This window comes from Bidens hawaiensis, unplaced genomic scaffold (genome assembly GCF_021521415.1).
Source record: "Bidens hawaiensis isolate Kalapana, Puna unplaced genomic scaffold, B.hawaiensis_p1.1 tig00032827_1, whole genome shotgun sequence".
Lineage (NCBI taxonomy): Eukaryota > Viridiplantae > Streptophyta > Magnoliopsida > Asterales > Asteraceae > Bidens > Bidens hawaiensis.
The window spans coordinates 20,742-92,830 of NW_027495612.1; positions in this window are offsets into that span (position 1 = coordinate 20,742).

Below are 72,089 nucleotides of genomic sequence, written 5' to 3' on the forward strand. Positions count from 1 at the left end.
CAAAAGAATCTGGTCAGTCCACACCAAAAACTTGAGAACACTATTCATTGTCATCTCCATATTACCAATCACCATTGAAGACCAAACCTGTAACTGTAACATAATAACTAACACAACCTTCAGTAGCTTCATGAAGAGAAAAACGAACAGGCTTACCAACCTCATGAACCAATTGTATCTAATATTCCAATTAATCATCACAATAGATCTTTCATCCATACTAATTATATAAGCACTCAAGTAAGATTTCCTGTACCTTGCAAAGATGTCTCTCGAAAATTTTGAGGGAACAAGAAAAGACCTGATGGCGGTGAGTAGATGAGAGAAAACTTGATAGATATGATCTAGGAAGATTTTAGAAGTTATTAGAAGACACACAAGTCATGAGTAATAAATCAAAGGTAATGAGTGCCTTTAAACTCCCAAGACGCCTCCATTTGATCAGGAAACACACATGAGCCGAGAACAGATAGACCGAGAACTTGTGTATAACCGAGAACATGTATAACCGAGAACATGTATAACCGAGAACATGTGTAGGACCGAGAACATGTATAACCGAGAACAGTTATTTTTAGACACAAAATATATCTCAGTGCATTTTTGAAAAAATAACCCAATTCATGTGAAAACGATTTCTTAAGACATTTGTTTCGACACGAGTAAACATGAGGCAAAAAACAAAATTAAAAAATAAGAAGATTAGAATAGAACTTAAACTAAAACAAAATTTACTTATCCAGTCTTTAGAAAATCACCATATATTGGGATCAAATTTTAGCTATTTAAAAACGAACCACCCTTTTATGAAAGGATCCGAACATGAAATAATATTGATTAAGGTACTTTCACAATGATTCATTTTCAGCATTATTATGACATTGTGAAAAGGTTGATAGCATGTAAATTTTTCATAATTTTCATTGCGCCAGGGATATGATTATATTCGATTAGGCATAAAGCTTACATGGACATCACTTATGGACCTCTGATGCCCCTTATTTATTCTCAAGGCGTATTGGCTTTCCCCAGATCACCCCAATTTGACTCCAACCCCCTAGTACTTGATCAAAATACTTTTCTCTGTTCAAAATAATTTTTAGCTTTAAGGTTGAACGTTGGACTTACATGCCATCCGGACTTATAAGCCTTACATTCAGGGTGTTTAGGACTTATTTGAATGCCCCACCCCTGTAGTTCCCTGGTACCCCTTTAAGCTTTTAGAAAACAATTTTATGAAATTTTTTTTTAACACAAATGAAATATAATCTTTTGGGCGATCAAGACACTAACGGGCTCGTGTATGACTGGGTAATTTCTTTTCTGCCTATCATTCGAAGAGATATATCTAGGGATATACAAATATCTTCAAAATGACTCTCCACAATAAGTTTAGCAGATTTAGTTTATATCACTTCAAACTTTTAATTATCATGGAAAGCTACCATACACATCAATGACTATTCAAAAGCCTTTTTAGCCTAATAACTTCACATGTTAGGCACACAAAATCAATTTATCTATCATTTCTCAAAAGTTGGATCAATTTTCATTTGAAAATATTTTGAGCTTCTAAAAAGCTTTTAGCTGAATAATAATATCACTTCCCAGATGATACCCCGAAGACGATTTAAACTCAATCACCCTAGAGGCCTTTCTGCCATTGGAATGGTGGCACTCTTGGAATCTTGAAATTCAAATTTTTGCAAGCATATCTTCAACGTACTTTCCTTGATGCAGCAAAATTCCCATCGAGCTCTGACGAACCTGCAATCCTAGAAATGTTATCATCTCCCCCAATGAGCTCATCTCGAACCTCTTCTTCATGACCTCTTCAAACTCTGAACACAGCGCAGCACTGGTAGAACCGAAAATAATGTCATCCACATAAATCTGCACCAGAATCAAATCTTTCCCGACTGTTTTAAGGAACAAAGTTTGATCAATGGTCCCCCTTTCATAACCATGTCCCAGAAGATGTGCCGTCAACGTAGCATACCATGCCCGAGGGGCTTGGTGTAGACCATATAGTGTTGGTGCATGATGTCAGTAGTTCAGTGTCGAGTGTCTGTAATCGTGTTAGTTAGATTTGAGTTTTGTATGTAAGCGAAGTTACTAACAAGTTCGCTTATATGGGCGAACTTGTTAGACAAGCGAAGTTAGGGACAACTTCGCCTGAACATACCAGGCGAAGTTGTCGTGTCTATATAAGCTGATTGTTACGGCTTATTCATAAGAAGTTAATAGATTAAGAGTTTGTGTATTCGAGTCAGAGAGTTTTGTATTCAGTGATCATTGTATCACGTGGTTACGGTTGGAATACAACGTGTGTTTGGTTATCGTATCGTGTGTTAGCTCGTATTGTTTTCTATTCTCGTAACGTCTTACGTAGGGATTCCGCACCTGCGTAGTACGCGATATCTCGTGTAGATCCGGCTGGGAACCTACAATTGGTATCAGAGCTTTTGCTCGATTGTGTGGTTCGGGATTATCACGCGGGTATAGAAATCGTTCCGTTCGACTATTCGCGGGACGAGTTTTCTGAGCTTTTGTGCTACACTCTCCTCCTACAATCTTAAACAACCCATAACACCTTCACAAACCTCGAAAAACCCAGAAATCTAATCTGCAGAAACTTCGTGTTCATAAGGCGAAGTTGCCGTCACTGTTAGTAGGGTTTCGGCAAAGATATAAGGTTAAGCGAAGTTATCCACAACTTCGCCTACCTTTTCAAGTTCGCTTACCTCAAGCGAAGTTACCCACAACTTCGCCTACCTCCCAAGTTCGCTCAACTTAAGCGAAGTTATTCTCAATTTCGCCAATCCGGCGAATTTAAGAAAGTGAGCGAAGTTACAAATTCACGCGAAGTTAAGCCTTAAGCGAAGTTATCCACAACTTCGCCTACAGAGCTGTTTGAAAATAAAATTTTTGATTTTCGGATTTCTTTGAGTTTTGAGAAAGATGTCTTCGATAAACATTACTGAACTGGTAAAGATGGAAGTAGAAGCGGGGTCGGCTACAAAGGCACCTAAGATGCTTAAGAAAACTGATTATGTAGCGTGGGAAGATCGTTTTGAACAATATGTCAAGTATCAAGATGCCAAGATGTGGGTATGCATACAAGATGGTTACATTCCACCTACTACTGAGTATGAAGGTCGTGATCAGATCAAGAAATACGAAGAGATGGAAGAAGAGGAGAATAAAATGTATGAGGCAGAAAGCAAAGCTCATGCAGCAATTACAATGGCTCTTCCACAAGAGATACTTCACACCTTCCAAAAGTATAAAACTGCTAGAGAGCTTTGGGAAGCACTTGAGAACCGGTTTGAGGGCAATGTGGGAATTCGTGCCTCGAAAATTAAACTTCTAAAAACCCAATTCTCGGTCTTCAAGTATTTGAAAAATGAATCACTTGATGATATCATCACTAGATATTATCATCTGATGACTAAACTCAGCAACTATTCAATTGCTTACAAAGAAGATGAGATAGTTGAAAAGCTTCTTGATGCTCTCCCACCGAAATGGGAGATGTATACTGTGTTGATGAGAGAAGATAAAGACTTTGCTGACTATGACCTGGAGACAGCAGTTAACAAGCTAAGAACGTTTGAACTGAACATGGTACGAAAGGAGACACCTACCGATCAGGTTCAAGATCCGGGTATGTATGGTGCAAAGGTTAACTCTGGATCAAGTTCGAAAACTGAATCATCTGCTTATTACTCTAAGGGAGAGTCAGGCGCTAGCTCAACACATGAAGGACATGTATCTCTAAACATGAACGGTGATGTGTGCTTTGTAGCTGGAGGATCAAATGCTTCTCAACCTCAAGCGACCAAGAGTAGTTTTACCCCAAGTGTTTCAAACAACAACTACTCGAAGATGCCCATGAGTGTTAAACCTGCTGAACAGCAGTTTGCTCTCTATGCATCTTTTATTGCTTCGTATGAGAACTACATTCAGGGTAAGATTGTTGATCCTGCAATTTTGGATGAAGATTATGATCAGATCGATGCTGATGATCTGGAGGAGATGGATCTGCAGTGGCAGATGGCTATGATTGTCAGAAGGGTGAAGAGGTTCATGAAGAAGACTGGCAGGAAGTTTGTCGGAGAGAGGCCAGGGTTTGATAAGTCGAAGGTACGCTGTTACAACTGTCAGCAGAATGGCCACTTTGCAAAAGAATGCAAAAATGAACGTGTAGAACGCAGTCAAAACAGATCTACACAGCAGAGTGGTAGTGGTAATGACTATAGAGCCATGATTTCCAGACAGAACGAGGAGTATAACTGGAATCTGCATGTTGAAGAAGTATTTGAACAGCCAATTTGGCAAAAATCGAAACTGCAGATAGTGAGAAGGGAACTGGCGAAAATGAAGCTTATATGACAGATGTAGCAGACCAGCTCTCCGAGGTAAGTACCGAACTCCCTTGTACTAAGTGTGAACATCTGTCTGAACAACTGACAACTATAACTGATCAGTTTGTTAGTTTGGATGTGCAATTTAAAACTTTAAAAGAAGATCATCATTTCACTAAAGCTAGAGAAAATAGTTACAAAGTAAAAATTAAAGCTAGTGAGAAAGATATTAAAAGTCTTAAAGCAAAGCTTGCTGAAAAAATTCAAGTGATTGATCTTAGCTATGAGGTTCTAGAAGAGAAAACCAAACTAATAGCTGATAGGGAAAAACAGATAGCTGATCACCAGGTAAAAGTGGTGGAACTTAACAGGAAACTGGAGCAATTCAGAAATTTCTCTGCTATACTTGATCACCTCGTTAGTGATCAAGGTTCCCCAAAAAGGGGAGGAATTGGTTATCATGAAGTTCCACCACCTTTCAATCATAATTACACTTATGACCCTAGTAATCAGAAATCTGTTGATGTTGACTATGGTCAGACAGTTCCAGTTCAAGTTACTACTAAAGAACCAGAAGTTAGTAAGCCTGTTGCAAGTGTTAAGATTTCTGCTCCGAGTCCTGTCTCATCTAACTCAGACAAGTCCTCTGAGTCGTGTGAGACAAAACAAGAGGAAGTGTTACTGAAAAGTGGAGAGAAAAATAAAACACCTGAAAAGAAGTCTCCACTAAACCCGTATGTCCCACCATATGTGAGACAAACGGGCAGTAATACAGCCTCAACATCTAAGACAACTTTTGATAAGAAAGTTGGACACAGGAGTTGTTTTAGATGTAATCAAATAGGACACCTTGTTGCTGATTGCCCTCTGAAGCAGAAATTCAGAGGTGTGAGGACTTCAAAATCTGAGAAAAGAACTAACGGTAATCAATATAATGGTAAAAATGAAAACCCATCAAATTTCAGAAAATGGACTAATCCAGGTTTTCAAAGAAATAGATCTCAGTTTTTCACTGCTAACAACCAAACCTTAAGTAATAATTCTTTTAATTCACGAAGGTTTGGATGGCCTCATAGTCAATCCACAAGAAGGTATCCTGTTAGGACTCACAGAAATCATTATAATACTAACTTTGGACAGCCAAGGTACGGAATGTATCGACCCAAGACCAATCGGTCTTGGGTCCCCAGATTTTAATCATCTGCTTTAATCGTGCAGGAACAGTTGAACAGGGCTGCCAACAATCAATGGGTTGTGGATAGCGGCTGTTCCCGGCACATGACGGGTAACAAGAATTTGTTACACGACTTGAAACCTGTTCAAGGAGGAAGAGTGAGTTTCGCAGGAGAGAGCGGTGGAAGGATTACAGGAATAGGGACGGTGTCGAATGGAAAGATGACTTTGGAGAAAGTAAACTTTGTTGAAGAACTGAAGCACAATCTGCTGAGTGTTTCGCAGATTTGTGACAAAGACTACACCGTACATTTTACAAAGAATGAAGCGATTGTGTTGTATCCTGGTTTTAAGATACCAGAAGATTGGATTGTTATGAAGGCTCCAAGAGTGAAGAATACGTATATCATGGATATGAGATCGACTGAGATGGCCACAGAAGAATCGTGTCTTCTGCCAAAAGCGACTGAATCGGAGTCCGAGTTGTGGCATAGGAGAATGGGACACATTCATCTTCGGAAAATGAACTACCTTGTCAAAAATGGGCTTGTGCTGGGTGTTCCCTTGAAGAATTTCAACTTTGAAGACAAATGTTTATCATGCAAAAAGGGAAAGCAACACAAGAAATCCTATCACACCAAGAAGGTCAATTCAATTGTCAGTACCCTAGAATTACTTCACATGGATCTCTTTGGTCCCGTGAATGTAAGAAGTCTAGGAGGAACATCGTATTGCTTGGTGATCACTGATGATTTCTCTCGATATTCCTGGGTATATTTCCTGAAGTCAAAGGATGAAACAGTGCAGATGGTAAAGAATTTAATTACCAAGGTTGAGAATATCATGGGGAAACGGGTTAAATTCATCAGGAGTGACAATGGAACTGAGTTCAAGAACTACGAGATGGAGATCTTCTGCTTACAGAAGGGGATAGAACACCAATACAGCGCACCGTATACACCGCAACAAAATGGAGTGGCTGAGAGGAAGAACAGAACCTTAATTAAAGGAGCCAGAACCATGCTGGCTGATTCGAAACTTCCCGTGGTGTTCTGGGCTGAAGCTGTTGCTACAGCCTGTTATATCCTTAATAGAGTGTTAACTGTTAAAAGATTAAATAAAACCTGTTATGAACTTATGCATGGGAGAAAGCCAAACCTGAGTGGTCTTGAACCATTCGGGTCCCCATGTTCAATATTAAAGACTAATTCTAAATTTGGTGAAGTAGCCGACGAAGGAATCTTAGTCGGATACGTCGTTGGGACTCCCAACAGACGGGTCTTTAATACATCGAACAGCAAGGTTGAGGTTATGTGTAACACTGATATCACAAGTTACAAATCACCAAAACCAAGCTCAGGACCCGCTGGGGTTTTCGACTATGATAGACTTTTTAAATCTTTTAACATACCTTATATGGATTTTGCAGAAGTTGAGGAAAGAATTGCTACGAAGATGATATGCGATGAGGAAGACACTTTGGTGCAACGACCACAGTATGATGAATGTCAGCCTTCCTCGTCAAATGCTATCAATACCCCTGCTGCCTCTACTGAAGAGGTATTCATCAATCCGTTTCACTCTCAACATCAATCACCCATTGATGAGCTATCTTCGAACTTGGAAGATAATCTGAATGTTTGCTCGGTTCCGACTACGAGAATTCACAAAGATCATCCTTTGGAGAACGTGATAGGTGATCTGTCCGCCGGTGTACAAACAAGACAAAGCTTGAATGAGCACACCTGTGTTTACACAAGCATTAAAGAATCAGGCATAATCAACGAATGCTTGTACACCTGCTTTATCAGCCAGATTGAACCAAAGAACTATCAAATGGCTCTTAAGGACAGCTCGTGGGTCGAAGCCATGCAAGAAGAGTTAGCTCAGTTTAAGAAAATGGAAGTATGGAACTTGGTCGCAAAACCAAGAAATGTGCATGCGATTGGCACGAAATGGGTCTTCAAATGTAAGAGAGATGAGAAAGGGATTGTTATCAGGAACAAGGCAAGGCTGGTTGTTAAAGGCTTTAATCAACAAGAGGGGATTGATTACAATGAGGTGTTTGCTCCTGTGGCAAGATTGGAAGCCATTCGGCTGTTTTTGGCATTTGCTGCTCATAAGGAGATGAAGGTTTTTCAGTTGGATGTGAAGAGTGCGTTCCTAAACGGTAAAGTCGATGAGGTTGTGTATGTTGAGCAACCTCCGGGTTTTCCTGACCCTGACTTTCCCGATCACGTGTACAAGCTAAGTAAAGCGCTGTATGGACTACATCAGGCACCTCATGCCTGGTATTCAACCTTATCAGATTACTTGCTTGAGAATGAGTTTGAAAGAGGTAAAATTGATAGCACATTGTTCTTCAAGAGAAAGGGTAGCGACTTTCTGCCGGTGCAAGTCTACGTGGACGACATTATCTTTACTGCATCAAAGGTCGCCATGTGTCAGGAGTTTGAGGCCGTCATGAAGAAGAGATTTGAAATGAGTGCTATGGGTGAACTAACTTTCTTTTTAGGATTGCAGGTTGATCAGAAGAAAGACGGGATGTTCATTCATCAGACGAAGTATGTCCATGATGTTCTCAAACGCTTCAAGATGGAGGACAGCACTCCATATGATACTCCAGTCTGCGTCAATCACAAATTGGGTGCTGATTCAGACAACGATACAGATGTGGACCCAACCCAATATCGGGCTATTATAGGTTCTTTAATGCACTTAACTGCTTCTAGGCCTGATATAATGTTTGCTGTTTGTCTTTGTGCACGCTTTCAGGCAAACCCAAAAGAATCTCATTTGAAGGGTGCGAAGAGGATACTGCGGTATCTCAAAGGCAAGCCGAAGCTGGGGTTGTGGTACTCGAGAGGAGGAGACTTGGAGCTAGTCGCTTACACAGATTCTGATTATGGAGGGTGCAATCAGAGTCGGAAGTCTACAACTGGTGGATGTCAATTTCTTGGTGGCAGACTAGTGTCGTGGCAATGCAAGAAGCAGACCTCGGTCGCAATTTCAACCTGTGAAGCAGAATACATGGCAGCATCCAACTGCTGCTCCCAGGTTCTTTGGATTCAACAACAGTTGCACGATTATGGTCTGAATTTCTCACTTACTCCTATTTGCATTGATAACACTGCTGCTATCTCAGTAACTAACAATCCCGTGAAGCACAGTAAAACTAAACATATTGACATACGTCATCATTTTATACGGGATTGTGCTGAGAAGAAACTGATTGAGCTCGAAAAGGTTGACACGTTAGATAATTTCGCTGACTTATTCACGAAAGCGTTTGACAAAACTAGATTTCAAAACCTTGTTGAGCTGAATGGGATGATCAATCCCGAGTAACCAAGTCATATGTTTGTGGTTAAAAAAAAAAAAAAAAAAAAAAACGTCACTATCGCTTTGAATTATGTCGGTTGCCTCAGTTTGAAGGACATGTCTTCAGATATGTTTGGTCCTCATTTCTACCTGTAGAATATGAGGATAGCCTTTAACCAGATGACTGAAAGTGACCGGGGCGGTTTATGATGAGTTTTCATTCTTTCGCTGAAAATTAGTCGATCATACTTAGTTAGAAGGACACATACTAGTATGTGGTCGGTCCAGCTGATCCATTGGATCTTCAGGATAGCCGTTTACCTGAAGACTTTGATTTGGTCGGGGCGATTGAAGTTAAAACTTTTTTTCTTCATGGGAGATGAAATTATTTTTCAAGTCTACTACTTCGTAAGAAGTTACTTTACTATGATTAACAGAAAATTGATCCAACCTTGGAAAGTGATAGATATACTGATTGTGTGTGCTTAACTAGTGAAGTTATTAGGCTTAAAAGACTTTAGAACAGTCATTGTATGTCATGGTAGCTTTTTATGGTGCGTAAAAGTAGAAGTGATACTAACTAAATCTACTCGATTTTTTGTGGAAACTCCTTAAGAGTTGTGCATGTCTTCATACATATCTTTCCGAATGATAGGCAGAAAAGCGATTACCTAGTCATACACGAGCCCGTGAGTGTTCTGATTTCCGTGAAGATAGCGTGTCAAGACGCTGCAGTGATCCAGATTCGGGACTTGCAGTTATTTTCTACTTGAAGTTGTGTATATACATGGTAGATTAAAAAAAAAAATTCTAGAGTTCATAATGATAATGATTATCAATCAAGACACAAGAAGGTGAACGGGAAACAGAGTCTAAGATCGAAGAGTAATTACAACTTAATCAGACACTACGGGTCGAGGTCAATTCGGGGTGACTTGGGGAAAGCCAAATACGCCTTGAGAATAGATAGGAAGCATCATAATCTCTGAGTTGTTGCCCACTTAAGTTTTGAGCTTAATTGAACCTAACTCGTATCACAGAAACGATGAAAACCATTTTAAGTAGATTACCTGCTTACAACCTGTTTCTTTATATCATAATACAGCTGAACACGGATCTGTGTGACAGTCACGAAATTAGTATGATTCCTGTTCGGATCTTTTCTAAAACATGGTAGTCCCGGTCGAGACTGAAATTTGATCCCATGTACTTTAATTTTTCAATTTTTTGTTACTTTTGTAATTGTTTGATTTTATACCTGGTTACTTGGTCTTGATCGTATCATTTAACGCTTTAAAGGATGTTTTTTAAACTTTTTTGAAAATTGTTAAAAGTATAGGGGTTTGTTTTGTAAATACAGGCGAACTTGTTTATAACTTCGCCTGGAATAGGCGAAGTTATCGATAACTTCGCCTGTACTAACTTTGACCTATATAAAGAAATTTAAAGGTCAAACAGTTTCATTATTTCAAAATCTCAGCGAACTTATCCTCTGAAACTTCAGCGAACTTATCGATATCACAAATATGTTTTTGTTACTTCGATTCTAATCAGATTAAAGGTGTGTAGGGTTTATAGTATCGTATAATCAATGTTTTTGAGGTTGATCATCGGTCGTTTTGACTCGATTATCGACCTCGTCTTTCGAAACCTTAAACACCCGATTTCAAACTTGTTTTTACGTGATAGTAAACTACTTGAACGTCTAAAACTTCATAAAATCATGTATTTCGGAGTCCTCGATCTCCGAAATCATCATCTACACGTCGTTCAAAATCCCTAACTGTTGCGATTCAAATTCGGCGAAGTTACAGTTTAGGCGAAGTTATCCGTAACTTCGCCTGAGGTTTAACTTCGCCTGATTATTGATTTTGAAACAATTTATGAGGCGATGTTGTGATTAGGCGAAGTTATCAGTAACTTCGCCTGGACCATTTTACTTAACTATTATCAGACGAAGTTCAAGTTGAAGCGAAGTTGTTTCCCAACTTCGCCCCACCTTTAACTTCGCCTATACAGAATTGATCACAACTTCGCTCATGGTAACAGGCGAACTTGTGATTCGCTTTGACGTTTATCTAACTTAACCTGTTTGTTGCAGATATGGCTGCTGTTGCTGGAGCAGGTGGTGCAGGCGGTGATGACGGAGGTGATCACCAGAGACAGTTCTTCCCGGGTCACAACATGTACATAACCTTAGACCTGGAGGCGAGCGGAGTTGATGATTTCCACGAAATCATCACTTTTCTTTTACGCTCGAGGATATTCCATGCGATTACAACAACTCTGCCAATATCCTTGCCCAATATTGAGGATTTTTGGCAGACAGTGGAATACGACTGTAGAGTCGAGCCCCCGGTGATGCGCGCAACAGTCAACAATCAGATTGTTCAGTTCTCTTCTGAACAAATCCGGGCGGCTTTACGATTTGGGAATGAGACAAGGGATGACCCGACAGAGTTTGTAGCTCCTTTCCGTGATGGAGCGTTTTTGAGAATGGGATACTCTGGTCCCTTGGGGGATACGCAGAGGAGGAAAGGCTTTTTACTTGACCAGTGGCGCTTTCTCATGCATGTTATGATCGTTTGCATGTTAGGGAGAAAGGCGGGCACTGATGGCATGGGCGCGACCATGCAGTCAGCGATGACTGCTCTGACTTACAACAAGCGATTCAGCTTTAGTCAGATGGTCTTTTATGAGATTGATCGTCAAAGAAGAGCGATGGCGCGTGAGCGATTCATTATGTATCCAAGATTCCTACAAATGATCTTGAATCATGTTGCTCCAACGCTTCCTCAGCGCCGTCCGATCCGATACGTTGAGAGTGTGAACAAATGGATCTTCGCCCAATGTAGATCCTCCAGTGCGAGGAGCAAACATGAGCTCCGTCCTCGACATACTCCACTCTTTGGGTACTTGATCAACCCGGGGTATGTGCCTGCTCGAGGGGACGAGTTTAGGGACCCGGCATCACAACAGGCAGGAGCACCTCAAGCTATACCTGCTGCTCCTGTTGTGTCACCGGAGGAGAACGTGGACCTTGATGCAGAATTTGGTGGTCAAGGCTTCTTTGATATGGATCGGGTGGATCCAGAGGAGAACGTACAGGTCCAGGTTGAACGTGCTTCGACTGTGAATGTTACTAGGACAGCTGCTACGGTGGCTGGTTCTGATTCTGATGATGAAGTGGCAGAGGCCAGAAGGATTATGGTGACTCGAGAAAGACTACATGGGAAAAGAAAGAGAACAGATGATGATAGCGAGTCTGATTATGAGGAAGAGGTACAACAGTTGATCCGGAGGTCAAGAAGGGAACGGATAGGTGCAGGATCAGGAGCCGGTGAGAGCTCTAGGGTGGTACGTTTCACTCCACCAGCACTATCCGGTATGACAATGGTTCCCTCATCCCTACAGGTTACAAGGCCAAGCGCTACGGGTGTTCCCGTGGTGGCTACCTCGTCTACTTTTGGCCTCCCACCCACTACTTTCCAACTTTCGACTCCTGAGATCGTTTCATTGCCGCCTCCGACCGTTACTCCATCGGAGGTCGTGGCACAATTTATAGAGTCGACTGTTGTGGCCACTGCAGGGCTATCGATGACGATACCACCTGCGGTTACGTCTATTTCTACTTCTGAGGTCCCGGTGACATCGGAAATCCCTCCTCAGTACACTCAAGATATATCACATATGATGTTCGATTTCGATGCAACCCTATCAGATTCAGAACGAATAGCAGCACTGGAACGGGTCGTGGCAGAGCAGTCAAGGATTAATCTTATCCAGACCCAGGCTATTCAGCGCCTAGTTACAGAGAATCAGATGCAGTCATCCCTCCTGGTACAACATGGAAAAATCATAGATGCTTTCAAGGAGTTCTTGGCATCTCAGGGGGAGACGAGCTGTAAAGGCGACGAGTTGAGGACCAAGAGACGAAATGATAGAGACGATGATCCCAATGCATCGAAAGATGCAGGTGGTGAGTTGCCAAGAACTGATCAAGCTCTTGGAACTTCCACAACTCAGGGGGAGTCGACATCTGCAGCTGGTGGTGATGATGTGGTGGTGGTGGACGTAGAGGAGATGGATGATGTTTTGGTTGACGATGATGTACTACCGAGTGATGTGATAGAGAAAATTGGTGAAGAGATTGTGATTGATACAGAGATAGAAGAGGGAGAGATAGTAGAGGAGAATGTGGAGCATGAGATACGGCAAGTCGAGAACGTAGATATGAGTCAACAGATTGGGAATGATGAGTCTGAATGGGAAGAGCAGCCTAGATGGAAGGAAGGCTATGCTCAGTGGTTCGTCAAAACGAAGAAACCGGCGGTCCCTACAATGTTTAAGAAGAGTTACAACATTAAAGGTTATGCTGAAGCGAGAAAAGGGATTATTTGCTGGATATACGATGAGCAGTTGAGGCTCTTCGTGATTAAAAGGTATGACGGTGTTCAGTACTTTAGAAGAATGTTAAGATCGTTGAATACACTGCCAGAATGTGAAGTGAAAGACTTAGCCAGATTGGGATTGATAAACAGAAGTGACGATAATATGGCTAGAGTCATTGGGAAAATTGTGTGGAAAGAGAGTATAAAAGAGAAGAAATTTGAGCTGTTGAAGCCACAAAAGGGAAAACTTGTTGAAGACAAGGATAGAGGTTTGAGAGCTGATGGAAAGCCTTGGATGATTATGAAGTATAAACCGATCCGGTGTTTGAAAGAAGTACCGATGAAGCTAATGTCCAAGGATGTGCTTAAAGACCTGAAATGGTGGTTTGTAGATTGTGAGACAGCTGAGGCAGTGATGGAAGACGTAGATGAACAAGAACTGCTTAGAGTGTACGATCCGATGCACTTGGTAAACTTATCGCAAGCTGATTTGCAGGTGTTGAATGACAAGAAGATATTTTATATTCCTGCTTGGAAAGACGAAGCGAGGAAATATCAAAGAGTTGTCTCGGTTTGTGTTCGAGAAGGAGTGCATGCTTGAAGATAGAAGATTGAAGATTACAAGACACGTGTTTGAAGCTAAAGAGATGAAGCTACTGCCAAGGGGGAGTCTGTTGGTGCATGATGTCAGTAGTTCAGTGTCGAGTGTCTGTAATCGTGTTAGTTAGATTTGAGTTTTGTATGTAAGCGAAGTTACTAACAAGTTCGCTTATATGGGCGAACTTGTTAGACAAGCGAAGTTAGGGACAACTTCGCCTGAACATACCAGGCGAAGTTGTCGTGTCTATATAAGCTGATTGTTACGGCTTATTCATAAGAAGTTAATAGATTAAGAGTTTGTGTATTCGAGTCAGAGAGTTTTGTATTCAGTGATCATTGTATCACGTGCTTACGGTTGGAATACAACGTGTGTTTGGTTATCGTATCGTGTGTTAGCTCGTATTGTTTTCTATACTCGTAACGTCTTACGTAGGGATTCCGCACCTGCGTAGTACGCGATATCTCGTGTAGATCCGGCTGGGAACCTACATATAGTGCTTTATCCAACTTGTAGACATGATTAGGATTCTTAGGGTCTACAAACCCCAGTGGCTGATCCACGTAAATCTCTTCCTTAATTTCATCATACAAAAATGCGGTTTTAACATCCATCTGATATACCGTGACTCCCATGAAAGACGCATAGGCCAGAAAAATCCGAATGGCCTTAAGTCTAGCTACAGGAGCATAGACTTCGGTGTAATCTAACCCTTCAACCTGACGAAAACCACGAACAACTAACCGTGCCTTGTTTCTAACAATAACTTCCGTCTTATCTTACTTGTTTCGGAAAACCCATCTTGTATCTAGTGCTTTCTTTCCCCCTGGCAGTTCAACTAACTTCCACACTTTCAGCTTATCGAACTGATTCAACTCTTCGTGCATGGCATCCACCCAACTTGGTTCTTGAAGAGCCATTTCCAACGACTTCGGCTCAATCTGAGAGATGAAGCAAGAAAACAAACAACTGTTTATGTGTCCTGTCTGACTTTTGGTGGACACACCTGCTTCAAGAGAGCCGATAACATTCTCAATAGGATAATTTCGTTGGGTTCTTGTCAGAATTGGCTGTTCGGGAACATCTCCAATAGGAGATAAGTTTGATATATTTTCACCGACATCAGTGAGTGGATTCTTCCATCCAGAAGCTGCCGTACTATGTGAGTACGAAGTGCTGGCAACGTATTCATTCGGAATGACATAGGGAAACAAAGTGCTCTCGAAGATTTAACGAATAGGTGACGGACACAGGTGGTTTGTCATCAAGCGGTTCTGTGACATCATCATCAACAAAGGAGATATGTTAGGTACTGCATGTGAACCTTCTCTCTCAGTGTCTGCAGTGGCACCACCTATAGTTTCTGTGTTGATGACCGGAACTACATTGAATGGCTTGAAGAGTTCATTGTAGTCGAACAGCCAGTCCGGACCAACATGTGTATTAGTCTCGTTTTCTTCCAGCCAACAAACATCATAAGATTCAAGAATCTGTTTAGTTGACTTATTGTAGATTCTGTAGGCGGTGTGACCAGCATACCCAACAAAGTAACAATCATCAGCTTTGGCACCAAACTTCGGAGTCGACTCAAGATTCAGTAGAGTACATGGACAGCCAAAGGCTCTGAAGTGTGCAACAGTAGGCTTATGACCATAAACGATCTCATACGGATTTTTCATTTTAGATTTGTTGATTATCTCCCGATTCTGAACATAGCAGGCCGTGTTGATGGCTTCAGCCCAGAAGAACAGAGGCAATTTAGAGTCACACAGCATGGTCCTTGCTGCCTCGATAAGAGTTCTGTTTCTCCTTTCCGCCACACCATTCTGTTGTGGTCTCTGAGCTGAGCTGTACTAACGAAGCACCCCCTTTTCTGAACAAAAATAATTCAATGAAGCATTCTTGAACTCCGTACTATTGTCACAACGAATTCCTTTCAGCTTCAGATTCAGCTGATTTTCCATCAGCACCACGAACCTCTTGATCAACTCTGCAGTTTCACTTATTCGACAAGAAAAGTACCCAAGTAAAACGTGAGTAATCATTAGTGATAACCAAACAATAAGAGCTGCGAGAAAGACTTAAGACATGAACTGGACCAAAAAGATCCATATGCAATAGCTGAAAAACTGATGAGATGGTATTAATCAGTTTTGGCTTGTGAGATTTTCGATGATGCTTGCCCAGAGCACAGGCCACACATTTTTCAATGGTAACAAAATCTTTAACGGGTAATCCACGTACCAAATCATTTTTAGCAAGACGATTCAGATTTTTCATATTAGCATGACCCAGGCGACGATGCCAAAGCATTGCATTATGTTCAGACACTTTTGAGAACAAACAGGTTATTTCATTAGGAACATTTTTGTTCATGTCGATCACGTAAGCATTATCTTTTCTTTGTGATCGAACAAGAATCCAGTCTTCAGGTATAATGATACCCGGTTTCAAAATCAAACACTTCCTTTTAGTAAAATGAGTTTAAAACCCTTTATCACAGATTTGTGATACGCTCAACAAACTATGCTTCAACTCTGGAACAAAATTAACATTCTCAAATTTCAGAACACCGTTACTTATAGTACCATTCTGTGTGATCTTCCCTTTTTCTCCACCCGCAAAGGAAACATACCCACCATTAAAAGTTTGAATTTCGTGTAGCTGGGAAATGTCTCCTGTCATGTGCCTAGAACAGCCACTATCAACATACCAAGGTCTGATGATATTCCTCCATAGCTGCTCCTGCACAAAGTGCGAGATTAATTAGATTTTGGCACCCAGTCCATAGTGACACTGGGTACTCCTGACTCGTCTATCCTGGTTACGGGCTGCCATGACATATCTTCTCGATTATCTAAAATGGAAGAAGAAACCTTATTTACCGGAGACTTAGGCATCCATTTATATTTACCATTGAAAGATTTAATGTTGTTTATACGAATGGATGGTTTAATCTCCGGTTTGCGTGTAGATGGAACAAATGAATTTGTTCTCCCGACAGGCCGAGGCTTAGAAATCGAGTTCGTTTTTGAAGTAGAAACATAGTTTCTATTCCTTTTACTAGACATGTCAGGCTTGGTCTGATGAGGACTAAACCTACCAGTTTTTTTCCTGTTCCAATCACCATAAAAAGGATTTGCCTTGTGATACCAAAAATTTCGTCGATAGGTATCACGAGGCATATTCCTCTGGTAAAATCCATAGTAAGGCACATATGGACGATATGGACAGTTTCTAGCAATATGACCAGGAACCCCACAGTTAAACAAGTTTGACGTTTTACATAAAAATCATTATGGTTAACCTTTTCTTTTGACCTATTGTGTGGGTCAGTACGTTTAGCTTGATATTTATTGTTTGACACATTGTTCGGTTCGACCCCCTTTAGTTCATTTGAGCATCCCTTTTTAATGAACTTGGGTGGTGAGCAGTTTTTAGTTAAACTTTTATTTTTAGTTTTCTTATCAAAACCCACATCATCAGATTTCACAGTTTTAACAGAATCAACCACACAATTGTCTTTGCTCTTAACACCAGAGCCTACACAAACCGACGACATATCAGAATTCAAAACAGGCAGTTTTAAAGAAACATCAGAGTTAATGTCTTTATTAAACGAAACACAAGAGTCATCATCCTCATCAGTCCAATCCTCAACAACTACTTTCTCTGCACATGAAGTAAACACGTTAGAATCTTTCACTCCTGAAGTGGATACATCTGTATTCACAAGATCAGACTTGTCATTCTTATCTTGTTTACCATACTTCATGCCCTGTATCTTTTCTTCCTGTTCTTTGGTGACAAGAAGTTGAACATAGTTGTTATTGCAGGGTGGGGGTACCTGACTATCAATCATTGAGCTAACTATTTTACTGGAACCCTCGAATTTTTTAAAATCAAGCTCAGCTCTTTCAAATTTAGCAGTTAAATTCAAATTTTCAATTTTGGAGGCTTCCAGTTTAGCAGTTAATTCAGCAATCTCCTGCTTGGCATCTAGATGGTGACAACACTTTATGCTAAATTCAAATTTAAGCTTAGAAAAATCCTTTTGATTTGCTTCAATTTTATCTAAAAAGGCTTTTTCATTTTTCTTAAGTTTAAAGTTTTCAGATTTCACTCTCTCCATATCTCTAAGCAAGTTATCATTGTGGAGTTTGTATAAATTAATTTTGTCAACACAATCTTGAGAACATGGTTGAAAATTTACCTCAGATGAGCTGGAAGAAGTGAAGGCCATGAACGCAAATTGAAGTTCCCTGATCTGCTCCTCACCATTTCCCGAGCTCCCCCCAACTTCTCCTATAGCATTTCTCACTGGAACCAACGCCCTTTCGGCGTTTCCTTGCTTTGCTGGGTTGGTAAATTCACAAGCAAAATGACCCTGCTCATGACAGTTGTAGCATCTCAGAGTATCCTTGTTAAAACCCACCTTCTGGTTGTTTGGCATATTCCAATTGTTCCTTCCCGTTCTCTGAGTGAACTTCTTGGCCAGAAATACTGCCATGGCGATTTGCCAAGAGATATCCATTTCTTCAACATCATCTGGATGGATTTGATCAAGCTCAGCAGCAACAACAGGTTGAACCAAATCTCCAGCCAGGAATGCATTGTAGCAGTTCATGAATCCCGCAATTAAAGCTATGTTCTCTTGAGTTTCCTTTGGGATAGAGGGAATGATGTGTTGTAAAACACACGTATTTTCCGCACCTTTTATCTACGTAATATATTATATTTTATTTGTATTAACTCGTTTTATACAGGTTTTACGTAAGTTTATTCATATTGTAGGTTAGGGGTTACAAGAAATAAAGAAACCGAGCTTTTGGAGCAGTTTACGAGCATTTTACGCATACGTTTTCAAGTAAACAACTCAAGGCCCGGCCCGTATGCATCATGGAGGCCCACATCTTACATTATAATATAATATATAAAAAATTAAAAAACCCTAAGGCCTGGACAGCAGCTGCGATCGCAGCAGGTAGCAGGCAAGGGAAAGGAGAAAAAGGTTTTTCGGTTAGGGTTTGAAGCTTGTGACGGCTAGGGAAGGAAGAAGACACAAGAACCAAGCCTCGGGATCATTAACCATCAGTTTTTACAGCCACGAACAGCCTCGGAACAGCCTATATCCTTACATCTTTTCATTGTTCATTAACTTTGATTTTCTTGTTTAATTGTTAACTAGTTTTGCAATTACTTGAAAGATTGATTTGTTATTGATTATTGTTGATCATTGGATGTTTGAATTGAGGTTTGAGATGAGTTTAATGATGTGTTTATTAAATGTTCATGGCTGTCCAAATAATATGAGAGGCTAATCTTGCTAGTTCTACCTAGGATGATGATTATTGTTAGTGTTTGATAGGTTTTATGGATTGTTTGATTGATAGACTTGAATTGTTATTGTAAAGTTTGATTTAGATATGAAATAGGTTGTGTTTAAGGGCTGGAAATTTTGGTGAATTATTGCATAAACCCCGTGTGTCGGTTAATTAGTTTTGTGTTGATTGATCGGTGCATTGTTTGATTCTAGACTTTGTGTTTAGTGTTTGTTTGCGGTAGGTACAACCGTAGGGTTTTGTTGCATGATTTATTGGATTAAGTACAGCGGTTAAACACCTTCTTTGAGACCGAGAGGTGATAGGAAGTTAGGGTCGTCTCATTATCTTTGCATGCTAGAATAAGAATTGCGTGAGAGCGAGTTCGTTTCTTGTCAGCTTTAGGTGTTTTGAGCAACTAGTTGATCTATTTTAGTTTAATTTGAATTGTTCCTCTATCCTTGGTTGTGTAGTATTCATTGCCATTAGGGTCGAGTGTTGGTGAGACCGAGAGGTGATCCTTCATTAGAACACGTTAGCAATTATTTCCCGGTTTGGTCGTTTTAGCCGATTTTGAGTAGTTAGGGTTTATTGAGTGAGACCGAGAGGTAATCCAGTGAGCCCGAGCGATACTTAGTCGTGTCATCTTTAGGAACCGGTGTCTTGAAGTCATTCATTCCATTTGCTTGTTAGGCCTACAATTTGATTCAGACCTAGGTAAACGTTTTTCTCCATCCTAAGTTAACACAGTTAGTTTGTCGTTAAGTTTTCTATTTTAGAGTCCGTAGAGATAGAGATGAGGAGCAGAACTCCAAATTCCTTGATCTTTTGAAGCAGCTTTACCTCAATATCCCATTCCTTGAGGCACTCACTCAGATGCCTAAACATGCGAAGTTCCTTAAGGAATATTATTTCGAACAAGGAGAAGTTAGCTGAGGTCGCTTCCACCCCTTTGAGTGCTAATTGTTCTGCTATCTTACAGAGGAAGTTACCAGAGAAGGGAGCCGATCCAGGGAGTTTCACAATTCCCTGCACCTTGAGTGATGATACAGTGGTTCATGCGCTGGCTGATCTTGGTGCCAGTATCAATCTCATGCCGTATTCTGTGTATCGAAAGCTGGGTTTAGGCGAACCGAGGCCTACCAGGATGAGTATCCAGCTTGCTGATCGTTCCGTGAAGTATCCGCGTGGGATTGTTGAGAACATGCTCATTCGCATTGGTAAGTTCATTTTCCCGGTGGACTTCGTTATTCTTGACATGAATGAGGATGATAATGTTCCACTCATTTTGGGCAGACCTTTTCTGGCCACCGCACATGCGTTGATCGATGTTCGCGATGGCAAACTGATCCTTTGATTCGGGGATGAGAACGTCACGTTTGACGTTTGAAAGTCATTTAAGCATCCCAAATCAACTGATGACTCCCTATGCTTCATTGATACGATCATGACTCATGTGGGGGAGATTTCCAGTAACCTCGGTGGAGGCCCCGCCTCAGCCACACATATCCTAGATAGGGAAACCCCGGAGGTTGAGATGGTCGCCTTGACTAAACAACCCCCTGATGCTAAAATTGAGTCATCTTCCTTTGATTCTGAGTTATCTACCGGAGATCATCGTGTTCATCAGTTGTTTGAGTTGGAGGAGTTACGGGACCGTACTTATGCGTAGTTAGATGGTTATAAGCAGTAGGTGAAGGAACCACAGGATCGTAAGTTAGAGGGTATTGAGCAGTTTAAGTGTGGGGATATGGTCTTATGGCATAATTCCCGGTTGAGGTTATTCCCGGGAAAGTTGAGATCCCGTTGGTCAGGTCCTTTTATGATTACTGAGGTTTTCTCGGATGGCACTGTTGAGATAAAGGATAAAGGCGGGACATTTATGGTGAACGGTGATGGACTGATGCACTACACTAGCGAGCCGATGACTAATCAGACGGTCGAGGTACTCTACCTTGACCCACTCTCCGAGATGTAGACGTGTGGACGCATCACTCGGGAGACTGCCCGAGTTGTGGAGTTTGTATTTCTGTATTTGTGTGATGCTATCTGTTTTCTTTGTTTTTTCTATTTCAGGTTTTTCCAAGATGAAATCGATCGTACTCAATCTCCATTCGAGTCGGTCAATTTAAGGAGTATCCTATAAAAAAAAGTATAAAAACCAAAAACACAAAAATATGTTTATTTGTTTATGTTTTTGTTTTCCGTGTTTTACGCCGCTACATATGAGCGAGTTTGAGTTCTGCAGGTTATATTATGCATGGTAGCTACGATGGCATTGTGGAACAGGTTCTCCCTAGGTTGCGGCCGCGAATGAAAAGCTATAGGGTCGTTTAGATACTACTCAGCTGTTGAAGATTCTGCACACAAACCAGGGGAGTAACCCGTTCTTTGTTTTAGTCTTGTATACTTTATTTTTATTTTCTGTTTTATTCTTATTTTATTTTATTTCTTTTCCTTATACTCATCGAGGACGATTTCGTTCTAAGTGGGGATGGGGTTTATTTTACTTAGTTGTAGGAAAATTATTGAAAAAAATATATAAAAAAATATAAATAAATAAATAAAATAATAAAAATTTGAAAAATTTTGAAAAAATAGTCCCTTGAAATTTGTTTTCTCTACGTTAAACAGGAGATGATATTATTACCGAGTAGTGGTTATTTTATAACTTCTTGGTGTTTTCAAAAAATATATATATAATAAATAAGAACAGTGCCCATTAGACCCGCACGTAATGTATGGTAACCGAACGGTTTAAACTCAGTAATCGTGTGTCGGTAGGCTCAGCCTTTGAGAATGAAAGGACGGTTTGGTTGTTGACCTAATTGAACCTCTTAAATGGCCTGACTATAGTGGGAAACATCTTAGGGTTTTGTTTGTTTAACTAAGCTCGTGACAGGACTGGAATGAAAAGCCGGGTCATACTCAAGCCTCGAGTCACATGATCGTCTGTTTATATTAGTTGTTTTATCTTTTGTATTTGTTTCTATTCAGGCAAAGCCATGTACTTTGAGATTTCAAAAAAAAAATTGCAAAAAGCCAAAAGGCAGAAAAAGAAAAATAAATAAAAGAAAGAATGCATTTGTAATTGCGTGCTTGAAAGAGAGCTAGAGTTTATAGTTTGTATATGAGTCAAAATGTTTTAATCATGTGGCAAAAGGTTTAAGTCAAGTTGGGGTGGCTCGGCCCGGTAAAACCATAATGGAATTGGTGAAGTGGCAGCAGGGCTTTTAGGTGTGGGTTCCATTTAGTCATACAAATTAATGAAATTGTCACGCCTTATTTGCCTCGGTAAGTATTAGGGGCATGAGTTTAAAGTGGACAGCAATACCGGCAATCGACCTGATCTAGCTTATTAGGTGAAAGTTGGAAGAGGTAACGGGTCACTTGTTATAATACTTTAAAAATAATAATAATAATAATAATAATAATATTAATAATAATAATAGTAGTAAATAAATAAAACCAAGAGTTGTCGGTTGAACTCGAGTATGATCCTGTGTAGTATTCTTTTTCAGGGACGAAAAAGTCTTAAGTATGGGGATATTGTAAGGCCTCGAACCCGGTAGCCCTACTTTAGCGTCGGATTTACTCATAAACACAGTTCTTACAAATCAGAGTTCATTAAAACTTTCGCGGAATATAAAAACTTTCATGAAACGTTACAGCAATCCAAAACTTGCCTTAATTAAACATTCTTGTCTTTCAAAATAAACGTCAATTACATTAAAACATCTTGAGTCTTCAGATGCCAGTCTCCTATTCGCCCACCATGTGCCCGCTCAAGCTAGCTGTCTCATTCTACTCACCTGCGTGCATACTAAAAGTCAGCTACGCTGAGTGAGTTCTAGTTAATCAAGCAACTTATCATACAACCACTACATACAATATATACGTATCCGAAGACACATAGTCCACAGTCTAACATGCCACTGCTTAACCACTTAATTACCCCTATAGCTTAGCCTCTTAATTACCCCTACAGCTTAGCCACTTATGCCACTTTATGCCACTTGATGCCACTTTAATAACGAATATCGTTATGCCACTTTGCCACTTTAATAACGGATAACGTTATGCCACTTTGCCACTTTAATAACGAAGTCATGTATAGGCTTACCCTACCACGTACTATCGTCATGCCACTAACACTCTTACTAGACTCTGCCACTTCTATCACACTCTACCTCTATTTGTCTACAGCACACTTTATATCAATACAATATTTACATAATAAGCAAGTCACATCATAGAATACATACATACTAACAACCACTTGACAATCACTATCCTTGGCGATACGTGCAATATCCGAAGATCGTTCACGTACCGACAAGCATTACATAATAGCTACTTGTATAACATCTATACACTTACCACTTAAGGTAAGTGTATTCACACTTTCACATCTAACCTGCTTACCTTGCCACTTTGCCACTTTAATAACGTATAGCGTTATGCCACTTTGCCACTTTAATAACGTATACGTTATGCCACTTTGCCACTTTAATAACGTATAACGTTATGCCACTTTGCCACTTTAATAACGTAAAACGTTATGCCACTTTGCCACTTTAATAACGTATAACGTTATGCCACTTTGCCACTTTAATAACGTAAAACGTTATGCCACTTTGCCACTTTAATAACGAAGGCACGTATAGGCTTACCCTACCACGTACTATCGTTATGCCACTAACACTCTTACTAGACTCTTGCCACTTTTAACACGCTCTACCTCTACTTGTCTACAACACGCTTCATATCATTTACATAATAAGCAAGTCACATCAACAATCATACACGCATAATAACGATGGCACGTACAGGCTTTCCCTATCACGCGCTCACGTTATGCCACTAACACCCTTACTAGACTCTTGCCACTTTTAACACGCTCTACCTCTACTTGTCTACAACACGCTTCATATCATTTACATAATAAGCAAGTCACATCAACAATCATACACACATAATAACGATGGCACTTACAGGCTTTCCCTATCACGCGCTCACGTTATGCCACTAACACCCTTACTAGACTCTTGCCACTTTTAACACACTCTACCTCTACCTGCCTATATCACACTTCATATCAGTTCGGTATTTACGTAATAAACAAGTCACATCATAACATTCATACACACTATCAACCACTTGGAATTTACTATCCTTGGCGATACGTGCAATATCCGAAGATCGTTCACGTACCGACAAGCATTATAAAATATATACCTCGTATAACATCTATAGCATACACTTACCACTTAAGGTAAGTGTATTCACACTTCACATCGAGTATGCACACAGCCCAGAAAACATAACAAGGAATGGGGCTAGAAACTCACCTGAACTCTGCTTCTTCCTCCGATAGTTGTAAATCCCTTCTTTAACTGAGCTCGGCTGACTGTATAAGTTACACGTATATTTAACTACTACTACTCATGTTGTAATTCTATCTTTATATAACCCACAACGAACGGGGGTCCGGGGGCAGCGCCCCTGGCAGCAGGGTCTAGGGGCGGCAGCCCCTAGCAGGGTCCAAGGGGCAGAGCCCCTGGCTGGGGTCGAGCTGGCCGTAAGCGAAGTTATCAATTAGGCGAACTTGGCCTCAGGCAAAGTTACCAGTTTAGGCGAACCTGGCCGTAAGCGAAGTTATCAATTAGGCGAACTTGGCCTCAGGCGAAGTTACCAGTTAGGCGAACTTGGCCGTAAGCGAAGTTATCAATTAGGCGAACTTGGCCTCAGGCGAAGTTGTCGCTTTGAAGGCGAAGTTATCGCTTTGAAGGCGAAGTTGCCCAGTTCGCGGCGAAGTTGCCCAGTCCAGCGGCTGTTTGGTTTCTATCAAGCATTTTGGCGATTTTAACACCCTTGTTATGGTTCAACATCACCCACTACATTCCCCAACCGTTTTCGGTCGTTTATACACTATAAAGCTTGGATCTTTAAACTTCAAAGATCAAGAATCATACCCTTTTTGAGCTTGTTTGGATCTCGTTTAACTTGTTTAATCACAACTAATCACTCACCCTCTCTCGGATCTTGTTCGTTCCTTTCCTCGGCCGCCGGCGGTGTGTGTGGTGTGTGTGTGTTTTGGAGTGTTAGAGAATAAGATGGAATGAATGATAGTTTAGGGTTTAGGGAATATTTATATCCCTTAAAGCCCATGGACCTAAGGCCCATATTTCCTTTTGGTCCATATCTAATCCCATCTAATTATCCTACTAAGTCTTCATATTTTGCTATTATTATTATCGATCCACTAACTCATTTATTTCACCCGACAAAATAATATATTAAATATTACTTTAGAAATTTCGGGATGTTATAGATATTTGATGTGTTGTAAAACACACGTATTTTCCGCACCTTTTATCTACGTAATATGTTATATTTTATTTGTTTTAACTCGTTTTATATAGTTTTACGTAAGTTTATTCATATTGTAGGTTATGGGTTACAAGAAAGAAAGAAACCGAGCTTTTGGAGCAGTTTACGAGCATTTTATGCATACGTTTTCAAGTAAACAACTCAAGGCCTGGCCTGTATGCATCATGGAGGCCCACATCTTACATTATAATATAATATATAAAAAATTAAAAAACCCTAAGGCCTGGACAGCAGCTGCGATCGCAGCAGGTAGCAGGCAAGGGAAAGGAGAAAAAGGTTTTTCAGTTAGGGTTTGAAGCTTGTGACGGCTAGGGAAGGAAGAAGACACAAGAACCAAGCCTCGGGATCATTAACCATCAGTTTTTACAGCCACGAACAGCCTCGGAACAGCCTATATCCTTACATCTTTTCATTGTTCATTAACTTTGATTTTCTTGTTTAATTGTTAACTAGTTTTGCAATTACTTGAAAGATTGATTTGTTATTGATTATTGTTGATCATTGGATGTTTGAATTGAGGTTTGAGATGAGTTTAATGATGTGTTTATTAAATGTTCATGGCTGTCCAAATAATATGAGAGGCTAATCTTGCTAGTTCTACCTAGGATGATGATTATTGTTAGTGTTTGATAGGTTTTATGGATTGTTTGATTGATAGACTTGAATTGTTATTGTAAAGTTTGATTTAGATAAGAAATAGTTGTGTTTAAGGGCTGGAAATTTTGGTGAATTATTGCATAAACCCCGTGTGTCGGTTAATTAGTTTTGTGTTGATTGATTGGTGCATTGTTTGATTCTAGACTTTGTGTTTAGGGTTTGTTTGCGGTAGGTACAACCGTAGGGTTTTGTTGCATGATTTATTGGATTAAGTACAGCGGTTAAACACCTTCTTTGAGACCGAGAGGTGATAGGAAGTTAGGGTCGTCTCATTATCTTTGCATGCTAGAATAAGAATTGCGCGAGAGCGAGTTCGTTTCTTGTCAGTTTTAGGTGTACTGAGCAACTAGTTGATCTATTTTAGTTTAAGTTGAATTGTTCCTCTATCCTTGGTTGTGTAGTATTCATTGCCATTAGGGTCGAGTGTTGGTGAGACCGAGAGGTGATCCTTCATTAGAACACGTTAGCAATTATTTCCCGGTTTGGTCGTTTTAGCCGATTTGAGTAGTTAGGGTTTATTGAGTGAGACCGAGAGGTAATCCAGTGAGCCCGATCGATCCTTAGTCGTGTCATCTTTACGAACCGGTGTCTTGAAGTCATTCATTCCATTAGCTTGTTAGGCCTACAATTTGATTCAGACCTAGGTAGACGTTTTTCCCAATCCTAAGTTAACATAGTTAGTTTGTCGTTAAGTTTTCTATTTTAGGTAACTTTTGTCGGTCAGTCTAGTTAGGTCAGTTATATTAAAAGAAATCAAAAATCAATTAAATATTATTCTTAGGTAGGTCTTGTCTAGGGTTAGTAATCGTTAGTGTCTTACGTGTCCACGTGTTCGATACTCGGACTTCCTAGGTCTATACTACTTGCGATCGGTACACTTGCCTGTTGTGTGTGGTTTTAGGATTTTTGTTTTAATATTAAAGCTTAGTTGTGAGGGTCATTATTATAGGGTTATTAGACACACATCAGGGAATCTGATTGGAATTCTAATTTGAAGCAGCACCAGATGATTGAGGTTGACTACTTTGAGCAGGTTTGGTGAAGAAAACTGGACTGGTTGAGATGGAATGGACGACGGCTGGTTCTGAGTGGATTTGAACATTTGGAAGTTTCCTTGAGGTGGAAGTTTCTGAGTGGCTTTAAACATAGACAAGCTGTCTTGTGAGATGAGGGCATTGTTGGAAGCGACGTTGTAACCAACAACGCTGTAGGAGTTTGCATGGTTTATTGCACGTTGCTTGTCATCCATGTCACATGCTTTAATGGTGGCCATCATCTCAGAAATAAACATCCTGTTGAGATCTTTTGTCTTATTGATAACCGCAACATTCATATCCCAGCTTTTGGGCAATGAGTTCACCAACTTGTTATTTATCTCGGATGTTGCCAGATAGATGCTTGCGGATCTCATCTCAATCACAAGAGCAATGAATCTTTGAAGTTGTGTTTCTAGCGATTCTCCCAACACATGATTGAACATATTGAATTTCTGTCGCAGCAAATCTTGGCGACTTCTCTTGATGTCTTCATTTCCTTCATATACTTCAATTAACGCCTCCCACAACTCCTTAGCAGATTAAAGTTCTCTAAAACTTAAAGCAATCTCAGGTGAGAGAGCCATAGTTATGGTTGGTAGGGCCCTTTCATCCTCTTCAACTTTAGCAAGATCATCATCATCATACATTGCAACAGGCTTCACAACAACTTCAGTTGAATTCTCACGTTGATACGTGATGATTTGGGGTCCCCTAACTATGCTTCTCCAGATCTTAGCATTTTTCATCTTAACATACTTCTTGAATCGAAATTTCCACTCACTGAATCCCTCATGCGACAGTAGATGAGGGACACGAGTGGTCGTCCCCATTATGGAATCTAGTTCTTGATGGAGTGAGGCATTTGATGACACATTACTATTGGTTAACTGTTCCATTTTATAAAAAATTTATTAATCTGGTCCAACTAGGTTCTCGGTTCGATTTCTGACCGAAAACAAGCTTCAACCGAATACTACAAATGTTGACCGAAAACTGCAAGATTGACCGATAATCACCGAGAACACTATTTCTTTACCGAAGACACTGATGATACGCCAAAAACCCTTGTTTAGAGGCCGAGAACTGCCAAAATCACCCGAGAACTGAATTATGAAATAAGATTAGCAGCCAACTGAATTCCGTGAATTACTCTTTTCTTCTCCGATTGGGAAACTCGCCGGAGAATCACCAAACACCACCAAACGAATAACTCTTGAATCCGTTGATATCACAATAACGAGCCTGAATAGGTCTAAGGCTCTGATACCAATTGTAAGTCCCGTGGAGGATCTTTCGATATGATATCAACTGATCTTAATGTTGGTGCTGAAATCCAACACAAGATGATACAAGAGTAATTATAAAGAACACAAAGGATTGCTTCAAAACACACGTTATGATTAACGTCGGGTGCTTAAGCACAATGTTTACAATACTCGTCTAATGTATTTATGATACTAGACAACCAAAATCACACATACGTCCACCATGCTAAACCCTATACAATATATCTATAAATAGGGTAGCCAACATACCAGCCCAACAAAAGCCCAAAGCCCACCGAGAACCATAAGATTCTCGGCTTACATAACACACCTGACCTAAGCCCAAAAATACAAGTATAAACCACAAAATATAGCCCAACAATAATAATAAATATAAATACGATAATAATAAATCTCGTTAAAAATGCAAACTAATCAAGACGATTCGTTAATAAAATAAAGTTAAGTAAATTAAATTAATATGAACGGTTAGAGAAGGTTACATGTCGGTTCAGTTAACATAAAAATCAACCCCGTTAACTTTAGAGAGGAATAACATGAGATTATAAAGGATTAATACGTGTACGTTATTAACAGTTAATCGGGCACAATTGAAGAAAGAAATCACTATTAACGGTGAACGCAACAGGATCCAGGTGAGTTCTAGCCCCTTTCTCTGTGACGTTTTTCGGGGTTGTGTGCATACTCCTGAGTGATAGTTAATACACCTATCCTAAGTGATAAGTGTATGATATATGTATGATTATGTATTTAATGTTATTATTGAATGTTGTATGAATGTGCGTATACAAATATAATTATTATATATGCAACTGGAAGATGTGTAAAGTATGCACGTATGATAGGAAGCATAGAAAGTAATGTATGAACGATTGACGAGACATGTATGGTTGTATGGTTAAACGAGACAAAGGGACCAGACCCTAATAATATCTTAGATTGTGATAGAAGGGACCAAACCCTAATAATATCTGAGATAGTAGGGGCCAGACCCTCATAATATCTGGGATTAGAGGGACCGGACCCTATTAATATCTGAGAAGAGATATCAGACCCTAAAAATATCTGAGATTGAGGGACCAGACCCTAATAATATCCGAGATAGTAGAAGTAGAGTAGTTTACGGTATACCTTAGGAAAGTAGGAAAGGAAGTGTGTAAATACGTATGTATGAACGTAAAGTATATATGAATGAGTATTAGCAAATAAAGTACGAAATACGTATCTCCGGACGCGTACAAGTACGGATTTGAACGTATTGTATGTTAATTGATTAACTAGAACTCACTCAACGTAGCTGACTTTTAGTATGAACGCAGGTGAGTAGGATGAGACAGGTGGCTTGAGGGAGACACGTGGTGAATAAAGGAAGACTGGCATCAAAGAAAAGATGAGACACGTGTTATTTATATTTTATGTTTAAAGACTTATGTTAAGTTATTTTAAGACAAGATGGTTATGGTATGTATGAATGGTTGACTTTTAATTTCGCAAAATCTTTTAATTAACTATGATTTTACGAATTATATGAATGAGTAAATCCAACCAGCGAGAAAGTAGGGTTCCCGTGTTGGGGGCCTTACACCTTTATACCCTATTATTTCCGCGTGGCTGTTTATGAAATGGGGAATGGATATAGTAGGCAAACTTCCTATAGCTCCAGGGGGAAGAGTCTTTATGCTAGCAATGACATACTATTTCTCTAAATGGATTGAACCTGAGGCATTCCCTCAAGTCAGGGAAAAGAAAGTCATATCCTTTATTAAACGTAATATTTTTACTAGGTTTGGTATTCCTTCTGAAATTATTTGGGATAATGGTTTCTAATTTATTGGGAAAAGAACTACTAACTTTTGTGACAGCTGGGGAATCAAGATGATCACTTCAATACCAGTCCACCCACAAGCAAATGGCCAAGCAGAATCAAGCAAAAAAATCATCATCAACAACTTGTAGAAGAAGCTTGGAATGAAGAAAGGTAAATGGGCTGAGGAACTACCCTACGTGCTCTGGGCAGATAAGACAACTCCAAAGAATGCCACAGGATAAACACCGTTCTCATTATTCTTTGGAGTTAAAGCAGTGATCCCCACCGAAATGGTGTATCCAATAGCCAGAACAAGCATCCGTGATCCTCAGATGAATGAAGAGAATCTTGTCCAAGACCTAGATACTATAGAAGAACTTAGAGATCAAGCAAGATTCAAGATGGCCGCCTACCAACAAAAGATAGCTGGTGTATACAACAAAAATATCAGAATCAGAAGATTTGAAGTTGGGGATTTAATTCTTAGAAAGGCTTTTCAAAATACAACTAATCCTGCTGATGGAAAGTTAGCACCCAAATGGGAAGGTCCTTACTTGATTGAATCCGAGGCTGGAAAGGGGGCATATCGTTTGATGAATATGGAAGGTAATATGCTCCCAAGGGCTTGGAATGCAATTCATCTGAAAAAGTATTTTTGTTGATCAGGATTCTTGATCCTAGTCAGTTACTTCAATCCATCACTTGGTAAAATTTACTTTATGTTTATAATTACATGCATTATGTTACGCTTTTATTTTGTCAAGTTTGCAAATATGCCGAGCAATAGGGCCCTCAAGTGGAAAAAGTAGGTTGGCCAACTCTCTCCTAAGTTTAATTGGGCTTGTCCTCAGGTTTATAAGGTCTTCACCTTATCCCATGAATTTAGGGTTTTGACACCCTCGCCTGGAGCGCACGATTATCCGAGTATGGTCGGAGGCTGTGGGACCAGTACACTATACGTGGCTGACAATTTCATGGCTAAAGATCATATCTTGGATCCTACGAATTAAATGGTAGACGTACCATAATACACAAGTTAAGGTCAACGCCGGGTTAGGCTCGTCACCGCGTTTATTTGGGCCAACGCCAAGGATCGGCTCGTCGCCCGTATTTATTGGGCTTGCCCCCACGTTTTATTGGGCTTATCCCCACGTATTTATTGGGCTTGTCCCCATGATTTATTGGGCTTGTCCTCACGTTTTATTGGGCTAGTCCCCAAGATAGTTGGATTTAAACACAACTTTTCTAACTATTATGTTTCTTTTGGTTGTTTGTTCTACCAGGTAAATAATTAAAAAAAATCCTAAGGATAAAGAATCCTCTATTCTCTACAAGCAACACATGACAAGACAGAAAATAAAAGAGATAGATTACCAACTGGCAAGCCCAAAAGTTGACCCGGGTTTCTCCAGCAACACGTGGACCAGCCACCCGGGTCAAGTCATTACAAGATTAATCATATGTTCATGTAGGAATTAAAGAGACAAGGGCGGTTAAGGCTTCATCGCCTAAAAGTTGAGGATCCCTCCACCCTAACCACCCTTGATAATTGTCTTTGGGATCATCGATCCTGAGGATTACAACTACTATTGTCCGCATAAACCACCAACAAAAACCATTAAAACATGATAAAAAAATAGGCTCAAGCCTTTTCTTTATATCCTTCATCGCCCATTTACCCTCTCATTCCTTCGCCACGTCACCATCACCATCACCAGCCTCCTTGGTCCCCAGAACATCCTACTTCGCTCCACTTGTACTAGCATCCTCGTTCCTCTTGTTTCCTCCAGCATCCTCACTCTCCTCACCAAAGTCGGCCAGTACCTTCTCCCATATGGTCACATCCCAAGCAGACCTGTTAAAGCTGGTGTGTTCAGCCTCTGCAGCCATACTGGTTCTGGCAGAAAGCACCGCCTTGCTAGCCCACGCCTTGGCCTGCTCTGTAACCTCCACCACTTGTTCCTGAACTCGTATGTCAGCAAGAGCCAACCTATCCTCCAAGGCACCCTTCTCAGTCTGTAGTTCCATGATCAACTTGTCCTTTAGAGATATCCCGGCACGATATTTGGCTAGCTCCTTCTCTGTGTTGGCAACATTTTCATCATACAGAGCCTTGAAACTAGCCACAGCCTGCAAAAAGTTTGCAAGTTAAAGATACTACCAAAACATTTATGTCTGAAGATAAAGGATCCTTACTTCTGAAAGTTGATCAAACACTTGCTGGGCACTGTGGATTTCCACGTCAGGATCTCTTTTTTTCTTCACACTGCCCTTGGAATGGGTTGTCATAGTCTTTGTCGGTACAAAGCTAGAGATTTTCATGGGCTTCTTTTCAGAAGAACCAGATGAGATGAGGCTGTCGACATCTTGTAGCTGGATTTGGTCCAGCAGATTCTTGGATGGCTTAGAGGATGATTTCTGTGCACCTATACAAAAAACATCAAGAAAAGATAAGTTTTCTATCACCTGTTACCTTCTTTATTTTTACTATATTTATAATAAAAAATCACAAGTTATAACTTACTAGACATAGTTTCTGAGGAACTTGCAGTCTTCTCGTCCAAGTTAGTTGATTCTTCTCCAATGTAACGCCCGTTAATTTTCGGTTTAAAGATTTAAAGCTTGTAAAGTATGTATATTTCTCGGGATTTAACCAACATTTCTCAAAAAATTTCTCGTCATCCCGGTACGTTAAATCATCTAAACATTCCTTTCAAGTTTCCATATCCCTCAAATTAGAAGGGCTAGAGTGTAACATGTTTTATGATATCATAAAAAAAAAACCTAAACCCTAGCTCCCATTCTTTCAGCCGATCGGACCAAAGAAGCCACCACTGCAATTTTCTTCTTTCCATCCAAGGTTTGAGCATAAAACATCAATTGAAGGTTAGTTCTATGATTCCCCAAGTCTTTTATACCTTAACTGATCATTATATCACGCGTATTGCTCGTTGGTGTTCATTTGATTGGTCAACTAGTTGTAGTTTGAATGTTAGTGTTCGGTTGACTAGAATTGTAGTTTGTTGCGTTTAACGCGAGGGTTGATGTGATTAACGACCAATTCAGCTCGGGTGAACTTGGGTTGATGTACGGGCTGTTGAAAAATCATTTTTATGAGTTATGGGGCTGAATTGGTTGTCGGTTAGTCAAACGGGTCGGTACAACGCGCAATTGTGTTTATTGAATAGTTGGTGCGTTGTACTTGCGAGTTACCGACCCATTTGACTCGTGTAGCGTCGTGTGGACTTGTTGGCTGTGAAATTATCATATTGGGTCCACACGGGGCTGAGTTGGATGTTAATTGCCTAAACGACTTTTAAACGCACGTGTTGGTATCACCTAGTGCTTCCGGGGGTAATTTGAGAATTCTTTATTCCCGGGAGTATCTAAGGGTCGTGTTGGTGTATGTAAGGTCCCGTGGAGGCTTTTCTGATTGAGTTTGATGAGGTCGAGGCTTTAGGTAACTCGAACCATGTTAGAACGTCTCGTAGGATAAACGAGTCTTTTTGATGTCATTAGTAATGTTTGAATGTAAACCGACAGGTGTTTAAGTTTTGGGATTACTTAGGAGTCCTCTAGCTTGTGATGAAATCGTACCTTGTGTCAAGTGAGTTCATGATGCCCCTTTTTACTCCTTTTAAGTTTTTGGCTTGCATGCACACCTAAGCGATTTTGCTTGATGAAACTTTTAAACTATTTTATATAGGCTTACTTGTATAGGGTAGGCCTTGGGATGATGTTATAGTATGTTTGTATGTATTATTGTGTGGCCAATAATTGGCGATGTTTATTAGTCGTTATCGACTAAGGATGTTACGCATGCCTACTTTGTGTTTGCATACGTTGGGGATGAGATGTTACGTGTTTGGGTTGTACGTGTACTCGACCCTGATGTTATTACTTGGATGATATATATATATATATAGATATATATATATATAGGGATATGATTATAAAGATGTTTATATATATATATATATGTATATATATAAGGATGATTATTTATTGACGAAGATGGCCTAACTGTTGTATCCCTTTTATTTTAAAACTCTTGGAATGATTATTATGATTATTATTATAGATGTCAATTATTTAAAACTTGAACTCACTCAGCTCAAGCTGACTTTGTGTGCATGTTAGTGTGAGTTTCAGGTTAAGAGATGGATACATTACCGCTTGGACGTGCACGAAGCTACATGGACGGTGGAGGGCATGCTTAGTCGGAAGTTTTAATAATAATAAACATTTTCTTTTAATGCTTTATTAAATACATTTCTACTTGGTTTTGGGCACAATTCCCGGGTTTTGGGAACTAGTTTTATTATTTATGATTTTCCGCTGAACTATACTCTGAATTGGTTATTTTAATGGAAGGAACTGTTTTCAAGTTTAAGTATTTTTATAAGTATTATGAATGAATACCAACTGTAGGGTTCCCGGGATTCGGGGTCTTACATCCAACAACCTTAAATCTCCGGTCAAAGGGATCCAGAGACAAAAATACCTTCGCCTTCTTCATACTGTCTAAATCAGCAGCAAGATCTGAAAAGTTGGACACTGCATAAAAGACAACAAAACTCTAATCAGTTAATCAGTAAAGAGAGAATCACATATCCTTCGGATCCGCTATCCTACCCTTGAGGATCCATCGGGTTGGTAACTGATTCTCGTTTGGGATGGAGTATCTCAGAACAAAGAAGAACTGGTTTTTCCAACTCTGGTCATTATGTGTGGTTTTGGTGATCAGAAGAGGTTGGAAGGGTTTACTCTTAAATACGAATCTGCTGGAGCCATGGATGACTAAAGTATACAAGTAAGATAAGGCTGAGATGTTGAAATCAAGGTTCCTTTCTTCAATCAATCTCTCAACAGTATGCAGGGTTCTCCATATCATCGGCATAGCCTGAATGTAGCTCATGCCGGTGAACGAAAAGAGGGTTTTCGTTAGGTGGGGGAAAGGATAAGAGAAACTGAGTAAGAAAGGAAGTGCTGGAAACAAACCCAGTCACTAGAGATATGATCACTTCTAACCTGAGGGACATAGGGCCTAAAAACGGTTCCTTCGGGAAAGCAAGTGGAAATACTCTCGATCTCCTTGTCAGTGAATTTACAAATTTCGGATGCAGTGTCTTTGAGAAGATTTTGAGACCTAAGTTCAGGAACAACTTCCCTAGGGTTCGAACAATAGATGGCTTTCAAGTTTTTCTTCGGCATAATCGAAGATTTTGGAAAGATGAAAAATAATGAAGGAAAAACTTGAGAGAAAAAAGTGGAATACCTGAGGATTATAGTCACCAGAATATGATTTTGAATATGATAAAAGAGAAGTTATAATGGTTGAAGACCTATTTATTAAGGATAATGATGCAATGGCAGGCAACGGTCGCGTCACATTATCGCTAACGATCCGATTCAAAAACGCCTCGAGATAAACATGACAGTTGTTTCCCATTCACATCTATCATGTTTGGGGGCAATTGTTGGGACTATGATCTTTGATCCTCGTAGATCAGTTATTCTTGGCAACTGTTTTCGGGACTAAGGATCCTGAATGATTGAAAGGATCCTCAACAGTCGACTTCGATTATATTCTAATCTATTTGCAGCTATAACACGTGCTTACAAGAATTCCTATTATTATGGACGAGATATTTTACCTGGTCTTCCCTTCTCGTCAACGCTCCTAAACGGTCAAGTTGAAAGAGTAAAGCGAACGTGACCGAGATTATAGCTTAAGTAGTTATTAGCCGTTGTATTTACTTATATATATATATATATATCAAATTACAGCTGATCAAAACACACGACACATCACATAGCATACTTAGAACTCTTTGCAAACACTTTGTATTCACGATCAGCCGTAGTTCCATCACTTCTAATTCTTTTGAGCTTAATATAATTGGTAGTGATAGTTTTCACTACCTGAGGTTTTTGTGCAGGCGGGATACTAGTTACCAAGGGATTTTCCTCGTATAAATCCTGTTGTTCAATCCCTATTATTTTTACTTTGATTATTTTGTTCATACTAGCACCAATCCTCATTTACTACTTTGGTTACTTGATCCTTAGACCGATTTTTGACCAAAACCATGATTAAGGATTAAGATCCAAATGAAGTTCGTACAACGATAAAATGAAAACAAAACAAATACGGTAAAACCCGAAACGTTACATTCAACCAGGATGCCCACTTATGGCTATCCAACATTCATCCTAAGCACTGGTCTAAGTCACACTTCTCTTATATGTACTTTATCTCTTTGATGTGTCAATTGTCAACATAAAGGATCTTGTGTTGATTAACAAGTTCTTTTATTTGTTCATAGGTAGAGCAGTTCTGATATGTTGCTTCACAACATGTGTGAGGTTTTCAATGTTAAGATAGTGGAAGGCAGATACAAGCCTATCATATAAGCACTTGAATACATAAGAGAATATTTAACGAGAAGCATAGTGAATGTTTTAAAAGTTATAGACAAGAGTGAAAGCTTTCTTACACCCACTGCCACCAAAGACTTGCAAAAAATCAGGACAAATGCATCACATTATAATGTTCAGTGGAATGGGGGGATCTATATCATGTTAGTGGACATGTACATGTAGAAGGTGGGAACTGACAGGTATGCAACTATCTATTATATCAATTCCATAGTATGTATGTCATTATGTAGTTAGTCAGATAGTGTTTAAACTATGTTATATATGCAATCCAGGTATTCCATGCGAACATGTGGTTGCAGCAATTTGGTACAAGGTTGTTAATGGTGGAAAGGTTGGTGCACTAGAAAGTTGGGTTCATCCAGTGCATGCAATGGATAGGTGGAGACAAGTTTATTCTTTTAAGATAAACCCAATCAATGGCAGGCCCTTATGGCCAAAGTCTCAAGTTCCTTTACTCCACCAAAACATAACAAACAAGCTGGAAGACCAAAGAAAGTAAGGAAGTGATCAGCATTTGAGTTAGAGGAAATGACTCAAGGTGGTAAGTTGTCAAAGAAAGAAACTAAAGGAGCTTGTTCAAAGTGTGGCAACACAGACACAATATAAGGACATGCACCAAGGCAAGGTGATTAGTCTATTGGAACATGGTGCATGATGTTAGTTTAAGCTGTCTTTTGAATTATGTTTATCCTTTATCTAGTATTTGTGTTAATATATGTTTGGTTGTTAATTTGGTGTTTGAACTTGGTTTAATGACTTTAGGATGCTAATTTGGTGTTTTGAAAAACTTGATTTATGTAATGAATGACTATGGTGAATGGTTTATGTAATGACTTTGGTGGATGCTTATGGTTTTCTAGTGAATGATTTATAAGTTAAAAAAATTTTGTCAAGTGAGTGAAGATGAATGCAGCAACAGTTTGGTTAATGCAGTCAACATTTGGCAATTGCAGTCAACATTTGATTTGTGCGGTCAACATTTGAGTGAACATTTGGTTAGTGCAACAACTTGGTTTATGTAATGAATGACTAGTTGTTTGGTTAGTGTTAGTGCAACAACAATTTGGTTAGTGTAACATTTGAGTGAACAATTACAGTAAACATTGTCATATGCACATTTAGTGAAGTCATGAGCCACTATCATAAGTGCAGTCAAAATACATTAACATAAGAGTGAACATTTGGTTAGTGCAATAACTTGGTTTATGTAATGAATGACTAGTTGTTTGGTTAGTGTTAGTGCAGCAACAATTTGGTTAGTGCAACATTTGAGTGAGCAATTGCAGTCAACATTGTCAAATGCACATTTAATGCAGTCATGAGCCACTACCATAAGTGCAGTCAAAATACATTAACATAAACCTAAACAACAGCTGCATTCAAAATTAAAAGTTTATCTAAACAAAAGTTGCATTCATCAACCTTGAAAACTTACATTAGAAAGTGTCATAAGTCAACAGCACAAGAGTCAAGACTACAAAACAACATAAGCACTTCATTAACCTAAACAAAAGCTGCATTCATCTAGAAGAAAAGTATATAGATCATGAAACCTATCCAACTAACAATCAACTTCTTTTTCATTTTGCTTGCTTTGTATCCAAGGTTCTTGTTTGCTTCCTCAAGCTTATTCTTAGCTTCTTCAAGATTGTTATTAGCTTCCTCAAGACTGTTGTTAGCGTCTTCAAGACTATTCTTAGCTCTTAGCAGACCAGGTATGATGTCCACATACCTTTGACATTTTTTATGATCAACCCATCCAATGAATTTGCATTTTGAACCTTATTTCAAGCAAAAACTATAAATTACTTGTGTTAAGCAAAAATTAGAAGAACTATGTACCTGGACAGGGCACACATAGAATCGACGACCTGGGTTTTTATCTGTCCAAGAGTCTTTTATTACGGCTTCTTTACCACATTCACATAACCCCATCCTTCGCAATTTTGATTACAGTTTCAATGGTATAAAACTGAAACCCTAATTTCTTTAATGGCGGGAGGGAAACGACGGGGGAGGGTAATAAAAAGGGGGAAGTGAGCTGGTTTGGGAAATTACTCATTTACCCTCACGTGGGGGTCACGTGATCTGAGTTAACAAGATAAATTAATAGGGTTAGTGCCGAAGGACGTAACGTGATATATATTTGAAACATAGAATGTCCTTTCTACCATTAAGTTTTTCATAGGACAACCACTGAAAAAGCGTCCAAACATAAAGGACTAGTTTTGCTATTTTGGCTTTTGTTTAAGTTATTATATTATTTTGAACATGTTTTAAAAATGATCTTAAAACTGTTTCAAATTTTTGAGTCCCATAATGAGTTGGAAGATTGAGTCCCATGGGAGCATGGGTGTGTTATTGTGGTCCAATGGTCAAGGAAAAACGGTGTGGACCTTGCATGCAATCGTGGAGGGGAACCGAAACTGAAGGCCACGGTCAAGCGCACCGATAGTGTTAAAAAGTGTTGTCCATTTAAACTCCTAGGGAGGCATGACGCGACAGGTAATTGTTGGAGGCATGAAGTAGCAAACGAGATACACAACCACGATCCCATTGTCTTTGAGGAGGTGTACGCGCAACTCAGGAAAATGACCAGCGTTGAACTTGATCTGGTTACGACGTTAAATCGGAACGGTTGAGGCCCAGCCAACTTGAAAAGATTCATCCGAGGAACCAACAATACGCTCGACACCATTGCGAGGTGTCGCACCCCAACCTAAGGCATAAATACCGGGATGCGAACTGTTGGTTTACAGCTCACAAGGTACTATCATACAATTTAAATACGACAATATCTAATTATTTGTTTATTACAAAATTTCAATCAAGTGCACTCACTCAATTCCGAGTTCATTTGATATGGTTTTGGGCTATTCGAGTGATTTCGAACAAAAACCTCAAAGGTACGTTTTTATTAAAAAGGTTTACTTTTCGTGTACGGATTTGCATGAAACTTGGTAGGATGATAGATCAGACCACGATTAGTGATAAAGTAATGAATTTGCTAGTAAATGGGTTAGTTGGTTCGGATCGGGTAAAACAAGTTGCTTTCGATTCATTACAAGGACGGGTAAACGAAGTCGGTTTTGCACGAAATTTGAAAGGAAAGTAAATCGGGTCTTAAGGAAGGACCTCGGAGGAATATGGCTCTAAAATGGTTTCCATGAGAATTGTTTTCATGAGAATGGTTTCCATGAGAATAGTTTTCATGAGAATGGTTTTCATGAGAATAGTTTCCATGAAAATGGTTTCCATGAGAATTAGTTTACATGAGAATAGTTTCCATGGGAATGGTTTCCGTGAGAATGGTTTCCTTGAGAATGGTTTCCATGAGAATAGTTTCCATGAGAATGGTTTTCATGAGAATAGTTTTCATAAGAATAGTTTCCATGAAAATGGTTTTCATGAGAGTGGTTTCAACGAGAATAGTTTTCATTAGAATGGTTTCCATGAGAATAGTTTCCATAAGAATGATTTCCATGAGAATAGTTTCCATGAGAATGGTTTCCATGAGAATAGTTTTCATAAGATAGTTTCCATGAGAATGGTTTTCATGAGAATGGTTTCCATGAGAATTTACATGAGAATGGTTTCCATGAGAATGGTTTTCATGAGAATAGTTTCCATGAGAATGGTTTTCATGAGAATGGTTTCGATGCGATTTATTTTCCCATGTGATGCACTTCGTTAGGAACTTCACTAACCTAGAAGAATGACAGGGTTAGAAATATTTATTTAATACTATAAATTATTAAACAGATAGACATGGGCAACTAAGAAGAAGTGTTACAATTAACTCCGAGAGGAACAACATCCAGGTGAGTTCTAGCCCCTTTCTCTGTGACTTTTTCGGGGCTGTGTGCAGACTCCTATGTGATAGTTAATACAGTTATCCTAAGTGATAAGTGTATGATATGCGTATGATTATTTATTGAATGTTTTTATTAATTATTGTATGAAGGTGCGTATATAAATATAATTATTATATATGCAATTGAAAGAAGTGTAAAGTATGCACGTATGATAGGAAACGTATGAAGTAATGTATGGACGATTGACGGGACATGTATGGTTGTATGGTTAAGCGCGACAAAGGTTCCGGACCTAATAATATTTGAGATAGTAGGGACCAGACCCTAATAATATCTGAAATTGAGATTGAGGGACCAGACCCTAATAATATCTGAGATTGTGATAGAAGGTACCGGACCCTAATAATATCTGAGATTGTGACAGAGGGACCGGACCCTAATAATATCTGAGATAGTAGGGACCAGACCCTAATAATATCTGAGATTAGAGGGCCAGACTCTAAAAGTCTCGTGGGTTCGATATCCGGACTTACTTAGCTGTACTAGAGTCGACTGGTTCACTTACTGGTCAGTAGTTTTAGTTAGTTAAGAGTCTAGAATAATCACTTAGTGTCTAGATTAGTATAATTTTAGTTAATAATTTTATAACATCTTTTAGCGCATCACAGGACCTAATAATATTTGAGATAGAAGGGACCAGACCCTAATAATATCAGAGATGGAAGGGACCAGACCCTAATAATATCAGAGATGGAAGGGACCAGGCCCTAATAATATCTAAGATGGAAGGGACCAGACCCTATAATATCTAAGATGGAATGGACCAGACCGTATATTATCTGAGATGGAAGGGACCAGACCCTATAATATCTAAGATGGAAGGGACTAGACCCTATAATATCTGAGATAGAAGGGACCAAACCCTAATAATATCTAAGATGGTAGAGATAGTTACTATGTAGCATGAAAGTTTGAGAGAATGTAGGTATGTATGTATGCATTAAGGAAAGGTAAGTAGGTTAAGTGTGTAATATATATCTTCGGATACGTATATGTAAGTATGTGAATGTAATGTATGTTGCCTGATTAACTAGAACTCACTCAGCGTAGCTGACTTTTAGTGTGCACGTAGACAAATAGACTGAAGCAGATAGCTTTAGAAGCATACAAGGCAGAAGAATAAAGAAGCTAGCATCTGAAGACCAAAATTTAATGTTATGTGATGTTTGAACTTATAAGACTTGTCTTAATGTTTGTTAAAATTTGAGATTTTGTAATGATGTTTGAAGTTTTAATTATTCTAGCGAAAGTTTGTAATTCACTCTGATATAAAGAGATGCATTTATGAGTAAATCCAACACCTAATGTAGGGCACCGGGGTTAGGCCTTAAAGTATTGCTTATTTTCACCAACTTATGACTTATTAACTTTATCAAAAGTTAAAAAGGTGTTTGGGATTGCATATGATGTAAGAGGAAAAGTTTCATAAGTTACAACTTTGTAACTTATGACTTACGGAAAAGCCATAAGGAGACCAAAAACACCCCCTTATTATCAATTCCTACCAATTTCAATTCAAAAATTTGAAACAGACACCCATTCATCACCACCAACGTTTATCTTCTCTTTCTCCCTAACTTTTTACATACATAATTTGGAAATTTGTTATTTTTATTCTAGTAACAACTCGCAGGTTTCCATCCCCGTGAAAGCCATTTCACTCGACATTTCCCAAAACAATTTGGTACAACATTTTTCTTTAAAAAGTATTGTGCTACTTAACGATTTTCATTTTGGTAAAACATGTTTTAAGCGATCCATGAAAATATTTTCGATTCTTACTGTAACATACCAAGTTTCATGAGGTATTTAAAATAATCGAGTTTAAATGAATTATGGATAGTATTAGTGCAATTATCTAAAGTATGAGGGGATTAAGTGTCATTAGATGAAAAGTTAAACATGAAACTCTACCCCCTTCCAATGAACATAGCCACCGTCACATTTTATAATCCTCATCACCTCCAACCTCCTTCTTCACCAAATTCCCGTTTTTATGAGAGTCACCTGCAAAGATCCGACGATTTCCGTAGATTTAACCGTCGGATCGGTCTAAAATTTTAACTAAAAATTCATAGAATATAAATGAAGATTTCCACCAGACGGATCTTAGATCAGAGGTCGGGAATCCCGGTTTTTCTCAGCAAACCCGTAACAGTGGAAAATAAAGATTTCCGGCGACTGTTTGAGTTTTCCGGCAATAGTGGCGGCGGATTCTGGCAGCGGAAGCAGGCCTCACTGGTAGAGCTCGGCGACCCGGTCGCGTGGTCACTTGAATCACTCAATTCGGAGTTCGTTTGATATGGTTTTGGGCAATTCTAGTGATTTCGAACAAAAACCTCAAATTTACGTGTTTATTAAAAAGGCTAACTTTTCGTGTACGGATTTGCATGAAACTTGGTAGGATGATAGATCAGGCCACGATTAGTGATAAAGTAATGAACTTGCTAGTAAATGGGTTAGTTGGTTCGGATCGGGTAAAACAAGTAGCTTTCGGTTCGTTACAAGGACGGGTAAACGAAGTCGGTTTTGCATGAAATTTGAAAGGAAAGTAAATCGGGTCTTAAGGAAGGACCTCGGAGGAATATGGCTTTAAAATGGTTTCCATGAAAATTGTTTTCATGAGAATGGTTTCCATGAGAATAGTTTTCATGAGAATGGTTTTCATGAGAATAGTTTCCATGAGAATGGTTTCCATGAGAATTAGTTTTCGTGAGAATAGTTTCCATGGGAATGGTTTCCGTGAGAATGGTTTCCATTAGAATAGTTTCCATGAGAATGGTTTTCATGAGAATAGTTTTCATAAGAATAGTTTCCATGACAATGGTTTCCATGAGAATGGTTTTCATAAGAGTGGTTTCAACGAGAATAGTTTTCATTAGAATGGTTTCCATGAGAATAGTTTCCATAAGAATGATTTCCATGAGAATAGTTTCCATGAGAATGGTTTTCATGAGAATAGTTTTCATGAGAATGATTTCCATGAGAATAGTTTTCATGAGAATGGTTTCCATGAGAATGGTTTCCATGAGAATGGTTTCCATTAGAATTGTTTTCATGAGAATGGTTTCGATGTGATTTGTTTTCTCATGTGATGCGATTCGTTAGGAACTTCACTAACCTAGAAGAATGACAGGGTTAGAAGTATTTAATTAATACTATAAATTATTAAACAGATAGACGTGGGCAACTAAGGAGTAATGTTACAATTAACTCCGAGAGGAACAACATCCAGGTGAGTTCCAGCCCCTTTCTTTGTGACGTTTTTCGGGGCTGTGTGCATACTCCTATGTGATAGTTAATTCACTTATCCAAAGTGATAAGTGTATGATATGCGTATGATTATTTATTGAATGTTATTATTAATTATTGTATGAAGGTGCGTATATAAATATTATTATTATATATGCAATTGAAAGAAATGTAAAGTATGCACGTATGATAGGAAACGTATGAAGTAACGTATGGACGATTGACGGGACATGTATGGTTGTATGGTTAAGCGAGACAAAGGGACCAGACCTAATAATATCTGAGATAGTAGGGACTAGACCCTAATAATATCTGATATTGAGATAGAGGGACCAGACCCTAATAATATCTGAGATTGTGATAGAAGGCACCAGACCCTAATAATATCTGAGATACTAGGGACCAGACTCTAATAATATCTTAAATTAGAGGTACCGGACCCTATTAATATTTGGGAAAGAAGGGACCAGACCCTTGAAAATATCTGAGATTGAGGGACCAGACCCTAATAATATCCGAGATAGTAGAAGTAGGATAGTTACGGTATGTTATAGGAAAGTAGTAAAGAAAGTGTGTAAATATGTATGCATGTGTGTAAAGTATATATGAATGAGCAATAGAAAGTAAAGTATGAAATACGTATCTTTGGACGCGTATAAGTATATACATGAATGTATTGTACGTTAATTGATTAACTAGAACGCACTCAACGTAGCTGACTTTTAGTATGCATGAAATAGATTAAAGGAGCTGGCTTGAGGATGACACATGGTAGGGACTGGAAGGCTGGCATCTTGAGAAGAAAGATTATGAAATTTTTATGTTATGTTTAAGACAAGATGTGTTGTTTTGTAACATATTGATTGATGTTTTGAGTTATTCCGTGAAAGTTTTATTTCACTCTGATATTTAGAACTGTGTTTATGAGTAAATCCAACATCCAATGTAGGGCACCGGGACCGGGGCCTTACAAGTTGGTATTAGAGCATAAGTTCGAGAGAAATAAGCATCCTATATGCTTGGACTCGAACAGAGAATGGGACTTAAGGAAGAAAAGAAGGAAGATGCCAGTTCAAGAAAGCCATGTGTTTCTCAAGCAAGCTCGAGAACGTTAAAGTACATGATTGAGTTCATGTAAAGATTTAAGAATATATGTATATGCATGTTAAATGAAAGTAGAGAAATGTATAAATGCTAGCTTAAATTTCTAGAGAAGAATGTGTGTGTATGTTAGCTTAATTGCTAGAGAATAAGGTGTGTATGCTAGCTTAATTGCTAGGATAATAATGTAGGTTATTTATATGTTTGCATGATTGAGTAGTAGAAACTAGCACATGATAAATCATAAAGGGAAGTATGTAGAACCTGAGGAGTAATGTAAAGAGTTAATTACACTTGGCCACTATCATTAACTACTTACCTTACAAATCATTAATTACTTCCTTAGAGAAAAGATAGGACGAATGTTGCAAAGAGACGAGAACGAGGACGTCGTACTGGATGCTGTGGTAGGACACGTGCCAACCTGACACCTTTTAAAGAAATGTGTGACCACATGATATACGAAAGCAATAGGATTCCAACCTAAGGAAGTAATGAGGAAGGATCACGCTTGGAGCTTCTAGTCAACTACACTAAGGGAGTTTCTCACTTGTTTCACATTCCAATGCCAACAAAGCTCATTGAAGCATTAAGGGCTACCAAGATTAGGAATCCAAGTGGAAGAAACATGAAAGAAACAAAGATAAGTCAAATGAAATGAGCTAAAACACGTAGTGTACCTGCAATAGTTAACTCTATGAGGGAACTTGTTGGGATCGTGAGTGATAAAGCGAATGTTGAGAAATTAGAGATGATCGAGAATTACGGGTGACTGTCAAGGAATCCTAATTGAAAAGGCATGAAAGGATGAGGCTACGTGGGGTAGCGAGTGTGAAATAAGAACACTATGAAGAATGTAGTTGTGTACGTGAGACTGTTATGAAGAAACCACTAGCGATACGTTAGTTAAAATCTCGTGAATGGTTAAGAATGGTTAGATAGAACTAGAGGGACGCAATTTCCCTGCTATATTTGTGTTATGGTCTTAGGAGGGTTCGACGCAATCTGGGAATGGATTAGCTATCTGAGTTTGAGGCTCAGATAGTATGTAAGAGTGAGTTGATAAGATTAAAATCTTTGGATGGTGGTACGGCGACGGTATACGGTGATAAAGAAAGTTTGGGGCTTAACGTCATTTCGATGATAAAAGCCGAAGGTTTGATAAGGCGAGGGTGCGGTGCCTACCTGGCGTATGTTGTTAAAGCTACAGCCGAGACAAAAGGATTGAAAGATGTTCATGTAGTTCGTGACTATCCAGAAGTGTTCCCAAAGTACCTTCCAGGGTTGCCACCGGAACGAGAGGTAGAATTTCAGATTGAGTTAGTACCAGGAGCACAGCCCATCACAAAAGCACCTTACCGACTGGCGCCATCCGAGATGAAAGATTTAATGTCCCAACTTCCAAAACTCCTTGATAAAGGTTTTATAAGACCGAGTGTTTTCCTGGTGGGGTGCACCGGTGATGTTTGTGAAGAAGAAAGACGTACGTATGAGAGTGCGTATAGATAACTGCGAGTGGATAAGCTCACGATGAAGAATAGATATCCGTGGCCACAGATTGAGGATCTGTTTGATTTGTTGAAAGATGCTAGTTGGTTCTTCATAATAGATCTCAGATATGGTGATCATCAATTTAAAGTAAAAGAGGCAGACATCCCTAAGATAGCATTTCGGACACGATATGGACATATAAGTGTGATGTCGTTTAGATTGGCGAATACTCTAGCAACGTTTATGGTTATGATGAATAAGGCATGTCGTCCGATGATGGAAAAATCTGTTGTTGACCTCACTTACGATAAATTTTGATTTATTCAAGGAATAAGTCCTACCATGCTGGTCACTTGAGAAAAGTGTGAGACATAAAGAAAGAGAAACTGTATGTTAAGTTTTCAAAGTGTACCATCTATACTGATCATAAGAGTTTGAAATACTTCTCCAAGCAGCAAGAACTGAATAGAAGGCAAAGAAGATGGTTAGTGTTGATAAAGGATTTTGATTGTGAAATCAAGTATTATCCTAGTGAGGTCAATGTGGTCGTTTACGCAGTAAGCCATAAAGGTGAAGAAGTTATCGCGACAATTAAGTCTTATAAATTAGTTAGCACTTCGGATTTCATGAGTGAGATCCGCAAGGCGCAATTAGAGGTTATAAAGGATGAAAGCTAGATGAAAAAGGATTGAATTTTCAGATTATACCAAGATATGGTTGATAATAATTAAGATGTGAAAAATCAGATTCGGTCGTCGAGGATTCCTCTTCATGGAGATCTTCAGGGCCAGATCCTAGATAAGCTCATAAGTCTAGATAATCGGCTTACATTAAGGTTTCTAAAGAAAAGAGATTGATTTCAATAAAGGCGGATACTGATGAAGGTAAAACCTCTAAATAGAAGTCAAGTAAAGATGAGTTCATGGTATGCAACATTATGGGAGGACAAGATACCTTGATTACATGGATAAGAACAACCGCAAGTGTCATGAAGGTGGAACTGGCAGTAACACATCAAAAGGATGCCATAAGTAAGGACTGAAGATGGAAGGACGTGCAAGAAAGGCGTAGAGATGGTTTAGACTTATGTTTATATGAATTGAGTCTTAAAACGAATGATTAGTGTTGTGACTGATAATCATGTGATCATGAGCGGGAAATTATCTAGAAGGGTAACGATAGAATAACATTATAAATGTCCATATAAAGGTCAGGGCATGCTTGGAAAGGAAGTTGGGTTAGATAAATATTTATCATATATCAAGGCAATCTGACATGCAGTGGCAGACAACAATGGATTCATAGGACAAGACGAGACTTGATTAGGTCAAGAAAAGAAAGATGCATCAACATTGACTTCATGATCAAGCTACCTTGGACAGCTACAACTCATGAACCCTATGTGTTAATAAGGAGCTACAAATGAAAGAAAGATTAAATGGTGATTTAAGGAGTCTTCCATCAAGTTGCGTAACAGTTGTGCTAGATAATTGCAAGAGGTGTCTATTTTAAGGAATAAACAAAGAGATTTCAAAATGTAATCATTAAGGAGAAACTGGAAAGGTTTCCTCGTATGGAACTAATACGTTTTTGAACGTATTGCAAATCAGTATGTTTGCTAAAGGTTGTGATTGGGCAGAAGGATCATTGAGTGCCAAGTGTTGTGATAGTAAGTGTAATCTTTCTATGTGAAGGGAAAGCAAGAAAAGCATGCTTAAGGGAATGATGCGAACTTGCTAAGTTAGGATAAGGAAGTATACAATCGAGGACCTCATGGACAAGGTACCAAAGACTGCTAAAACTCATGAGCATCACTCGATGATCGTGAGACAAAGGATAAACCGGTAAGCTAGAAAGTTAAGACGATTCAAAAAAAGGCATGTGAATACAGGAAGTATTCCTTTATAAGGACTAAGCAGGTTTCGAGGACGAAACCTCTTATAAGGTGGGTAGACTTGTAACATAACAAGTTTCATGAGGTATTTAAAATAATCGAATTTAAATGAATTATGGATAGTATGATCCTTTAAACCTCTTATAAGGTGGGTAGACTTGTAACATAACAAGTTTCACGAGGTATTTAAAATAATCGAGTTTAAATGAATTATGGATAGTATGAGTGCAATTATCTAAAGTATGAGGGAATTAAGTGTCATTAGATGAAAAGTTAAACATAAAACCCTACCCCCTTCCTATGAATATAGCCACCATCTCATTTTATAATCCTCATCACCTCCAACCTCCTTCTTTACCAAATTCCCGTTTTTATGAGAGTCACCTGCAAAGATCCGATGATTTTCGAAGATTTAACCGTCGGATCTGTCTCAAATTTTAACTGAATGTTCATAGAATATAAATGAAGATTTCCACCAGACGGATCTTCGATCAGAGTTCAGGAAGCCCGGTTTTTCTCAGCAAACCGGTAACAGTGGAAGATTCGGGCGGCGGGGAAGGCGGCGGCGGGGAAGGTGGTGGTAGATTCCGGCGAAAGTGGTGGTAGATTCCGGCGGCGGGGAAGGCGGCTCTGGTAGAGCTCAGAGACCCGGTCACGTAGTCGCTTGAATCAATCAATTCCGAGTTCGTTTGATATGGTTTTGGGCTATTCAAGTGATTTCGAACAAAAACCTCAAAGGTACGTTTTTATTAAAAAGGCTTACTTTTCGTGTACGGATTTGCATGAAACTTGGTAGGATGATAGATCGGGCCACGATTAGTGATAAAGTAATGAACTTGCTAGTAAATGGGTTAGTTGGTTCGGTTCGGGTTAAACGAGTAGCTTTCGGTTCGTTAAAAGAACGGGTAAATGAAGTCGGTTTTGCACGAAATTTGAAAGGAAAGTAAATCGGGTCTTAAGGAAGGACCTCGGAGGAATATGGCTTTAAAATGGTTTCCATGAGAATTTTTTTCATGAGAATGGTTTCCATGAGAATAGTTTCCATGAGAATGGTTTCTATGAGAATAATTTCCATGAGAATGGTTTCCATGAGAATGGTTTTCATGAGAATGGTTTCAATGAGAATAGTTTTCATGAGAATGGTTTCTACAAGAATATTTTCCATGAGAATGGTTTCCATGAGAATAGTTTCCATGAAAATAATTTTAATAAGAATGGTTTCCATGAGAATGGTTTCCATGAGAATGGTTTCCATTAGAATTGTTTTCATGAGAATCGTTTCGATGTGATTTGTTTTCTCATGTGATGCGATTCGTTAGGAACTTCACTAACCTAGAAGAATGACAGGGTTAGAAGTATTTAATTAATACTATAAATTATTAAACAGATAGACGTGGGCAACTAAGGAGTAATGTTACAATTAACTCCGAGAGGAACAACATCCAGGTGAGTTCCAGCCCCTTTCTTTGTGACGTTTTTCGGGGCTGTGTGCATACTCCTATATGATTGTTAATACACTTATCCTAAGTGATAAGTGTATGATATGCAAATGATTATTTATTGAATGTTATTGTTAATTATTGTATGAAGGTGCGTATATAAATATAATTATTATATATGTAATTGAAAGAAGTGTAAAGTATGCACGTGTGATAGGAAACGTATGAAGTAACGTATGGAAGATTGACAGGACATGTATGGGTGTATGGTTAAGCGAGACAAAGGGACCAGACCCTAATAATATCTGAGATAGTTGGGACCAGAACCTAATAATATTTGAGATTGAGATAGAGGGACCAGACCCTAATAATATCTGAGATTGTGATAGAAGGCACCAGACCCTAATAATATCTAAGATTGTGACAGAGGGACCGGACCCTAATAATATATGAGATAGTAGAGACCAGACCCTAATAATATCTGATATTAGAGGGACCGAACTCTATTAATATCTGGGATAGAAGGGACCAGACCCTTAAAAATATCTGAGATTGAGGGACCAGACCCTAATGATATTCGAGATGATAGAAGTAGGATAGTTACGGTATGCCATTGGAAAGTAGTAAAGAAAGTGTGTAAATACGTATGCATGTGTGTAAAGTATATATGAATGAGCAATAGCAAGTAAAGTATGAAATACGTATCTTCAGACGCGTATAAGTATGGACGTGAATGTATTGTATGTTAATTGATTAACTAGAACTCACTCAGTGTAGCTGACTTTAAGTTTGCATGCAGGCAAATAGATTAAAGGAGCTGACTTGAGGATGACACATGGTTGGGATTAGAAGGCTGGCATCTTGAGTAGAAATATTATGAAACTTTTATGTTATGTTTAAGACAATATGTGTTGTTTTGTAACATATTGATTAATGTTTTGAGTTATTCCGTGAAAGTTTTATTTCACTCTGATATTTAGAACTGTGTTTATGAGTAAATCCAACTTCCAATATAGGGCACCAGGACCAGGGCCTTACACTTACAAACAAATAGTATATTTTTTTAATTTTACAAGAAAATGGCCGAAAAACACTCATTTTTTCGCTATTCGCCGTACCCGATATATTTTCGTGCCAAAAAACAAACCCAATATAAATTTGGACTCGGAATTTCACATACAGGCACGTACATCGAGAAAAGTGGGCCAAATAGGCCCGGGGGGCATTCCATTCCCGGCAGCAAAAGGGCAAACCCCCCCCCCCCCACCCCCCACTCCCCCAAGCTTTCTTTTCTTTTTATAGAATATGACAATATTTTTAACTCACGTTTTGATAAAAACCTGGTTATACTCTTTGCTCTTCAACAAACCCTCAAGAACTCAAGGTAATTTCACCATTTTCATCCATTTTAACATATTTTAATTATGATTAATCACTTATAAACATAGTTTAATTGCCAAAAATCATTCCTAACCTTGAAAAAATCCTAAAATTTGTTCATAAACATGTTTTTATCAGGCACATGGTTAGGAATCAGAATCATACTCTTTTTTTGGCAATAAATACGGATTAGAGGGTTTAAATGACGTTTTTACGGTTCAAAAGTTCGGTTTAATGCGCTAGCCGAAACCCTAAGTTCCAAGGCTGTTATATTGACAGAACAAGCTTGGTTTGTGATATAGGACCTTTACCTAGCTTACTTAGAAGTAAACGAACCTAGAAATTGGATTAAGAGAGCAAAAACGGGTGAAAAAGGCAAAGGTAATGTCGAATTGCTCGATTACGGGCTGTTTAGGTTAAGGTTGTGATGTGAATATTTTTAGGTTATAAAATTTTGCAGGGACATCAGAAACCATATGATTGAGTCCCTTTCCAAATTTGATAATTTTTCGATTATCCGAGAATATTTTACGAACTTATTACTGAATATGGACGTTTATTTGAGAAAAATACTTAAAATGATTGAAAAATTATGAAATTTTGTGGGGAAATTATTTGGTATAATTTGATTACATGTGAAATTTTGGGTCATTTGGAAAACCCTAGATATGTTTTCTGGATTCGCGTTTCTTTGAATTTTCATAGTCGTTTTTTGCTCGAAAAGGGTATTTGGTAAGTTTGTTAGATTCTGGAAATTTTATAGGTTGTTTTGGGAAGTATTCTAATCACTTAGAAATTTTGTCAGTTTTTCGGAAATCGTTTGGTATAAACGGACAATTTTCGGGTTAATTATACCATATAAAATGAATTTTTATAAATTAATAAATCAGAAAATAATTCCAGAAATATTTTTTATAAAAATCTACATATTTTAATTGATAAGTGGCTAAATTTTCATAATTTAATGGTAAACGGATAATTATTTGTGCTAATTTGAAGATTAAACAAATTAAACTCTAATAAGAACCGACGAGTTCGTGATTAACGAACCTGTTGGAATATCAGAATATCAAAAGTGATCAAAAACCATATTTTTGGATTAATTAGGTAAAACCGAACTTTTTGTGAGAAATTCAGACAATTTGGGTGAATTGTGCGCATATTTCTCCAAACCATACTTAATAAATGGAAATGAGCCCCGTAGCGAATCCAGACCCCTAATTTGTGATCTTTCTTTATAAGTTAATCATTTTAACAACCAACACGTTTACCCAAGTTTGCATCCCCATACCTGTTTTCTAAACGCATAAACAATCAACTTGGCCCAGCTGGTGAAATGGGGAAACTGAGTCAAGTTCGATTTTAAGTATTAGACATTGAACAACATCACAATCTAAGCTTATTGACACTTTCTGGGCGTAACAGTTATACCCAGACTAGATATACAGCCCAGTTAATTATAAAGATTATAATAATATTAAAATATTAATATTATTATAATATTGATTACAGGGACTAGTGATAGCGAGTCGAACAAACCACAAGCTGATGTTGTACTGAATACCGACTAAACAGTGAGTTTCAGGACCCCACTTCTAAACTGTTTTACAAACTTGGGGTGAAAAGCATGCTTGCTTATGTCTATATACATATTTGAAACGTATGATGATGTGAATTATCTAAGTGCTAACACATGAAAGTCCCCACTAACACAGTGATTAACTTCGAGCCGGTGGCTTGTGAATAGTACTATTGGTTTGACTAATCCAGACTGGGCTAGCACGGTTGCTGAGACCTTATCCCGTTTGCACATGTCCATTGTCACACCCCCAAATTTCGACTAACAGAGTTTTACCGTGAGGCGTGTGACATACTAGGATCTAGCTCATTCATTATACCAAACAACCAAATTAAAATATTCAATACATTTATTTACGTCTCATTCAAACATGAGAACAAAAAACCCAATCTAACAATTTAAAAGTGTTGCGGAAGCGTTAAAGTAAGTGTTTTAAGATAAACAATAAACCATGTGTTTGAACATGTACAACCCATCATATGTAAACAATGTGAGACAAAAGTTCATGCGACAAGTGTGACTCCAGACACATGCAATTCAATCCGCTCCTTAACACATCTAGCAACCTGGGAAAGTATAAATACTTAAGGGTCAATACGAGGTTGGTGAGTTCATAAGTTGTAGTAAAAAGTAATATATATATATATATATATATATATATATATATATAGGCTAAGTATAAAATGAAAACCCACTTGAGTTGTGAAAACTCTAGAAACCCATTCTCAACCACATGTTTTTAATAAATGTTTAAATCTTATGGTCCACAATTAAAGTGAATAAAAAATGTAAATATAAATATAACTTTTTCTCTCTCCTGAAAACATATATAAAAATTAGTAAAATAATGTTAAAAAATAGCAAAATATTTTTTTTTATGTTTCGATGTTTTGTATTAAATGTTACAACATATATTACATGTAACAAAAAAAAACGATGTTACATAGGGTTTTCGCGGGTTTTCACAACTCAAATGGGTTTTCATTTTAACCTTACCCTATATATATATATATATATATATAGTATACGTAGCATCAGTTGTGCATGTGGATTTAGCTAACCCATTTACAAGCTACTAGACGTTTGAACCAAAGCTGACTGTCTGTATGTCTTTTAACCAGGTCTATCACAAAACACTGACGATGTATGTTAGGACAATTTACACCCGTCCGACCTCCAGTCGAGTTATAGCAGGTGGGGTTTGTCAAACCCAATAGTACTACTTAAATTTCCTCGCGATCCCATCCTAACGGATCAAGGTATGTAAGGAATTTAAGTGATATGAGGGCATCTAGTATACACTTGTGATATATAAGAAACTACATAAATCCAAAGTAAGTCGCTGTGTTTTCATCCAGAAAACCAGTAAGTAAGTAAGTCCATGTTTTTCAATCCAGAAAACAAGTATAGGCAAATGTTTTGTGTTTTCAATCTAGAAAACAAGTAAGGAAAATGCTTTGTTGTTTTCAATCCAGAAAACAAGTATACGAAAATAACTTTGTTGTTTTCAATCCAAAAAACAACTAGGAAAAAGCATGAACTCACTTGGTGACGCGTGTAATGGACTTTTCTCAAACCAATGTATGCACTTGACTCGTTAACTGTTACCAAGTACTAAGTTTTTATGTTATGAGAATGTGTTTAACAACACAAGACTCTAAGACTCATGTATGGACACACACACAAACACAAACTTGACTTGACGACTCGTTGGTGATATTAAGTAATGTCAACTATAATAAAAGTCCTAACATATATCCACACATCATTTCATGGCAAAGAAACCAAATATACATCATACAACCTAACTTATGATCAGTTAGTTAATGAGGCAGATTCTAGCACGTACAAACTGATTTTATTCACTATGCAAAACTCAAAGATAAATTCTGCAAAATTTATCACGGTAGAATATATGGATTAGGTAATTTTTATTATATTTTTATCATATATGAAAAGCTCACAATAATTCAATCATTGCAGATAGGTACAAACAGTTAAGCAGATTGCGCAACAAAAAGTATGTTCATGGTTCAATCAAATCATTTATCCAAATTATGCAAGGCCAATTGGGTTGTCTCCTAAGTTCATAATACTAAGTTATAGAAGTGGAACCAACCCATTTGTCTTTGTTAATATCAAGTTATGATGTCGGGAAGTTAGACCAGAAAACATCTCCCCAAATCAGATTAGACATGCAATCTTGTAAATCATAAAACCTATCTTCTGTACATCCAAAAATTACAATTCATAAATTTCTGGAAACTAGACTCGACAAACTATATCCTAGAATCAAGAATTTATTAAAAACCATCATTTATCATCAAGTTACAGTCAAAACAATAAGCGAGTACAAAGCTGTTAGCATTCTGATTTCAATAAAACTCAATCAAGAATCATGTTAACGACATACCTAGGGTTCTAATCGATCATATATCAAACACATATCATCATGCTCATGATTTATTAACCATATTTAAAAATAAATAACCTCTAGGGTTTCTATCAACAATCAAAACACAGGATAAGCACGAAACTAGAATCGAACGAGAATTGCTTACGTATATTGGTTTACGGGTGAAAGCTATGAACCCTAGCACTTCTAATCTACCAAGGAACACCAAAATCACCCAAGGAAGTGTGTAAAATCGTTTGGATACGGCTGCACATTCTCATGTGATTTAGGGTTTGAAAAACATTTTTGAACCAAAAATTTCGACTTGGCGATCCCACGCGCGTCGCGAGGGATTTAGCCACATCCTTCGCGCGGCTCAAGGCGCGTTAGATTTTTTTTTTTATAAATATATATATGTAATAATCAAAGTATAAACACGCAAGGCAAGTAATCACGTGGCACGTACATGTATTCGTTTATGGGATTGACATTTATCACCAACGCGTACGAACCGATTCTTGTGTGTGACTCATTACTGACTCGTGTAAATGTTATGTGTGACGTGTGATATAACGGAGTTGGGTTGACGGTGTTAACATGGAAGAGCGAGGTGTCACATTATCCCCTTGTTGAAAGAATTTTCGTCCCGAAAATTGATAGGTGTCGCTAAGTAAATAAGTAGACTCACAGTCTATAAGTATGAAGAACATGAATTCGGTAAACTTTCCATCCATTGAAATATCAAAATGAATTAAGTAGACATCCCATCTATTAGATACTTTCACAATTGTTTCAGAAGTGTTGCAAATGTAACAAATATTTTCAGGTTGTCACATCCATAATTATACAAACAAGCTATGTAGTGTCAGGCATGGATACTTGGGGCATGTTGTGGGCGGAAATGGGGCCACAGTGGTTGATTGCGCGTGGGAAATGGAGGCACGCGGCACGTACAAACAGTTCAGGCTTCACTGTAGCTTAGCATAATTACATCACATATACACATACATACATACATACAAGCGCATAAACAAACTATAACTTGTGAATACGCATACTTGTTTTCTTGAAACGCGTGAAATTCACCAACTCTTGTAGTTGAGCCATTTTAAACGTGCTTTTTAGGTGTGGTACCGAAATTGGAAAATCCTTGATGATTTGCTACCTGTTTCTAAATGTGGTCGATGTTGTGTGAATAGACGCAAGGGTATTAGTAGCGAACAGAATAGTTTAACGAACAGATTTTGATGTATCATCTAGTTTGCAAACAAGAATAGAACAATGTAATGTATTGCTAATTAGTTTACAATGTTTCTTTGTAAACAATATGGTTGATACCAGAGGTGTCTGTTACATTCCCATTTTACGCTTCCGCATTTTGCTAGTCGGGGTGTGACAGAAGTTGGTATCAGAGCCATTTGTTATAAAGGATTAGGTTATCCCTTAGGATACCTAAAATATAATCGTAGGCTCAATTAACTCTAATAAAATAAATATTAATTTAATATTATATACTAATGGATTCCAGGATGAACTTGTGGGGCAAGTGAGTTATTGTGGTCCGGGACATAATACCAGACTTGCTTGTACGAGGGAATTCGGGGAGAAGTCGAGGAATGTACGGGTAGATAAAAATGGCAACATATGTGTATAAAAGGTATTGCTGAGTATGTATATATATGAACACGCATACGTGCTTATCTGGAACAAGGTGTACGAATACGTATACGTACGGTACTGTCGATAATGGTAAATCTTATTATAATGAATATTTCATTTTTATAAATTTAAAACAAGGTTTGTGTGAATCTGTGAAGTGGAGTTTCGTATCGATCTCGTGCTTGGTGCGAATCCCGTCGCCAAAGATCCTTATCGTCTCGCACCTTCGGAAATGCAATAACTGGCGAGTTAACTCCAAGAACTCTCTAGCAACGGTTTCATTCGCCCAAGTTCGTTACCTTGGGGCGCACCTGTTCTTTTCGTTAAAAAGAAGGACGGTTCCTTTCGAATGTGTATCGATTATCTTGAACTCAAAAAACTCACAATTAAGAACCGATACCCTTTGCCTAGAATTGACGGCCTTTTCGATTAACTTCAAGGCGCATGTTGTTTTTCCAAAATCGATCTTCGTTCAGGTTATCATCACTTGCGTGTCCATGAGGATGATATACCCAAGACCGCGTTTCGAACTCGCTACGGTCATTACGAATTTATGGTTATGCCTTTCGGCTTGACCAATGCACCTGCGGTATTTATGGACCCTATGAACCAAGTATGCAAGCTTTAGCTTGATAAGTTCGTGATCGTGTTCATCGACAACATTCTCATTTACTCGAAATCTAGAGTTGAGCATGAAAAACATTTGCATGATATCCTCGAGTTGTTCAAGAAAGAACAACTTTTTGCCAAGTTTTCCAAGTGCGAGTTTTGGTTAAACGAAGTCCAATCCCTTGGTCACATTGTTAACAAAAAAGGCATCCACGTCGATCCTATTAAAATCAAAATCATTGAAAACTGGAAGAGCCCGACTTCACCCACTGAAGTTCGATCCATTCTCGACCTTGCTGGTTATTATCGTCACTTTATCATGAACTATTCCAATATTGCTTTGCCTCTCACCGCTTTAACTCATAAGGGTAAACCTTATATGAAGCTTTTCAAACCTTAAAGCGTATGCTTTGTGACGCTCCAATCCTAGCCATTCCCGAAGGTAACGAGGATTTTGTTGTCTATTGTGATGCTCAAATCAAGGTCTCGACTGCGTTCGCATGCAACGAGGCAAGGTTATCGCCTATGCGTCAAGACAACTAAAGGTTCACGAAAAGAATTATACGACACATGAACTTGAGCTTGGTGCTGTTGTATTCGCGTTGAAAATATGGAGACACTATTTGTATGGAACGAAGAGTGTGGTATTCACTAACCACAAAAGCCTCCAACACATTTTCTACCAAAAAGATCTAAACATGAGGCAACGACGATGGGCCAAACTCCTTAGCGGCTACGATTGTGAAATACGTTATCATCCTGGTAAAGAAAAGTAGTGGTTGATGCCCATAATTGCAAAACCCATGTCAAGAGCATTCTTATCCAAAGCGTTGTCATTCCAACAGATATTCAGCTATATATCTTTGAGGCCCAACACATCTCGGTCGCAAGGTTATCTAAATTAGCGAGTGTCGTCCCGATCAAGCGGTGGTCTAAGCTACCTAGTCGTTTGGTGACGGGGCCATGTTTTGGTGGAAGACTGTTGAGCAAAGAAAGACCCATGCGGATATCAAGGCTATGAGGTGGGATGACTTGAAGGAGATGATTATGCAGCGATTTGCGCTAATGCTGAGGTTGAACGGGCTGAGATGAGGTTTTTGAACATGAAGGTTGGGGAAAATAACACAACGTGAGTAGACCACTTAGTTCAATCGTATGTCCAGACTTGTGCCTGATATGGTGAACACTAGCAAAGAGAATCAGGTGCTACGTCAGAGGACTTCCACGAAATATCCGCACACTAGTCAGGGCAAGTAGACCTGTTACTTTTGATTTTTCTGCTGACCTCGCAGAAATGGTTTATGATGACCTGACGATGGACGATGTGGAGGTGGAAGGGAAGGGAGAGAAGAAATGGGTTGCTCCTACTAAATGACCCAGTACCCAGTTGCGGAATGCAAGAGATAAGAAGCAAAAGATGTGGGAGAAGAAACCATGCAAGACGTGTGGGAAAATGCATGGTGGTGAGTGCAAGTGGGGAACTGGTTCCGATGTTTGTCATAAGTGTTGGTGCATAAATGTCAGTAGTTCATATGTCTAGTGTCTGTAATTGAGTCTGTAATATTGTTTATGTATTTGTTTGTTTAAAGCGAAGTTGTTGACAAGTTCGCTTAGGCGAACTTGTTAACCAAGCAAAGTTGTTGACAAGTTCGCCTAGGCGAACTTGTTAACCAAGCGAAGTTATGGACAACTTCGCCTGAGGCGAAGTTGTCGTGTATTTATATAGGTTACAGCAGGTTAGTTAAAGTAGTTCGAGTTCGTGTAAATCAGTGAGTCAAGTGACGTGAGGTCGAGAGTCTGTAACTGTGATATTATCACGTGTTGAGTTATTAATATAACGTGTGTTTGTTCGTATCGTATTCGTGTGTTTGTGTTCTACGTCCGTAACGATCTACACAGGGATTCCGCACCTGTGTATATCGGGATATCTCGTGTGATCCGTCCGGGGAACCTACAATTGGTATCAGAGCATTTGCTCGATTGTGTGGTTCGGGATATTCACGCGGGTGTAGAATTCGTCCCGTTTCGACTATTCACGAGACGAGGTTTTGGTGTTTTTGCTCATTCTAGCCTCCTACCAGTGTGTTCAAGCCTTTAAACCGTCAAAAACCTCGTTAAAATCCGATTTTCAGATCTGCAGAAAGTTTGAGTTCGTCAGGCAAAGTTGCTGTTCATCAGGCGAAGTTGCCGTCAGGATACGTAGGGTTTCGGTGAAGATATAAGGAGAAGCGAAGTTATTTACAACTTCGCCTACCTCCTCAACTTCGCCTAACTCAGCGAAGTTCTCATCAAGTTCGCCTAGCTCAGCGAATTTTTCTTCAAGTTCGCCTACTTTCTAAGTTCGCTTACCCTAAGCGAAGTTATTCTCAACTTCGCCCAGTCACGCGAATTTAAGAAAGATCCAGCGAAGTTATTACTTAAGCGAAGTTATCCTTAACTTCGCCTACAGTACTGTTCAGAGGAAATTTTTTTAACTTCGCCTACTCAGAATTTTTCGGGTTTCTTAGTCTTCAAGAAGGATGTCGTCGATCAACATTTCGGAGCTTGTAAAGATGGAAGTTGAAGCAGGGTCAGCTACAAAGGCCCCAAGGTTGCTGAAGGGAACCGATTTTGTCGCGTGGAAGGATCGGTTCATACAATACGTTAAGTACCAGGATGCGAAAATGTGGGTATGCATCCAAGATGGATATATTCCACCAGTCATGGAGTATGAGGGTCGAGACCAAATCAAGAAATACAGTAAAATGGAAGAGGAGGAGAAAAAGATGTATGAAGCCGAAAGCAAGGCTCATGCTGCAATCACAATGGCTCTTCCACAGGAGATCCTCCATACGTTCAGAAAGTATACATCAGCTAGAGAGCTTTGGGAAGCTCTTGAGAACAGATTTGAAGGGAATGTAGGTATTCGGGCTTCAAAGATAAAGTTGCTCAAAACTCAATTTTCAGTCTTTAAGTACTTGAAGAACGAATCTCTTGATGATATTATCACTCGATATTATCATCTAATGACTGAATTGAGTAACTACTCCATTTCTTACCGAGAAGAAGAGATTGTGGAAAAGCTTCTCGATGCCCTCCCACCAAAATGGGAGATGTATACTGTGCTGATGAGGGAAGACAAGGACTTCCCTACTTATGATCTTGAAACCACTATCAACAAGCTCAGAACTTTTGAGCTTAATATGGTCAGAAAAGAGACATCTATGGATCAGGTTCAAGATCCAGGCATGTACGGTGCTAAAGTAAACTCAAATTCAAGTTCAAAGACTGATTCTGCCGCCTACTACTCGAAGGGCGAGTCGTGTGCCAAGTCTTCACAGGAGGGGCATGTGTCAGTAAACTCAAATGGGGATGTTTGCTTTGTAGCCGGTGGATCAAGTGGTACTCAACAGACAGCAAGCAAGATTAGTGGATCTTCAAGTTTCTCAAGCAATAATTACTCTAAGATGCCAATGAGCGTCAAATCTGCTGAAGAGCAGTTTGGCCTCTATGCTTCGTTTATTGCTTCATATGAAAACTATATTCAAGGAAAGGTGGTTGATCCAGCGATGCTGGATGAAGACTATGACCAGATCGATGCTGATGATCTGGAGGAAATGGATTTACAATGGCAGATGGCCATGATAGTGAGGAGAGTGAAGAAGTTTATGAGAAAGACGGGGAGAAAGTTTGTTGGTGGCAGGCCAGGGTTCGACAAGTCTAAGGTGAGGTGCTATAACTGTCAACAAAACGGGCACTTTGCCAAAGAGTGCAGAAACGAGCAAGTTGAACGTGGTCTAGGCCGGTCTGCACAGCACACTGGGAGTAGTAAAGAAGTCAATGCCATGATGTCCAGAGAAGCAGGTGAATACAACTGGAACCTGCATTCGAATGAAACTAGTGAGCAGGAAAATATGGCTAAGGTTGAGAATGAAGAATGTGAGAAGATTACCGGAGAAGAGAAAGCTACTGGTAAGGAAAAAGCTTTCATGGCAGATAACAAGGATCAACTCTCCAAGGTAAGTTCTAAACCTATTTGTACTAAATGTGAGAATTTGTCTGAGCAACTTGCTACCATAACTGATCAGTATGTTCGTTTAGATGCTGAATTTAAAACTCTTAAAGAAGATCATCACTTTATGAAAGCAAGAGAAAACAGTTACAAAGTTAAAATAAAAGCGTGTGAAAAAGATGTTAAAAGCTTAAAAACAAAACTTGCTGAAAAAATTGAAGTAATTGATCTAAGTTATGAGGTTTTAGAAGAAAAGACTAAACTGATTGCTGAACGAGAAAAGCAGATTGCTGACCACCAGGTGAAAGTGGTGGAACTGAACCGAAAACTTGAGCAGTTCATAAATTCCTCAGCTATTCTTGATCACCTGGTTAGTGGTCAAGATTCCTCTGCGAAGAGGGGAGGAATTGGTTATCACGAGGTTCCACCACCTTATAACCACAATTACACTTTTAACCCTAGTGTTCAGAAATCTGTTGATTTTGAAGTTCCTCAGACAGTTGTAATCAAGGTTACGAGTAAAGAACCAAGTGTTAGTAGTGGCGAAACGAGTTCGCCTGTTTCAAGTGTGAAAATTTCTGTTACGAGTCCAATCTCATCAGATTCGGATAAGATGTCCGAATCGGGTAAGACAAAAGAGAAGGTAGTGTTACCCACTGGTGGAGAAAAAGATAAAACTTATAAAAAGAGTACTTTACTCAACACGTACGTCCCACCTTATGTGAGACGAACGGCCGGTAACACAGCCTCGACATCCAAAACAACCTTTGAAAAGAAAATGGAGCATCGGTGTTGTTTTAGGTGTAATAAGTTAGGACATCTTGTTGCAGATTGCCCTCTGACGCCGAAATTCAGAGGTGTGAGGCCTATTAAAACTGAGCGTAAGCCTAATGGTAATTTTAATACTGCTAAAAATGAAAACCCTTCAAAGTTCCGAAATGTAACTAATTCAGGTTTTCACAGAAACAAACCTCAGTTTAACAATGCTAATAACCAAACCGCAAGATATAATACTTCCAATACACATAGGTTTGGAAGGCCTCACACTCAATTTCCAAGGAGATTTACTAATAGGACTGACAGGAATTATCCAGATGCTAACTTTGGAAAGCAGAAGTATGGGATGTATAGATCCAAGACCAATTGGTCTTGGGTCCCTAGATTCTAATCCTTTGCTTTATTGTGCAGGAACAGTTGAACAGGGCTGCCCACAGTCTTTGGATTGTAGATAGCGGCTGTTCCCGGCACATGACGGGTAACAAATACTTGTTGCACGACTTAAAACCTGTTCAAGGAGCGAGAGTTAGCTTTGCCGGTGAAAGTGGAGGCAGAATTACTAGAAGAGGAACGGTGTCCAATGGAAAAATGACTCTTGAGAATGTGAACTTTGTAGACGAGTTGAAGCACAATCTGCTGAGTGTGTCGCAGATTTGTGATAAGGAATACACTGTTCATTTCACAAAGAATGAGGCGATCGTGTTGAAGCCTGGTTTTCAGATACCAGACGAGTGGATAGTGATGAAAGCTCCACGTGATACAAATACTTATGTAATGGATATGAGGTCTACTGAAATGGCCACGGAAGAATCATGTTTAATGACGAAAGCAAGCGAATCGGAATCCGAACTGTGGCACAGGAGGATGGGGCACATTCATCTTCGGAAGATGAACCACATTGTCAGGAATGGACTTGTGATGGGCGTTCCCTTGAAAAGTTTTAACTTTGAAGACAAATGTATAGCATGCAAGAAGAGAAAGCAACACAAGAAATCCCATCTCACCAAGAAGGTCAACTCTATTGCCAGTACTCTAGAACTGCTTCACATGGATCTCTTCGGTCCCGTGTATGCAAAAAGTCTAGGAGGTACTTCTTATTGCTTAGTGATCACTGATGACTACTCGCGATATTCGTGGGTATATTTTCTGAAATCGAAAGATGAGACGGCTCAAATGGTGAAGAATTTGATTACCAAAGTTGAGAACGTCATGGGTAAAACAGTTAAGTTCATCAGGAGTGACAATGGAACGAAGTTCAAGACTTTTGAGATGGAGATCTTCTGTCTTCAGAAAGGAATTGACCACCAATACAGCGCTCCGTATACTCCGCAACAGAATGGAGTGGCTGAAAGGAAGAACCGAACTTTAATTGAAGGAGCCAGAACTATGCTGGCAGATTCGAAGCTTCCTGTGATGTTCTGGGCTGAAGCAGTTGCTACAGCCTGCTATGTTCTGAATAGAGTGTTAACTGTTAAGAGACTTGGTAAAACGTGTTACGAGCTTATGCATGGAAGGAAGCCCAACTTGAGTGGTCTTGAACCATTCGGGTCCCCTTGTTCGATCTTGAAGACAAATTCTAAATTTGGCGAAGTAGCCGATGAAGAAATCTTAGTCGGTTATGTTGTTGGTACTCCCAACAGACGTGTCTTCAATACTTCGACCTGCAAGGTGGAGGTGGTGTGTAACACCGACATCACAAGTTACCAACCGCCAAAACCAAGCAATGGACCTGCTGAGCTTTTCGACTATGTTAAGCTTTTTAAGTCTTTTAACATACCGGATTTGGAAATTTCTGAAGAGGAAGAGAGAGTTGCGACGAAGATGATACTTGATGAGGAAGAAAATCTATTGCAAAGACAGCTGATTGATAAATGTCAACCTTCCTCATCAAACTCTATCGGTACCCCTGCTGCCTCGACTGAAGAAGAATTTATCAATCCTTTTCACTCTCAGCATGAAACAACCATTGACGAGCTCTCTTCTAACTTGGAAGACAATTTGCATGTCGGTTCTGTACCAACCACGAGAATTCATAAAGATCACCCTTTGGAGAATGTGATTGGTGATGTGTCCTCCGGTGTACAAACTAAAAGTAGCTTGAATGAGCACACCTGTGTTTATACAAGCATTAAGGAGACAGGAATAATCAATGAATGCCTGTACACCTGCTTTATAAGCCAGATTGAACCGAAGAATTATCAAATGGCTTTAAAGGACAGCTCGTGGGTCGAAGCCATGCAAGAAGAGTTGGCTCAATTCGAGAAGATGGAAGTTTGGACTTTGGTTGAAAAACCAAAGAATGTGCATGCGATAGGCACAAAATGGGTGTTTAAGTGCAAGAGAGATGATAAGGGGATTATTATAAGAAACAAGGCGAGGCTAGTCGTTAAAGGTTTTAATCAACAAGAGGGGATTGATTATAACGAAGTGTTCGCTCCTGTCGCCAGGTTGGAAGCCATAAGATTGTTTTTGGCGTTTGCTGCTAATGAAAAGATGAAGGTATTTCAGCTAGATGTGAAGAGTGCGTTTTTGAATGGGAAAGTTGATGAGGTTGTGTATGTTGAGCAACCTCCGGGTTTTCCTGACCCAGACTTTCCAGATCACTTGTACAAATTGAGCAAGGCGTTATATGGATTACATCAGGCACCTCGTGCCTGGTATTCAACTTTATCAGATTACTTGCTCGAAAATGGTTTTGAAAGAGGGAAAATTGATAGCACGTTGTTCTTCAAAAGAGATGGAAGCGACTTCCTGCTGGTACAAGTCTACGTGGATGACATTATATTTGCTGCGTCAAAAGTCTCCATGTGTCAGGAGTTTGAAGCCGTCATGAAGAAAAGGTTTGAAATGAGTGCTATGGGTGAACTAACTTTCTTTCTAGGATTGCAGGTTGATCAAAAGAAGGACGGGATGTTCATTCATCAGACGAAGTATGTTCATGATGTGCTCAAGCGCTTCAAGATGGATGACAGTTCTCCATATGATACTCCGATCTGCGTCAATCACAAATTGGGTGCTGAAGTAGACGGTGATGCAGATGTGGACCCAACTCAATATCGGGCAATAATAGGTTCTTTAATGTACTTAACTGCATCTAGACCTGATATAATGTTTGCTGTTTGTCTTTGTGCACGTTTTCAGGCAAATCCAAAAGAATCTCATTTGAAAGGTGCAAAAAGGATACTGCGGTATCTCAAGGGCAAGCCGAAGCTGGGGTTGTGGTACCCGAGAGGAGGAGACTTGGAGCTAGTCGCTTACACAGATTCTGATTATGGAGGGTGCAATCAGAGTCGGAAGTCAACAACTGGAGGATGTCAGTTTCTTGGTGGCAGATTGGTGTCGTGGCAATGCAAGAAGCAGACTTCAGTCGCAATTTCAACCTGTGAGGCAGAATACATGGCAGCATCCAACTGCTGCTCTCAGGTTCTTTGGATACAACAACAGTTGCGCGACTATGGTCTGAATTTCTTACTTACTCCTATTTGCATTGATAACACAGCTGCTATCTCAGTAACTAACAATCCCGTGAAACATAGTAAAACTAAACATATTGACATACGTCATCATTTCATACGGGATTGTGCTGAGAAGAAACTGATAGTGCTTGAAAAGGTGGATACGCTTAATAATTTCGCTGATTTATATACTAAAGCGTTTGACAAATCCAGATTTCAAAACCTTATTGAACTGAATGGGATGATCAATCCCGAGTAACCATGCTTTTCTTGTAGTTAAAAAAAAAAAAAAAAAAAAAACGTCACTAATCGTTTAAAATTATGTCGGTTACCTCAGTTTGAAGGACATGTCTTAGGATATGTTTGGTCCTTATAGAATATGAGGATAGCCATTAACCAGATGACTGAAAGTGACCGGGGCGGTTATGATGAGTTTTTATTCTTTCGCTGAAAATTAGTCGATCATAATTAGTTAGAAGGACACATACTAGTATGTGGTCGGTCCAGCTGATTCATTGGATCTTCGGGATAGCCGTTTACCTGAAGACTTTGAATCGATCGGGGCGATAGAATTCAAAAATTTTCTAGGAAATGAAATTATTTTTCAAGTCTGTTACTTCGTAAGAAGTTCGTTAGCTATGTTTAACAGAAAATTGATCCAACCTTGGAAAATGATAGATATACTAATTATGTGTGCTTAGCTAGTGAAGTTATTAGGCTTAAAAGGCTTTAGGACAGTCATTGTATGTCATGGTAACTTTTTATGGTGCGTAAAAGTAGACGTGATACAAACTAAATCTACTTGATTTTATGTGGAAACTCCTTAAGAGTTTTGCATGTCTTCATATATATCTTTCCGAATGATAGGCAGAAAAGTGATTACCCAGTCATACACGAGCCCGTGAGTGTTCTGATTCCCGTGAAGATAGCGTTTCAAGATACTGCAGTGATCCAGATTCGGGACTTGCAGTTAATTTCTACTTTGAAGTCTATGTTTATTCGAAAAAAAAAATTTGGAGTTATTGAAACATTTTAGAGATGACAAAATCAAGACTTCACAATCATTGAGTAAGAGAGAAGAACGGGAAGCAGATCAAGAATACTTACAACTTAATCAGACACTATGGCTCGAGGCCAATTCGGGGTGACTTGGGGAAAGCCAAATACGCTTTGAGGAGAGATAGGAGGCATCAATATTTCTGAGTTGTTGCCCACTTAAATTTTGAGGCTTAATCGAACCTAACTCGTATCACAGAAACGATGAAAACCACTTTAAGTTATACCTGCTTACAACTTGTCTCTATATGTCATAATACAGCTAAACACGGATCTATGTGACAGTCACGTAGTTAGTATGATTCCTGTTCGGATCTTTTCTAAAAATGTGGTAGTCCCTAACTAGACTGAAATTTGATCCCTTATACTTTAAATTTTTTAAGTTTTTGTACTTAGATAGTTTTATGATTTTTTAACTGGTTACTTAGAATTGATCATGTCGTTTAGTTCTTAAAGGAAATTTTTATAACTTAATTGGAAAAATGTTAAACTTATAAGGTTAAATTTTGTAAATATATAGGCGATGTTGTTGAACAGGCGAAGTCTAGGCGAAGTTATCCGTAACTTCGCCTGTATAACAGATCCCCTATATAAAGAATACTTAGAGTCAATTTGTTCATTATTCAGCGAACTTATATCCACCGTTTTTCACAGCGAACTTGTTATTACAGATCCATACTTGTTAACTTGTTCTTCGATTTCAAACCGATCTAAAGATTGTTTGGGTTCTTTTATCTGATGTTATATGTTCTTTGATTAATCTAAGGTTGTTTCGACAACCGGGTAATAACCTCGGACGACCGACCATTAAACCCAATTTCAAAACTCGTTTTCACGTGGTCATGAACAAACTGATCGTCAACCTATTGTTAAAAGCTTGAGTTTAAAAGTCCTAAATCGTCAAAATACCCAGAAAACCTCAGATCTTCAAGCTTGAATCATTCGAACTGTCGCCGTTTCAGATTCAGGCGAAGTTATGGTTTAGGCGAAGTTATCCGTAACTTCGCCTGAAGCTTAAGTTAGCCTGAGGCGAAGTTATCCGTAACTTCGCCTGAAACTTAAATTCGCCTGAAACTTAAATTCGCCTGAAGCGATGTTGTGGTGAGGCGAAGTTATCATTCACTTCGCCTGGATCATTTTTACTTAATATTAATTAGACGAACTTAAAGCTGAAGCGAAGTTGTTCCCAACTTCGCCTCATCTTTAACTTCGCCTATACAGAGTTTATCACAACTTCGCTCATGGTAACTAGCGAACTTGTGTTATTCATTAACGTTTATCTAACTTGGTTCGTTTGTTGCAGATATGGCTGCAGTAGCTGGTGCTGGAGGTGCAGGAGGAGACGATGGTGACAATCAGAGGCAATTTTTCCCGGGTCACAATATGTACATCACCCTTGACCCGGAAGCGAGCGGCGTTGAGGATTACCGCGAGATTATTACTTTCCTCATACGCTCGAGGATTTTTCATGCTATCACGACGACTCTGCCGATATCCTTACCAAATATCGAAGACTTTTGGCAGACGGTAGAATACGATTGTCGTGTTGAGCCCCCGGTCATGCGAGAGACTGTGAACAATCAACAGGTTCAGTTCAATTCTAAACAGATTCGGGTGGCGTTACGGTTTGGAGAAGAGACGAGGGACGACGCAACTGAGTTTGTGGCTCCGTTTCGTGATGGAGCATTTCTCCGAATGGGCTATTCTGGTCCATTAGGCGATACACAGAGACGGAAGGGTTTTCTACTTGATCAGTGGCGCTTCCTTATGCACGTCATGATAGTTTGCATGTCAGGAAGGAAGGCGGGCACTGACGGTATGGGTGCGACCATGCAGTCCGCAATGACTGAACTGACTTACAATAAACGCTATAGTTTTAGTCAGATGGTCTTTTACGAGATTGACAGACAGAGGAGGGCGATGGCTCGTGAGCGGTTCATTATGTATCCACGTTTCATCCAGATGATATTGAACCATGTGGCTCCGAATCTATCTCAGCGACGACCAATAAGATACGTGGAATCTGTGAGCAAGCGTATCTTCGCTCAATGCCGCACTTCGAGTGCGAGGAGCAACCCTGAACGTCGTCCAAGGCATACTCCACTGTTTGGGTTTTTAATCAACCCAGAGTATGTTCCTGCTGGTGGGGACGAGCTCAGAGATCCTCAACCGCGACAAGCAAGAGCAACTCAAGCTGCATCTGCTGTGCCTGTTGTGTCGGCTGCAGAGGATATAGATCTTGATGCTGTCTTTGGAGGTCAAGGTTATTTCGATATGGATCAAGTTGATACACATGCAGAGGTGCAGGTCTTTGCTGCACAAGGTTCGGGTGTGAGTGTTACTAGAGCAGCTACGTCGATGGCTGACTCAGATTTGGATGAGATCATGAATGAGGGGAGACAGTTGATGGTGTCTCGAGAGAGAACGTTTGGGAAGAGAAAGAGAACGGAGGATGATGATGAGTCAGAAGAGGAAGAAGATATACATAAGCTGATACGACGTTCAAGACGGGAAAGGACAGGTGCTGGTATGGGAGCTGGAGAGACTTCAAGGATGGTACGTTTTGCTCCGGCTGCACTGTCTGGTATGTCTATCGTTTCTACTTCTGTACAGGTTACAAGTACAAGCGCTGCGGATGTTCCCGTGGTGGCTACATCATCTGCTGGCATTCCATCTACCACTACCATCCAGATGACGACTCCGGAGATCGTGTCTCTACCACCTCCAACGCTTACTCAGTCGGTGGTTGCTGCACGATTTGTAGAGTCAACGGTCGTCACTACTGCAGGGTTATCAGGTAGGGAACCACCTGCGGTTACGCCTGCTTCTGATGTCTCGCCTATGCCTATGTCAGACTCAGAGAGAATAGCTTCACTAGAGCGGATCGTGGCAGAGCAATCGAAGACTATTCAACGCCTAGTAGAAGCAAATCAACTACAGTCATCCCTCTTGGTTGAGCATGGGAAAATTATAGATGCCTTGAAGGAGTTCTTGGCATCTCAGGGGGAGATGAGCTGTAAAGGCGACGAGCTAAGGACGAAAAGAAGAAATGACCGAGACGATGATCCCAATGCATCGAAAGATGCAGGTGGTGAGCTGCCAAGAACTTCTCAAGCTCTTGGTACTTCCACAGCTCAGGGGGAGTCTGCCGATGCGGCTGGTGGTTCTGGTGGTGATGATGTGGTGTTGGTTGATGATGACGTGATTGATGCGTTGAGGGAACTTGACGATGATATGTTCAGTGACGATGTGTTATTTGATGAAGATGTGCTGCCGAGTGATGTGATTGAGAAGATCGGTGAGCAGATTGAGATTGAGAATGAGATTGAGGAAGGAGAGATAGTAGAGGAAAATGTCGAACATGACATTCCAGAGGTTGAGAAGGCCGATATGGGTGATCAGACGGCAGTTGAAGATACTGAATGGGAAGAGCAGCCGAGGTGGAAGGAAGGATACGCTCAATGGTTCGTCAAAACGAAGAAACCGGCAGTCCCTACCATGTTCAAAAAGAGTTACAATATTAAGGGCTATGCTGAAGCAAAGAAAGGGATTATATGCTGGATTTATGATGAGCAGTTGCGGCTCTTCGTGATTAAACGATATGATGGAGTTCAGTACCTTAGAAGAATGTTGAGATCGTTAAACACACTGCCTGAATGTGAGGTTAAAGACTTAGCCAGATTGGGGTTGATCAATCGAAGTGATGATAATATGGCTAGAGTCATAGGGAAAATCGTATGGAAAGAGAGCATAAAGGAAAAGAAGTTTGAGCTGTTGAAACCACAGAAAGGGAAACTTGTTGAAGACAAGGATAGAGGTTTGAGAGCTGATGGAAAGCTTTGGATGGTTATGAAGTATAAACCAATCTGGTGCCTTAAAGAAGTACCGATGAAGCTTATGCCCAAGGATGTGCTCAAAGACCTAAAGTGGTGGTTCGTTGATTGTGAGACAGCGGAGGCAGTGATGGAAGATGAGGATGAACAAGAGATCCTTAGAGTTTACGATCCGATGCATCTTGTTAACTTATCGCAAGCTGATCTGAAGATGCTTAACGAGAAAAAGATCTTTTATATTCCTGCTTGGAAGGATGAAGCAAGGAAATATCAAAGGGTTGTGTCGGTGTGTGTTAGAGAAGGAGTGCACGCTTGAAGTTACAGGATTACGAGACAAGAGCTGAAAGATCAAGATATGAAGCTACTGCCAAGGGGGAGTCTGTTGGTGCATAAATGTCAGTAGTTCATATGTCTAGTGTCTGTAATCGAGTCTGTAATATTGTTTATGTATTTGTTTGTTTAAAGCGAAGTTGTTGACAAGTTCGCTTAGGCGAACTTGTTAACCAAGCGAAGTTGTTGACAAGTTCGCCTAGGCGAACTTGTTAACCAAGCGAAGTTATGGACAACTTCGCCTGAGGCGAAGTTGTCATGTATTTATATAGGTTACAGCAGGTTAGTTAAAGTAGTTCGAGTTCGTGTAAATCAGTGAGTCAAGTGACGTGAGGTCGAGAGTCTGTAACTGTGATTATATCACGTGTTGAGTTATTAATATAACGTGTGTTTGTTCGTATCGTATTCGTGTGTTTGTGTTCTACGTCCGTAACGATCTACACAGGGATTCCGCACCTGTGTATATCGGGATATCTCGTGTGATCCGTCCGGGGAACCTACAATAAGTTTGGGAAATCTCATGGTGGAAAGTGCAAGTTTAGGTCCAATGCCTGTTAAAAATATGGGAAGATGGGACATCTCTCTCAAGAGTGCCATGCAAAGCCCACGTGGTATAGCTACGGTAAGACAGGCCACCTAGCAAGGGCATGCACAGGAGATGAATCTGGGGGAAATGAGAAGAAGGATGCTGACTAGTCTAGGCCAAGGAATAGAGCTAACAAGCTAACCCAGGAACAGCCCAGGCAGATCCTTAACGTCATGATTGGTATGTTTCTAGTGAATGGTATTTCCGCTTTCGTGCAGTTTGATTCAGGTGCGAATAGGAGTTTTGTAGCTATGTCATTTCTTAAGATAGCTAAGATGGCATCTTGTCGTGTACCTGAAACTTTTAGGATAGAAACCACTATTGAAACATCGGTTAGAATAATGAGAATGGTTAAGGGTTGTATGATAGAGTTAGACGTGAGTTCCCTACTACTCTGTATGTTTTGGGGATGGATTGGTTGTATGAGTTTGAAGCTCAAATATTGTGTAAGAGTATACTGATAAGACAGAAGTCTTTGGATGGTGGTACGGTGACAATTTACGGTGATAAAGAAAGTTCAGGGCTTAACATCATTTCGATGATAAAATCCAAAGGATTGTTAAGACGAGGGGTGCGGTGCCAACCTGGCGTA